This window comes from Sturnira hondurensis, unplaced genomic scaffold (genome assembly GCF_014824575.4).
Source record: "Sturnira hondurensis isolate 20B ecotype Veracruz unplaced genomic scaffold, ASM1482457v3 Scaffold0008640, whole genome shotgun sequence".
NCBI classification, from domain to species: Eukaryota; Metazoa; Chordata; class Mammalia; order Chiroptera; family Phyllostomidae; genus Sturnira; species Sturnira hondurensis.
Window position 1 is genome coordinate 12,453,656 of NW_028081271.1, and position 71,195 is coordinate 12,524,850.

The 71,195-nt window shown below is 45.7% G+C and overlaps 2 protein-coding genes, 2 long non-coding RNA genes and 1 other non-coding gene across 5 annotated transcripts; 3 read left to right on the top strand and 2 right to left on the bottom strand.

Moving 5' to 3' along the window:
- Positions 1-5,761: 5,761 nt before the first annotated feature.
- LOC118993124 (uncharacterized) lies at positions 5,762-14,610 on the top strand. Its single transcript, XR_005067776.1, has 3 exons — positions 5,762-5,907; positions 13,017-13,276; positions 13,731-14,610. It is a non-coding gene; the product is annotated as an uncharacterized LOC118993124 (long non-coding RNA).
- LOC118993261 (U6 spliceosomal RNA) lies at positions 14,575-14,676 on the top strand. The gene has a single exon (XR_005067817.1). It is a non-coding gene; the product is annotated as a U6 spliceosomal RNA (small nuclear RNA).
- A 1,176-nt stretch (positions 14,677-15,852) lies between these two features.
- Positions 15,853-17,815, top strand: CLDN23 (claudin 23). The gene has a single exon (XM_037055286.1). It carries the CDS (start codon positions 16,496-16,498, stop codon positions 17,372-17,374), a length of 879 nt encoding a protein of 292 aa, XP_036911181.1. The 5' UTR covers positions 15,853-16,495; the 3' UTR covers positions 17,375-17,815.
- A 5,202-nt stretch (positions 17,816-23,017) lies between these two features.
- Positions 23,018-54,093, bottom strand: LOC118993030 (low-density lipoprotein receptor-related protein 2-like). The gene is made up of 27 exons (XM_037055090.1): positions 53,910-54,093; positions 53,049-53,217; positions 52,342-52,510; positions 51,297-51,522; positions 50,368-50,493; positions 48,794-49,018; positions 44,264-44,621; positions 43,416-43,597; positions 41,698-41,892; positions 40,988-41,203; positions 39,144-39,382; positions 38,150-38,279; positions 37,787-37,913; positions 37,107-37,170; positions 36,743-36,917; positions 35,952-36,170; positions 35,378-35,561; positions 34,128-34,332; positions 33,809-33,973; positions 33,473-33,673; positions 32,160-32,709; positions 31,643-31,768; positions 30,144-30,254; positions 28,473-28,724; positions 25,975-26,452; positions 24,464-24,572; positions 23,018-24,035 (listed from the first exon to the last, which is right to left on the bottom strand). The coding sequence occupies exons 1-27, from the start codon at positions 53,980-53,982 to the stop codon at positions 24,006-24,008; spliced, it is 5,304 nt and encodes a 1,767-aa protein (XP_036910985.1). The 5' UTR covers positions 53,983-54,093; the 3' UTR covers positions 23,018-24,005.
- A 2,847-nt stretch (positions 54,094-56,940) lies between these two features.
- Positions 56,941-60,202, bottom strand: LOC118992998 (uncharacterized). The gene is made up of 4 exons (XR_005067758.1): positions 59,999-60,202; positions 59,355-59,594; positions 58,113-58,226; positions 56,941-57,047 (listed from the first exon to the last, which is right to left on the bottom strand). It is a non-coding gene; the product is annotated as an uncharacterized LOC118992998 (long non-coding RNA).
- Positions 60,203-71,195: the final 10,993 nt, after the last annotated feature.

Below are 71,195 nucleotides of genomic sequence, written 5' to 3' on the forward strand. Positions count from 1 at the left end.
GGGGATGGTGACCATAGCGATGACAGTGACAGTGACGATGATGACGATGATGATGACATCACACACACACACACACACACACACACACACACAAACACTTGATGAGCCTCCAGGATCAGCCCTCCATGGTCTTGCTCCTACTGTTTCCCCTGCCTGGATCCCTTCCCTCCTTCAAGGACCAGCTCACCCTGCGTCCCCTCGGTAACTTCTGCAGGTGTCCCCTGCTCCCTCACTTCCAGGACGGGGCTCACCTGAGGACCCGGCTCAAGTCCTGACAAAATAATTGTGGGTGTCTAGGATGGCTAGAACATGCGTTATGCTACTCCAGAAAACTGAAGAAACGGGGGGACATGTTTTTAAAATGACACAAATAGAAGCAAAATAAATAAGTGAGAAAAGTCATTGAAATGAGAATGAAGCACGTGTGGCAATGTGTTCATACCTTCAGCTCACAAAGTACAGAGACAAGATTATCTCCAGTCTTTGTTTTCAGGTGGCTTCGTGTGGCATTCTCTCCAACTTTACTTTAAACACTGGAAGAGTACAATTCAGCCATTAAAAGAAGGCAGCCATTTATTTCTATATTTACCAGGAACAACGAATTTGTCCGCTGTTTAGAAAAGAACCTGATTTCCTTAGTATTGTCAACAGTACAACCTCTGAATGAGGATGTGGCTTAATAAAAATAAAAACAAGGTTTGTTACATTTCTTCTATTTATCTACAGGATTAAAAAGATTAACTGGACTATAGAATGGAATTTTAAAACTCCTGGAAAACACATTTCCATAGTTACATGCATAGAGGATCAGAAACACTTGACTCTGGGCCAGGTTCTAATAAATGATACTCGGGACACTGTGCAAGGAGTTCAAGGGTGTGTCTCAGTGACAAAGGGGAGTGTGGTGAATGAAGAGGTTGGGTGTGAATTAGCAGCGGTTTCCTCTTTCATTTCCTCCCCTGGAAGAAATGAATCAACTCATTTCAAATTGTGCGGATCACCTCCAAAAGTCATGTGAGAATTATGTTGACCTGTCCATTGGGATACAATTAATCAGCCGTGAAACTTAGGTCATAGTTAAAGAAAGAACAGCTGAAAGGAGACAAAGTATAAATTTTGAACTCTTTTGCAAAATATTACAAGAGATGCCCTTCTAACTTTACAGACCCTTGCTGGAACTTTTTACAAAAAGGATGGCGAAGCGTTTGCTGCAGATCGATTCGCTGGGGGAAGACAATCCAAAATGCGTGTGCAGCACTGAGTCCACGAAGGGCCAAAGTCAAACCAAACCAAGCCCTCCCCCAACCGGCTGGAGGGCCTCTCTATTTCCCAGGCTTGCACTTAGTCACCTCCGGGCCTTGGCTCCTCCTCTCTCTGCCTGGAGTGTCCTTGACCAGCCTCGATGACTCAGAACATCTCACTAAGCCTTTATGACCCAGTGCAAATGTCACTTCTGTGACCCTCCCACCCTGACCCCGTGTCCCTAGAAATAGCACTCTGTACACACCTTTCTTACAGTGTGTATTTCTCTGTGTTATAGCTGTTTGCTTATAATTCTGTCTCTCCCTCTAAACTGAGCCAGTGTTATCTTCCTGTCACCAGCCCCAGGCTCCGTGAGCACTCAGCGGAGGCTCGGCGAAAGAATGGATAACTTACTGCATTAATGGAAACCAAATTTCTGCACAGGAGCCAGCTGATGACACCCCTCATTTGACCTTACCATTCCCACTTCCCAGCATCCCTTTGTCATAAGGAAATGCAGTTCAAAGATTTCTAAAACAATTACAAATCTAGGATTCTGTGGCAGTGTTCTTCTGTTCCAGTTGATTGTTGCTCTATAACAAATCACCCTAAGAATTAATGATTTACTATATTTATCATTTCCCTGCACTTTGGTTGGTAGTTTCTCTGCTAGCCGTGTGCAGGCTCACTCTGGCAACTGCACTCAGCGAACTGAGACGGAAGGTTCATGATGGACTCACGCCCATGACAGGGGCCTTGTGCAGGCTATCAGCTGGGGGCCTTGGTTCTCTTCTAAGCTTCTTCTCATCCTCTGTCCTCTAAACCAGCTTACTAATGTGGCCAGACTCCATTGAATAGGGGCTTGTCAAACTTTTTTTTGTTTTTTAAAAAGATTTTATTTACTTATTTATCTTTAGAGGGGAAAGAGAGAGGGAGAGAAACATCAATGTATGGTTGCCTTTCGTGCGTCCCCTGCTGGGAGTTGGCCTGCAACCCAGGTATGTGCCCTGACTGGGAATCGAACCGCAATCCTCTGGTTCGCAGACCCATGCTCAGTCCACTGAGCTACACCAGCCAGGGCCTCTGTAGTTGTTTTTAACCCACTGCAATGTCATAGAAATACTAATAAGTTCATTTTGTTTTTGCCATTGTTGTGAATAGAAGTTTCTTATATATTTTGCACTTCCTTTAATATTTCTACCCACAGATTTAGGTTCTTATCTAATTGCATTGGTTAGCCCTTCCAGGTAATGTTGAAAAACAGTCCTAAACTTATCAGGAATGTTTCTGCTATTTCACCATCTATCATGTTGGCTACTGATTTAAGGAAATATTTTTTACCTCTAAGAACGATTTCTCCTGTATTTCCCTAAAGGTTGTTGTTGTTTTATTATTTGTTTTAATTAGTAATTCATGTCAAATGTTAACAAAAAGGATTTTTTTAGTATGACTATTTGTTTTCTGTTGATTTATCATCATAATGGGCTAGAATAATAGATTTCCTACTGTGGAGACTTCTTTGACTTCTTATACACAACCCCCCTCTCCCATCCATGTCCGCTGCTGCCAGGGGGTGTTCGCAGCTCCGGCAGGGGATGGTGCTCCGTGTACAGACCGTGGCTCTCAGCCTTTCCGGTCCCACTCCTCTCCCGTGCCCTGTCTGTTAACGTGCAGATCCGAGCTGTCCAATGGCCACCAGTCACACAAAGCTACTGAGCACTTGGAATGGGACAAGTCTGAACTGAGTCATGTAAAATACATATAACTTTTTAAAGATTTAGTGCACAGAAACTAAAATCTCTCATTAATAATGTTTATATTGAGTACACGTTGAAATGATACTCTTCTGGAAATACGAGGTTAAATAAAATATATACTAAAGTTAATTTTACTTTTTTTACTGCTTTTTAACGTGGCTACTAAAACATTGTAAATTACTTTTACATGTATAACTATCTATCTACATACATAATTACAGATATCTCAATTGGATAGCACTATTCTAGACGAATCCTCTTTGGTTGTAAATATTTCTAAGATATTTTGATATTCAAAGGTAGTTGAACATACTTTTGATGTTCAAAACACATTACACAGTTGCAGTAATGGCCCTGATTTGTTCTCGTGTCTTTAGTTACACCCTGATGAGCCCTTCCCACGCTCACTCTGGGCTTGGCCATGTGACTTCGCTAACGAGAGCAGAGACAGGTAACAAGTGCTCATGCATTGGAACCGCCCTCCCTTGCCCTAAAACCACGTGCGATGCTCCCCAGGCAGCCTCCCAGAGGACGAGAGACTCTAGGAAAGAGGGGGCATCCTGTCTTAGGCCCCCAACTCTTTCGGCAGCGCCCCGAGCCCCAGTCACAGCTACTTGACTAAGCCCGGGCAAGACCAGCAGAAGTATCACCCAGCTAAGCCACAAAAGAAAAGAAAAAGTATTGTGGTTTTAAGCCATGGAATTTTGACGTAGTTTTTTATGCAGCAAAGGCCGTTTGATTCAATACTTTCAGTCTTTATGATAGAAATCATCCACCATGTAAGGTTTGGTCAAAATTCAATTTAATTATATGTAATATAAGACACATTGCTACATTCTCCAAAGTCTCTTACAGATGGATGTTAAACTAGCCAAATATTTCACCAGTGCGTCATTTCTTACCAATGTCCTCTTTCACTCTCACCTGCCTCATCACGCAGTTCAAAACTCATACAAGTTTTCTGTCTCCTACGCACTTAAAGATAAGCACTCTTGCGTCCATGAGGGCAGTTTTATTGCCCTGACAATAAATAACTTTTCACAGGTGATGTGACTAAGGAGTGGCGGAGCCAGGTCTTCTGCATCCTAGGTCATTACTTTGCCCAGGAGTCTTGCAGCCGATGAGTCCCCTAAAGCCAACCTCCACCCAATGGGATCTGCAGGTACTTTCCAGGCAAGAGACAGCCCATCTGTCAATGAATTCAATCTGTGATTTAGAGTAGAGCGAGCAGCCAAGTACATGATGAGAAAAATCACTCATTTTGCACTCTACTCATGGAATCAATAGTCAAAAAATTAAAATATATTTAAAGCAAAAATGGCACGTGCCTGGAGCCTGATAGCATAGGGCATGGACTAGCCATCCTTTCAGATTTCTTAAAGGGAGATTCCAGCCCCAGGGTGTTCGCTCTTGATTCTCCATGTCTTCCTTGTTATACCGACTGTCCTTTGTATCCTCCTCACAAAGTTATTCTAATTTGGAATTTTACATTCAAATTGTCCAATTAGATTGAAACACCTACTTTCAGAAATGCCCACTACATTTTCAATGACTGAGAGAAAGTATTTTTAATTAGCTTTAAACTTCTGTATCAAAATTAGCCAGAACCAACTTCTAAGATTTTTATATACCTCTTTCTGCAATGCTAACTTAGTTCTAAAAATGTTCAGGTTTTCAGCACTTGGATTTGATTTACAGAATGAATAACTCAGGTCTAAAGGCAAATGGAGCAAGAGTTCAGGGTTGAGCTTCCTGTTCATGCCCCACACTCTATGTTGGTTTGTGAAATGGACACACTTGTTCTAATGCCACCACATTGTATGTGGGTTTACATGCATGTCCCATTGCTACAGAAAACTAGATACATATTGCCTTTACCCTGGCTGGTGTAGCTCAGTGGATTGAGCGCGGGCCTGCGACTCAGATGATCGCGGTTCGATTCTCAGTCAGGGCATATTCCTGGGTTGCAGGCCAGTTCTCTGCAGGCCAACTCCCAGAAGGGGACACACGAAAGGCAACCATACATTGATGTGTCTCTCCCTCTCTCCTTCCCTTCCCCTCTAAAGATAAATAAATAAAATCTTTAAAAAAATATTGCCTTTTTATTTCAAGTCACTACCACATCATCAATACAAACACAATACTCTCCACTGTTCTCATGGATGTGTAGGTTCCAATTTTTATTGCAAATTTTAAAAATTCTAAATAAAGAGTACAATGAGATTTAAACTCAGTATCACTCAAATATATTCACTAATGAAAAACTAATTCCAAGTACCTACTATATGTTGTATATTTGTAAAGATTATCTCAGTCATTCTTACAGGAGTCCTGTTGAGTAAAACCTAACTGCTCCATTTTACATTTGAAAAAAAAGTTAAGGTTCTTAAAACCTCAACCTTCCAAAGGCAAACAATGTTTGGCTGAGCCAGGGTTGCACTCAGACCTGGTCCGTGTCAAAACCCCTTCAGCCTGAAAGTCGCTTCTCCTCTCTGCATCTCTGAGTTCACATCAGGAAAATAAGAAGGCTCAAGTCCACGTTCTCATGGTACTTCCAGCCCCAACACTTGTTTACTTGCAGCTTTGCCCATTGCTCCGTTGTCGGGTTTTGTTCAGTTCTCTCTGACCTGCAGCAGGGTCAGGAACTGAGTCGTTAACACTGTGTGTTGCTATTGATTCAGGTGAACCGAAAACGTGATTAAATGCCTGACGGATGGCATCAAACCTCAACAACCACCGACAAGTTTTACAAGTTTAACAGGTTCTGTTTTGAATACAAGCTGGAGGTGGAGAATGTTGAATGGATGGGAAAATGGTCTTTCTTAACAACACGTGCTTAGAAATTTCTCTGTTTTATGACACTCATTTTCCAGCTACCAGACTAAACAAATCTCATGCCAACCATAAGGTGAGTAATCTGCATTTTTGTATGTTTCCATATGATGAGCTTGTGAAATCACTAAGAGGATCGTGATGTGTAACTCCTGTGTTTCTCCTACTGCGGTTGTTTCAGTGCAATTCATCCCATTTCTGTGTGCTGCTATGAAACATAGCCATGAACGGAGCAGACTGGGCAAAACACTTTCCAGCACAGCTCCACACTGTTTTCTACACTTACCAGTGAATGACCGAGAACTGTCGTGTCCTGCAATAGTCCAGGCAACAGGGATTGTCTTGCTCTGGAAATAAGGAAGGAGAGATACCATGTTTAATACTCTTTTCTCATTCCCAAGTCCAGAGGGTTGTTCAGTCAAAACAACCAATGCCCTGTTGGACTTACTCTTTGGATGAAGTAAAATTTCCCTTTACAGGCACCATAGCCCTAACTTTAAGCTAAAATGCCTCCCCTAATCTAATTTAAACTTTCTCATTGAAGTTGATGGACTAAGCAGTATACAATTTCTGCCTGTGTTATAAGATTCAATGCACATTTCTTCCATGTACTAAGAATTCACAGAGCATAGCATTGTAAACATTAGAACAGGCATAGAATTGTCTTAGCTGCTTAGTAATCACAAGAAAGTATATTCTGAGTTCCAGGAAGAAAAAGAGAAAATGTGATGCTTAATATTTCTAAGAATACAGCACTCACCATGATTATGATATCTTATTTTTAAAAGGCCTTCAGAAAAATATAAAAAGATATAAAAGAGATTTCCTCATATATTTTTTTATATTTTTAAATTTAAAAATATAAATTTTAAATATTTAAATATTTTAGATATAAAAAGAAAAATATATATGAGAAAATGAGATGTACTACTATTCTGTTTATCAGTCTGCAACATATTTGCAAATATTTCTTGAAGTCCAAAGTCAATGTGAAATGTGAATTTTGAGGCTCATGACTGATTATCTGTTGAATTTTGCCCTTGCTACTTGTGGCTACGTCCAGAGTGTCTCCATGCCACCACATTGTATGTGGGTTTACATGCATGTTCCATCGTTACAGAAAAGTAGATACACTAAATATTGCCTTTTTATTTCAAGTCACTACCACATCATCAATACGAACACAATATTCTCCACTGTTCTTGTGGGTGTGTAGTTCCAATTTTTATTGCAAATTTTAAAAATTTAAAGACAGGGACATAACCAGGGAAAATATAAACATGAAAAATACTTGAAACTATAGAAAAATCACCACCCAATTTTCTCCCTGGAATTTATGTGTATTATTCGTAGTGCGTGCATTTCTGTGAATCACTTGATGTTACACCAAAATAGGATTCAGCTCTTTTACCCTTCACAGGAGACCAGGCCCAGTTATGGCCACAAAAATTATACATTCACAATTATGGAAGGAAAACTTGTTTCCTATTGTTATCAGTAGAAATCAGGCTCTCACGTGGGACCACGGGGAAAGCATTCCAACGACTCACACATAGAAGACTGTGATGTGGCCAGGCTCATTTGGGTGGAAATCTGCCTCTGGGTTTCCAACGTCCCATCTCTGTTGGCCATGGAAAAAATCCAACCTTGTCCTCAGTGAGATAAAGACCAGTGTCCAGGGTTTCTGCCTCATCTTAGAGCTTAGTCCTTTGGAGCCCGTGCCATCTGCTGCAGCCCTGGGAGCTGCTAGATGTACAGGGTCATGTGCTCCTGGACCAGAGACGATGTGTGAATGCCTGGGGCGAGTGCAGGACAGGGTGGGTGAGAGAGCTTCTTTGTTTCCCTGGGGTTATAACCAGGAGTTTTCTCAAAAGGGCCAATCAACTTCCCGAGTTTTGCTGGGCTTTCAGATGGGTCTATACCCTATTTAGATTGACAGGCCTCTACCATTAAGCACCTCCTCCTGCATCCCTCAACAATCTGGTATGGGGGGGGGNGGAAGTCGGGTTGAAGGAAGCAGGGAGTGTTAATTCTCTTGGTGGAGCAACTGGCTATGATCCCCTGGGGGTGAAGCTGTAGCTTCCTGGTGAAGCAAACAGGCTTTTGCTCCCCATTTTATTAAGCTCAATATCTAATTCCCTTTGCTCCATTCTTATTAATAACTAGTTAATTATCTATGGTAATAGAAGAATAAGGAATCTGACTGTAAAGTCGGAGAAATAAAGAAACTTAACTGGCCATGAAACGTCAAAAGTAATGTTTTTCAAATTTAAAAAATTTTAGACATACATCATTTGGGAAATTTATAAAAGTTGAAAGAAAATTAAAACCAACTGTAAAACCTAGCACTTTACGAACAGTGACATTTTGCTGTATCTTCCTCTAGGATTTTTCTAAACACATATTTTTTAAACTAATTGGTTTCGTGCTGCAATACAGTTTTATAATTTGCCTATTATAAAATGCACTAAAGTGAATATACTTATAGTTAAAACTTTCCACATATTCTGATTATTGCCTTGGAGCAAATACCTAAAAGATTACTTGAGAAATTGAAGGAAAGGAAACATATTTGAGGCTTTTAAAAACAAATTGCTGTATTATCTATTAAATATACTACTTACTCTATCCCCAGTAGTGACTTTTCCCCCAATTCTAACCAAAATTAGGTAATATTTTCCTCTTATGTTTTCCAATTTAGGAACAGAAAAAACTGATCCTCCATGTTCTATTTCCATTTATATGAATAAAAAGCTCTTTTAATTGTCCACTGTTGAATGTGCTTATTAGATGTTTATTTTCTTCTATGATTATACATTTTCTTTGCCCATTTTCACTGTGACATTGTATTCATATTGATTTTCTTGATAGATATAAATTACTAATCTTTTCTGCACAAAAACTAAAAAGATTTGTCCTAATTTTGAATGAGGCAATGAAATAAAAAATTTTACTCTTTCATATAGTTAAGTCTATCAAACTTTTCCGCTATAATCATCACCTTTGACATTTTTCTTAGAAAACATTTTCACATCTTATATTTTTACCTTCACCTCTACTTCCTTCTTATACTTACTGGATTTCTTTTTATATATAACTATGCAGTCTACCTAGACTGGTTTTTAACATATTTTTTGATGTAGTTCTCACGTTTTTTTCCTCTCCCAAAGCAAAGCAATTACCACATCACTGAATGTTCATGCCTTTCTCTGGGAGCTATAATTCTACTTTTACCATATTGTGAATTTGTACATTATCAAGGTCTACCTTTTGGCCTTCAAGGAAAGCAGTTTGCCACCCCTAAAATATGCCTTTTTGGGATACTATTGTAAGCTGGTTATTTTTAAGAAACAAAGACTCAGAAAGAAACTTCAGCCCGCCCTCTCACCTGCCTAAAGGAATTCAGATAGAAGAACCTGCTTCCAGAAAGTGAGCTATCACCTTAACATCATAATATGAACTAGGTGTGGCAGACAGGGCGGAACCTGCAAAGTCTGTTGGATGGACTGCTCTCTGTATCCTGTTGTTTCTAGGACACAGAAAGAATTTGTTTCCTGCGTGTTTGCTCCTTCTCACGTACCTGTGACCTGCCTACTTTCCCTTCGAAGTCCCAGCCCTCTGACTCCCTCACCTTAGTCCAGATTGGCAAATAAGCCTCAACTGCCCAGCTTGTCCTTGGGTCCCATATTCTTTTCTTTTAAAGATTTTATTTATTTATTTTCAGACAGAGGGGGAGGGAGAGAGAAAGAAAGGGAGAGAAACATTAATGTATGGTTACCTCTCGAGTATCCCCCACCACACACACACACACACACACACACACACACTGGGGACCTGGCCTGCAACCCAGGCATGTGCCCTGACTGCAAATCAAACCAGCGACACTTTGGATCGCAGTCTGGCACTCAACCCACTGAGCCACACCAGCCAGGGCGGGTCCCATATTCTTATGAAACCCCCGTATGTACATACATAATGAGTTAAGTTATTTTCTTCTGTTAACCTGTCTCATGCCATTTTGATTATTAGACCAGCCAGAAGAATATAGAAAAGTAGGAGAATAATCATTTTTTCCCCAACAATCTTGACTATGTTTTATTGATCTACCTTTTTCTTCTAGTGCTAATATCTCACTTTAAATTATTACAGCTTCATATTCCATGTAACAGCTAGAGGGTGCGTGACTTTTTATTACTGCTCTTTCCAATAGTTTCTTGATGGTTTTTTTTCATCTATTTTTCCACATGAACTTTAAAATTACCTATTCAATCCTAGTATGACTTTTTATTGGAATTGGATTGCCTCTTTACATTAATTTAGAAAGAATTACTATTATTATAACACTTGGGTTTTCTATGCAGGAATTTGCCCTGGTTGTCAGGTAGCATACATTTTGGTGAAACAAGCAAACAAAAATGCTTGCAGATTTAAAAAATGCCATACTCAGACAGAAAACTATCTCAAAGACCCTGATGAACCCAGTCCACGAGTGGTAGACATTCTTGCCCTGAAGCAGACAGAATGGACAGGTTTGGAGAGAAGCAGGCTGGTTACCGTAGTTTTCAGACTATACGATGCACTTTCCCCCCAAATTTGGGAGGAGTAATGGTTGTTAATGCTGCTGTTGAGTTCTGTTTACACTTATATTGGTGAAATATTATGTTATTTACATTATTAAATATTTTACCACATATTTTTCTTCAAAATTTTTTTTCCAACTTTCCTCCTCTAAAACCTAGGTGCATCTTGTGGTCCAAATAATACAGTATATAATTGGCGGCAGCAGTGATTCCTGGGAGCAGCCCCGCCTCACCATGCATTCCCACGGTTGCAAAGGAGATAGCCAGGATGCTAAGCTAAGAAGGGCTTGAAGCCTCTACGAGATAAAATTGAAGCAAGTTTTTTAAGTGTGATTATATCACAGGATACTTTCTGATATGGATGAGAAAGATGGCAAATACATTTTTGCTTTAGACGGCCGATCACCACACAGAAATGAAATAGGGTAAATTAAAACATACTGTAAGACTATCATGGCAGCATTATTCAATAGCCGAAAAAGTTTCCCACACTTGGGAAACCCAAGTGGCCATTGACAGAGGCCTACATAAACAAAACATGGTATACACAGACAACGAAGTATTATTAAAGGAAGAAAATTCTCTCCCATGCTACAACATGGATGAAACTTCAGGACCTCATGCTAAGAGAAAAGCCACAAAAGGACAACTATTGTATAAGTCCACTTATAGAAGTTGCATTGAGAAGTCAAATTTATACAGACAGAAAGTAGAGTGGTGGCTGCTGAAGACCGTGGGGAGAAGAGGATGAGAGTTGGTGAGTCTGGTAGAGAGTCCCAGTTTTGCGAGATAAAGGAGATCTGTAGACTGGTTGCACACCAATGTGAATGTACTTAGCACCAACGAACTATATGCTTAACCGTGGTTAGGAGCATACATTTTATGCTCAGAACATTTTACTATCATTTATTAAATGATGCATGCTATATCTTTCTTTTTGTGTTACTATGCAAGAATTTTACAAAACTTCTTCCATTTATTTAATAGCTCCTACATTGAATAATTACTATGGTACAGACATTATTCCAGGGGCTGGTATGTAGCCATAATCAAGGCCCAGGGAAGTCCCTAGAATTTGGAAGTCATGAAGCCGTGAGAGAAACATAATAGCAATAAGTTAATACATAGTTAATAAGAAAATATGTGGTAGTGGTAAGTTTTATAAAGAAAGTAAATTAGGGTGATGTGATACTGAGCTAATCTGGGGTGCTTTGAAATGGATGTCAGAAGTCATGTGTTTATCTTCTATAGTATTAGACACACTAGGCTGTCAGGCCATAGGCCAACCAGGAAAGCTAATGAGACACTGAGGGGGCTTAGTTCAGTTCAAACCGTTTTAATGCCATTTATAATAGGATATTCTCTGCCACATTGCCCCAATACATCAAGGCTGTGGGTTTGATCTCCGATCAGGGCAAATACCAGAAACAACCAATAAATGCATAAATAAATGCAACAACAAATTGATTTTTTCCTCTCTCCCTCCCTTCCTCTCTCACTCTAAAATCAATTAAAAAATTAGAGAATGATCATAGTTTAATTTTATTCTATAACCCACTGAACTGGATTTGCCATTGGAAAACTAGTGACAGTGTTTATTTAGGGCCTTATTCTGTAGAGAGAGCAAAATAGTGTGGACAAGAAAAGGGGTTCGATGGAAGGAAACCTCACTGGGTGATCTTATCATAAATTCATAATCGTGCAGGCCACAGTGAATAGTCATGCCTCGGGCATATAATTTTTAGTAAAAGGTTTATCTTTGCCTTAAGCAAGCCCTGTCCATTATTACTGTCCATCTAGGTCAACATATCTTTGAAATAAACTGTTAAACTCACCCCCGAGAGAGCACATAACTTTGTTAACTATCCTATATTGCGATCCCCACCTTGCTTTCCCTCACCTCCATGTAAGCTTCCTTGCGTTCCCTCCTTAATTTCAAAGGCATAAAAGCTGCAAAACTGTTTCCCCCTGGAGCATTGGAGCTTTTGCTTCCTGGCATATATTACCAGTCTGGCTCAAATAAACTCTCGTAAAAGTTTTCTGCAGGTTTGGATGTTTCTTACATCGACAATAGAAAGACCAGGTATAGGGAATCTGAGGATTTCTCATAACAGCACACTGCCATGGTAGGCCCCTCGTTGTCCCTCAGTTTATAATCCGACTTCCATGACAGCGTTGCTGTAGAAGATTGGGATTTTGCACTAGGGGGTATCTAGACCCAGCCTTTGCAGGCTAATGGGACCCAGCATTAGCCCCTTTACAGTTAGCTATTCATCAGGAAACCTGGGGCACAGTAAATAGATCCTTGTCTTACCTCAGGGCCCCTCTTCAGAAATGAAAGCTATAACTGAGCTGGGGATCACCTTACACAGAGAGGTACTAATCTCAGCAATAATTCATTCCTGACACACTATGATTCATGCTTTGTTTCTCACTCAGCCTCACAATGAACTCGGAAGTGCATGGAACAAAGAGCCCAGGTCCTTAATCAGATGCTATACTTTAGCTCAATCATACTTTTTAAAATTACCATAGAAAGTTACTCCTGTGGGCCTATACTTTGTTGTGAATATCTGGAGCTAATCGTTATCTCATTATTTCCTAGGCTGAGGAAAAACAAACATTCAAGCAAACCTGTTCACTGAGATGAACAACACAATCCTTTTTGGTCAGGCAGTCTCCTGTAAGAGAGTTCTGTGAATACTACATGAATGAATACAGGACAGAAGGAGATAAAATTGATCTGTTAAGTGGCTGCTGCGGGCCAGGCAGGAAGATGGATTTCAGGGCCAAACAGAGCAAGATGAACCTGATGCCTGCCACAGAGAATGTGCAGACCAACTACAGAACTAGATGATTCAAGAAGTAAGGGATGGAGGCAGGGGTTAGGATGGAAGAGGGAGTTGTGGGAGTACGCAACAGGGAACGTGACCAGCGGAAGCACGCGTTGGGGTTGAGAAGTGGCAGGCAGGACTCTGGGGGTAGGGGCAGCATAGGCATGGGTGTAAAGGCAAAAGGAAATCCAGAAAAAAGTCTGGATTTCCTGGGTTATGACAGGGCAAGAAGATGATGCTGGGGACGGGGGAGGGGGATGGGCAGGGGTATGTGGTTGGGACTGACCTGTGGAAGGTCTTGTGAGGGGTTAAATCAGGTGCAAGACTTGATTGAAATGCGAAACGTCCGCTTTGAGGGCCCATGTGGGGAATGGAGAGAGAAAGCCTCAGTGTAAGATACCAGCTAAGAGCCAGTTGTTTATTATTATTATTATTATTATTATTATTTCTATCCTCACCTGACAACTTTTTTTTTTTGCTTTCAGAAAAGAGAGGGGTGAGAGAGAAACATCAATCAGCTGCCTTCTTGGATGCATCCTGAATAGGGATCCAATCTGGAACCTGTGTATGTGCCCTGACCAGGTATCGAACCAAGGACCTTTCGCTTTGCAGGATGATGCCCAACCAACTGTGCCACACCGGTCAGGGCCATCTAGGAGTCAGTTTAAAGAGAAAGACTAGGAGATGGTTTGGGCTTAGGTAGCGGGAAGGGGAAAGAAAGAGAAATGGATGACTAGAGAGATTTAGGAGGCAGAACATACAAGAGTCCTTTTTTTCACAGGTAAATAGTACCTGGGCCTCATTCGCTCCACAGAGGAATCTAAGTGAGAAGGAAACAACTTTTGGAAGAGGGTTCAGAGCCCATGAAGTCTGTATGAAGCCTCTTGAGTACAGATAAAAAATAACACACTCACTTTTAGCCTAGTGCCCATGCAGCTGCTCTGGAAAACAGTAGGTCATTTCTTTAAGAAGTTAAAAGTAGAAAACCATATGACCCAGCAATTCCACTTCTAGAAAATTGAAAGCAGCGATTCCAAGAGATATTCGTGCACCCGTGTTCATAGTGGGATTATTTGCAGTAGCCCAAAGGTGGAGGCAAAGCAAGTATGCCCCAAAGGATGACTGGATGAACAAAATGTGGTATATACCTACAATGGAATATTACTTAGCCTTAAAAAGGAAATTGTGACACGCGCTTCAACATGAGTGAATCTTGACAATATCATGCCCAGTGAAAGAAGCCCATCATCGTTAATACTGAATGACTGCACTTATATGAAGTATCTAGAGTACTAGGGGTCACAGATGCAGAAAGCAGAATGGTAGCACTTGCTTCGGCAGCACCAGTGCTAAACTGGGACAATACAGAAAAGGTTCGCATGGCCCCTGCACAAGGGTGACACGTAAATCTGTGACGTATTACATACTAAAAGGAAGGGAGGGAGGGAAGGAGGAAGGGAGGGAGGGAGGGAAAGTAGATATTGGTTGCCAAGGGCTTTGGGGGTAGGAGGGACGGTGATGGGAATGGGGAGTGACTGATAAGTGGGTAGAGTTTGGGACGATGAACAAGTTCTGGAGATGAATGGTAGCGATCGTAGCACAACAAAACAAATTTACTCCATGCCAATGAGCCGTGCACTTAGAAATGGGTAAGATGACAAATTCTGTTACGCCCACAGTTTTTAAAATTAAACCACTTTCTGAAAAGAAAGGTGGTAATTCCTATCATCCACCCTAAAATTTTCAAAATTAGCTAAAGACCTGAAACTAATACAAATAATATTGGAGGTGAACTGTAATCAAAAAATAAAATTAGAAAATAACATGTTCAAAGTTACTTCAAACCAATGCTGAATTAACGCGGATTTTCAGAATGTTTTAATTTTAACCAATTACAAACACAACATACTTCCATTTTAAGAAATATGGACCAAGAGGAAAATATTGTTAAAGGATAATTTTCGGAAAAATGTAAAATCATTACTCACTATAAAATGAAGACATCAAAATTTTTATTTCACTTGTTATTAATAATGGAACCAGTAGGATGTTACAGCCAGTTTAAAGAAGAATGCAAATAGCACAAATACTTAGGCCAACAGGCAGGCTGAAGTAAATTTAGAAAGCAATGGCAAACTGGTCAGTTATTGGACGATAATCCTTTACACTCTACTGAAAAACCCATCTGCGTTTCTATGGGTGAAAATCAGTTGAGCGGCTACAGGCTTTCTACCATTTACAGAGTTGCAAAACGGCTCAAAACAGGACACTATATAGTCAGATAAATCTGAAAGGTGTGCAATCTAGCAACACCTCTTTGTGTGTGTGTGTGTGTGCTTTTCAAAATCTTTACAAGGCTGAAAAACAAAATAAAATAACCCCTTGTCCCAGAAACTTGCTTGCTTTGATACTTTTGTGTCAAGTTTAACCTGGACTATGAAGACTTTATTAAGCACAGTAAACAGGTTTATCAGACGAAAAAATCCAGTGCAAGGCTCCGGGACGTGGTTCGGGACCCCGCTGCGTACCTGCCCAGCGTGCATCCCGGTGGCGCGGAGATCCGTGGCACCGCCCACTCGGCCATGAGTGGCTGCAAGTGAACAGCGTAAAACTCGGAGGGACCACAGGGTGCGCCCTGGAGTGGCGGGAGGAGAGGCCACGCCGCAGGGCCCAAAGCTGGAGCGGCGAAAAACTGTGGCAACAGAAAGAAAGAGGTCGGGGAAGGCAGGGAAACTGAACAACCGGCTGGGCGCGCCCCCGGAGCGGCACCGCCTCTTTCCTTCCCCGCCCACCGCCGGCGGAGCCTCGGGAGGAACCAGGGCGGGGCAACCTTTGCTCCCTCTGGGAGAAGCCTGGCTCCTGAGACGGGTGTTGGCGCTCGCTGGAGACTGGAGCAGGCTGGGACCTGCTCGTCCCTCCCACCCGAGGGATTTGGTCGCGGGGTTCATTTCTGGACGGCCGCACCTCGGACCGCGGTATCGGTGGGACCCACCCGCGACAGGTAGCGATTGGGAAAGGCAGCTGTGTTGGAGGGAATTAGGGGCGAGCCGTCGAGTGGGGACGGTCCTGCGTCGCAAACCTAGGGCGTCCAGGAAAGAGTGGTGTGCAGGCCCCTGGCCCGCAGCGGAGCCCGTGTCCACTTCGGGGCTCGGCGCCCGCGCTCTCTGTGCGCGCGAAGGCCTGAGATCGCCAGGCCTCGTCGGCCGAGAAGGCGTCGGCGGAGAAGGCGGCAGGTGCGCTGTCCCACGGGATGCGGACGCCGGTGGCAATGACGGTGGGCATGGTGCTCGCGCCCTGCGGGCTGCTGCTCAACCTGACGGGCACGCTGGCGCCCGGCTGGCGGCAGCTGAAGGGCTTCCTCAACCAGCCGGTGGACGTGGTGCTGTACCAAGGCCTTTGGGACATCTGCCGCGAGCAGAGCAGCCACGAGCGCCAGTGCGGCCAGCCGGACGACCTGGGGTACTTCAAGGCTGAACCTGTGCTCGTGGCGCGCGGACTCATGGTGACGTCCCTGGCGGTCACCGCGCTGGGGCTGCTGCTGGCGTCGCTTGGCGTGCGCTGCTGGGAGGACGAGCCCCGCTTTGCGCTGGCCGGCTTCTCCGGCTTGGTGCTCTTCGCCGCGGGCCTCTTCGGCCTCATTCCGGTGTCCTGGTACAATCACGTCCTGGCGAATCGTGCCGTCCTGCCCGCCCCGGAGAGCCCGGTTACGGTGGAAGTCAGCTACAGCCTGGTGCTGGGCTACCTGGGCAGCTGCCTGCTTCTGCTGGGCGGCTTCTCGCTGGCGCTCAGCTTCGCGCCCTGGTGCGAGGAGTGCTGTCGACGCCGCCGCAAAGCACCCTCCGGCAGCGCTCGCCGCCCCAGCATCAGCACCGTGTACGTCGACTGGCCGCAGCCCGAGCTTGCGCCCGCCATCAAGTACTACAGCGACGGCCAGCACCGGCCGCGGCCCGCGGAGGCGGGCCCCGTGGACAAGCCAAAGGTGGGCTTCCCCATGCCGCGGCCGCCACCCAAGACCTACACCAACGCAGTGGACGTGCTCGATGGAGAGACGGGGGCCCACTCCCAGGGCGCCTCCTCGCGCAGCACCCGCCCCTGCCACAGCTCCCTGCCCTGCGACTCCGATCTGTAGACGGCGCCCCCCAGCTTGCGCTGCCTGGACGGAGGACTAATGCCACCACCACGGTCCAACTTTAAACGTGCCTATTACCTTGGGGCCTGGACTCGGAGCCTTGGACACCGTTCCTGCTCCTGTGACTGGTTTGGAGGGCCCTCTTCCTTTCCTGTGGCCAAACTAGACCTCCCTGGATGATTACTTCAGGTTGGGTTGGGTTTTCTTTTTTACAGAGTTGTTTTTCTCTCCAGAGGAATCAGGGCCCTTATAGGGTGACAGGCTTATCATCCTTTCTGCTGAAGGACATATAGACACTTTGCATCTTATCTTGTTGACAAGGGACAATAACAACAAAAAAGTCAAACTCAGCCATGGAGGCTAAAAATCGGTTTAACACCTGAAACAATATTCTGAAATGCTGATGAACTTTGCATCAACGTAATTAAATATTATTAATTTCTTTCTGCTGGATAATTTATTTTCACGCAAGCTCTCAAGAGACCAGTCTATTTCCGGCTATGTTTGAACGAAACCCTTAAAAATAAACATAGAGTCGTGTACATATAGCAGCTTTCCCGGAATGAAATAACCCCATTCACTCATATTTACATTTCCTCGTGTATAAATAGGATTTATCTTTTTTGTTGCTTATTTTTTGATGCGAAAGTTGAGGTCATGCCAGAGTTTGCCTTCTAGAAGCCAGAGAAGAATGGCTGATACTGTCCAGTTCTGTCCCTCGCTTCCTCGCCCTCGACTTAGAAGGCCATCAGTTAAATATTTGGTGCAAAATGGAACTTGTTGATCATATTACGTTAAAGGGCATGTGTATAGACCCCTCATTTCTATATAAATTTGGGAGTAAGACTCGCATCATGCCCACAAAAGCTGTTTGTCTCCAGTACAACCTTCCGGAGTTTAAACCTTAATTACCAACAATTTCCTGGCTGCCTGAGCACTGTTCCAGAAATCTTGCTCTCTGAACTTCCCACCTCTTGGTGTAAGATTGCTGAAAGTGGCGGCGGCTGGGGGGGGCACTCAAATTCCTGGCTCCTTTATTTTGGGGTTCATGCTGTTTTCTGTGCAGCATCAGGTCTATTGTTGGGAAAAACTTTAAGTGCCAGTTTCCACAGGAAGTGCGACTAGAAATCGTTTCCTCTTGTAACAGTGATGCCCAGAGTCACAAGGAAGCTTCTGGGCGTTCATGAGAAGGACTGGATTTCATGAGTAGGGCTGGCTCTCATTCCTAGTTGATTGATTTCCCGGTGCCTTTAATTGAGCCGCATCTCACCTTTCAAACCCGCTGCTGGTAGTAGCCCTTTCAGAGGCAGAAGCCATCTGTTCCCCGAGAGACCCCTGATTGGCAGAGGGCGATAGAACTAACTGAACAGCACAGGCTGCTCTGTAGCAGCGGAAGGGATAACACAGACTCTCTTCCTTGGCCATTTGGTACTGGAATTACCTGTTTCTATCTTTTCACGACCAGACTTTAAAGTGCAGGCCTATCACTTGGGGATCTTTTTCAAATGCAAATTCCCATTCTGTTGGTCCAGAATGAAGCTGATTTCCCAAGATCTCCCAGGAGATGCTAAAGCTGATGGCTCCTGTCCCCCACTTGTGGCTGCCAGGCTTTCTCTGGGCCTGTGCCCCGCTCAGATTTCAGCCCAACTGGCAGCTCATAATCAGACTTTTGAGAGCTCCCCTCTCGTTGAGTTGGGGGCTGCTTTCCCACAAACAGCCAGAGTAGAGAAAAGGCAACGCTGATGATTACAGCTAGCACCTCAAAAAGGGATTAGGCCCCTGAGAAGTCAGGACCTAGCGGATAGCACAAAGACTTTGGATTTCTGGCAAGTACCAAATTTACCGGAAATTTTCTGCATCATAATTCCACATATTTCTAGGGAAGGTTTGATAAAAGCAAACAAGTGGTGTTTTGCATGTTTTGCATTTCCCCCTTCCCCTAAATTATTATCCACTGGTTTATATTCAAAACACTTCCTCTCTGCTGATTATTTATACCTTTTAGAGCAAACCACAGCTCTGGCTGTTGTAGCTCAGTGGATTGAGCACTGGCTTGCAAACCAAACGGTCATTGGTTCTATTCTGGTTCAGGGCACATACCTGGGCTGTGGGTTAGGTTCCTGGTTGGGGGGCATGCAATGTATCTCTCACACTTTTATGTTTCTCTCCCTTTTTCTCCCTCCCTCCCTGTCTCTCAATTGACACTCTAGAAAGGCTGGCTGCAGGAGGCCAGCCCCTCGGAAGTTGCTGTTGGGAGTGAAAACTCACCCTAAAATTAATACTTACTAGGTAGCAACCACACCACAGTGAAGACACTCATGGGAAATAGCACGACCGCCTTGCCTGAAGCCCTTCACTCCCATCACTTGCCATCGCCACTCACTTTTAATAATCCTCGTGACACATCAAAGTTTCCATTCTCACTGAATGGATGAAACCTTTTCAAGATTATTCCCGGTGTGCCTGGAGGACGAAGGAATCTGAAAGTCGAGCAGATGTTGCATTAGCATAGCCCCTGCCCTGCCCATTTGCCAGTCTGGCCCCCACGCCCTCACTAAGGAGGAGTGAGCTTTGGAGCCTGCATATCGTCCTCCCTTGTGGAGGCTGTGGGAGGAGCTGTCAAATCTTTATTTCCTCCATCGTTCATCCAGGAAGGTTTGGCACGCCTGCCATTTCCTTAGCACCTCGGTAGGCACCTTGGAAAACGTAACTATTCCGGGCCCTGCCTTGTGGAACTCACATAGTCTAGTGTGAGAGATCTGTGTGAGGAAGATGAAGACCAATAAACCAGAGTCCCGGGCCGGAGAAAAGGGCGATATTTTAGGGAAGGTGGTCAGGAAGTGCTACTGGAGCAGGAAAATGAAAGGGGGAGGGGACACTATCCGTGGGGCAGCGACCCTCTGTCTCACGGCTTCGGTAATAAGCTTTTCCTTTCACCTGAAACTCGAAGAAAAAAAAGAGGGGAAAGAGGGAGAGGGAAGCATTCCAGGCTGCGAGAACAGCAAGCTCCCACATCCACCGAAGAAGCAGTGGTGAAAACAGGTAGTCAGAGCATCTTGGCTCCCGCAGGTGTGACTGATGCTGCTCTGTAGACCAAGGTCGCCAGGGAAGGAAGAAGCTGGTGGTGCCAGTGAGTGTGGGGGAGGGGGCTTCTTCTTGCCTTTTATCAGGCGAAGAGCTTCTCTAGGAGGGAATAATTCAATCTGTTTAATAAAAATGGAACAAATTCAATCTGTTTAATAAAAATGTTTTCAGAATAAAATATAAACCATGCTGTTGAGGAACATTCTATCCTGCCAGTGTGTGAATGGTCCGACAATGCAGTTGGCAGAGAAGAAATGTGAGCCTCATCACACATCCCCAGAGGATTAAAAGGTTAACCACCAGGATCCCTGACCCCTGCCTGACTCACATACGCCCTCCTTCACCCCTCACCTTCACAGTGACCTCCCTGAAAGGTCTGTCATTCATCTCTTCAAAGCCCTTGGGATCTTTCTTAGGTATCATGCACTCTTAGCTTAAATTCCATTCACGGTTTGGCCAAGGCCTGGGTTTCCACCCCCGTTACTCTCTCCCACACACGAACCCTAAGCCACTCTCCCGATTCAGCTTAGAGGACTCGTATTTGCACATATAGGCACATGTCTAACATGTATTTTTCTTCGTGTACTTTCCCATTTTACCTCTAAATGGAAGGTAAGGGCAGGGTTTCTATTTATTTTGTAATCCTAGAATGGGTACTAACACTTCTCTGGTGGCTGTTAGCAATTGAATGAGTTCAAGTTACTGTTAAAAGCTATTTCTGTACCCAGATTCTTTCTCTCCTTACACACAATTGCCATGTACAAAGAAAGTAATCTGTAGCCTGAGGCCACTGGCCCAAACTCGGGGCTGCAGGTGGGGAGTGGGCCCAGGAGACTCTGTGACCCGGGTTGCGCCCTGCAGTGAGTGGCAAGGGAAAGGCCAAACAAGTCATTGTCACTTTTCCAGAACTTGGGTAACACATGGTTCCTTAAGCCTCAGCTCTTGCTGAGCTTCAGTTTCCTCATCTGTACAACTGGGAAGACCAGATCAGCTGTTATCAGAGGGTCTGTTTAAATCTAATATTCTGAGAACGAAGATGGAGAATTAGATGAGGCTGAGTAGAAACATGAAAAGTAAACAGCGAAGGCTAGGGAAACTGACTGATTATTAAAATCAGTGATCGGGCTGACAGCAGCGAACTCCATGGTCTGTCTAGTCCTCGGTTTCTCCAAATTTCATAAACCTCCCAGGAGTTCAAATACTAGGAACTTTGTGCTCTCCCCTCATCATCCATGACCCGTCCCCCCCCCCACACGCATAAAGCACTTCATTTAACTCTTACTTGCTAACAACACATGCAAAAGTTCAAGTTTTTTCGTGGGGCTTTTTGAGCCTAAGGCATGAGCCAATGAACTTTTCTGAATCTCCTTGTTCTTCCAGAAGGACACTTAGTTCTGTTACCAGGTTACAGAGGTTGAGTTCTTATAAGGAAATTTGCGTTAAATGTCTGCTACAGGCTGACTGCTCCACCTACTAGTGGAGGGAAATTAGGTAGGCAATCAGTACCTTACACAGGGACCATCACAATGGAAGCCTCCTACAGTTGAAAACGTGTCTCTGCTCCAAATAGACAAGATGACATATTGCAACCAGGGTAGAGGAGAGGGATTATTAGAAATTAAGTATAAAATTTTAAGTATCTATTTAGGAAATGAAGTCTTTCTCGTGAAAAGGACATTCAGGTGTGTTTTGTAAATTCTTGGATAGGGAAAGCATAACGGGACGTGTTAACCTAGATTATGCAGGATAATACTTAGGCATACATTCATAAGCGACCAAAGGTCAGAAAAGATATAAATAAGCAGCAAGTGAGGAGAAGGGGTGCATCCGTGACCCATTAGAAGACTTGGCAGCGGTCAGCTCTCTTTCTCCCGGGGAGAGGAAATAAGGGGGGGTTCTGGGGCCAAACAGGAAATGAGGCCTGCAGCCAAGAAGGGTGGGTTCAGAAGGAACATTTTTTCACAGAGCCTGTGAAATGGGCTGAGCTGCTGACACCCACACAAAGCCTAAGGGAGACGTTGGCAGCAGCATGTTCCTGGAGAAAGTGGTGGTACTGTTGTACTTCATTCCTGTGTGCCTTCGACTTGGGTTCTTCTGTGTCATTTTAATGCACTTTTGCCCAGGGGGAGGCAGAGCCCTGCCAAGGGAAAACTTGGCAGTGAGGGTGGCTCTTGGGAGAGGACAGCCAGACAAACCCAAGATTCACCCTGTGGATGAGAAGGGTGGAGCATACTATGGTGCTAAAATGGTCTCTCTGGAAGACAGCTGAGCCCCAGCTGCACTGTAAGGATGCTGCTGCAGCTCCCAGCCTCAGAAAGGCGGGGGCCCCAGCAATTGTTCCTTGGGGCAAGCTGCTTCCTACTTGAGACATTTTATACCGGGTTGCAAAGCACCGTTTATGTTATGTATTATACCCACAGTAATAAACCTAGGGCTTCTCCTTGTGCACGAAAGCCCATGCACACTCATTCTGTAAGAAACTAGATAGGAATAGTCTAGAAAAGATCCAAGCAAGAAAAGTCTTCCAAGTCAAGTTGTGTTTATTACAATTGGGTCTCACACTATGAGACTCAGTGCAATGCAAAGTGTACAGGCATTGTTCATATTTTCATCTGATGCTCAACTGGCCCTGTGTAGGTTCTGCTAGTCCAATTTTTATTCTTGGGGAAACAGTTTCATGACTCAGTGAGTTGCCCACAGTTGCTACTACTGAGTTTCAGACCATACTCCTGTTTTGTTACCTGTCTCCCATCACAAATTCAGTGCCCCTGGCTGCTTATGTGGGTGTGAATGAAGCAGACCCAGGAGGACAAGCAGAGGTAGAGCAGCCAGAGGGAGTCCGGGCTCTCGGTAGTGCCTGCGTGTTTGCCCCGCAGACAAGAGCCAGCTAAGATGAGTCTTCCTGGCCCACACCTACCACTCTGTCTGCTGCTGCCCTCGGGACCCACCCACTGCAAAGAAGTCGGGCCAATCATTCATCTGAGTTTCTACATCTGTAAAGTACTTCACCTGTACTTAGTTTTAGAATCACTTGAGAGCATAAGAAAATCACTGATTCCATAAATTTTCAGAAAAAAATGAGTGCTACCTTGGCGGCAAACTGTATCTCAGCGAGGGAATGGCAGGGAGCGAATATAGCCACAATGACTACGCTGCAGAAACCTGGCCCTTAGCTCAAAAAGTAAAAAGATTCAAGGGAACTTGTTTCCATGTGTATGAAGGAGAAACAGGTTCAGAGAGATTAACTGGCTCACAGTTAGCATCAGAGCCAAGGTTCAAATCCAGAACTCCTGACTGGTCCTGGGCCAGTGCTGAGATGAGACAGTTTCTGCTGATAAGTCATGGCCTAAGTTACCTGAAGATGGAACTGGTTCTAACACCCACTGACAAAACCGATGGCTACTTCAAATCCAGAAAGCAGTTATTTTAATAACAAGTGACCATTGACCATAAACTCTTCCAGAAGTTAAAACCATTCACAATGAAATGTATAAACAATCTGTATTGAGATTTCTCAGCTCCTTCTCTTTTTTTTTTCTTCATCAGATTAGTCAGTTTGCACAGAGGTTAACAACTCCTGTCAGGAAAGAGAGTTGAAGTTAGAGAATATGCACACTACGTTAAAACAAACCAAAAGCACAGAGCTGGTTGAGCTGCACAGACGTTGGAAGAGATCACAGGGAGCGATGGATTTTAGGAGTAACTCCAATAACCCTGCTAACATCCCCCAGCCCACCCCACAGTAGGACTGAACTCCTGGTAGAAGTCTGCCAAGAGCTGAATTTCTTGATTGCTATCTCATACGCGACTCACTTCAGTTTGAACAACTAAAGATGGAACAGAGTCTAAAGACAAAAAAAGTTGCTGGCCATTCAGTGGATACACACAAAAGCATCATTCTCTAGTTAGTGCCACCTGCTTTCACCCAGCTAGGAGTTTTCTGAAAGGTCCTTCTCTAACTGTCGCTCAAGAATCGGTTTTCGTCAAAGGGACTTGCAAGCATACCTGTTCATCATAGGCTTCATTGACGAAAGTCTCACTGTTCATTAGGTTCTCTTCTTCTTGGTCATCTTCTTTATGGCTGGCCACATTTCTTGATGAGGCTGTAGTGTTTCTAGAAATCAAAGAAACAGAGTCAAACGAGTTGCCCCTTGAGTTAGAAGCTGGGATTGGCGAATGGTTTAAAAAGGCCAACTTGTCTCCATCACAGGATTTTTTAAAAAAATTATGCCCTATTTTAATTGTCTCTTTAACAAAGCAAACCACCTAGAATGGGCAACCTTTGAGTTGATTATTATTTGTTACTAAGTATTCATTTCACTCCTGACTTGATGATACATCTCTCAATTGAGGGGAACTAAGTAATGGGGGTCAATGAGTACTGAATGCAAGGACAGGTCAGTGGCAAATGAACACCGGTAACTGGCAAGTTAATGTAGTTTAAAAAACTGAGGTGACAATCAGAATCCCAAGGGTAGCATCTAAGTCATCCTAATATTAACCAGTTAGTTGTTAACTAACCAGTGTTACCTTGGGCAAAGACAAATCACTTCCCCTGACCTGCAGTCTACAAACCAAAGGGTGGGTAGAGACGGAACTTTTACAACTTTCGTCACTTCTACATTTCTTGATACATAGGCTGTTTAATGTCTGATTATCTGATTGGTGTCTTCAGTTACTATATCTTGCTATGCTACGGTTTATTTTGTCATCATTCCTACACTAAATCATTGTTTCATTATTCGTGTTTGTTTCTTTAATCCACTGACTCTTGCTCTTTGGCAAAACTTGATGCTTTTGCTTTAAATCTTTCCTGAGTTTCTTTATTTCACCTCCTGTTGCAGGATGAGAGATGCCCCCTCCAAATTCATATGTCTCGGTCATAAGACCCATTCCTTTAGAATGTAATTGTATTTGGAAAGAGGTAATTATGTTAAAAGGAGGTCATGAGTTTGGGCCCTAGTGCAATGTGACTGATGTCCTTATAAGAAGAGAGTAGGCCCCAGACACACACAGAGGGAAGACCATGGGGGGTCATGGAGACATCTGCACCTACAGTTTAAGGAGAAACTAGACCTCGGCCCCACTGGCATGCTGATTTCAGACTTCCAGCCTCCAGAACTATGAGGAAATAAATTTCTGTTGTTGAAGACGCCCAGTTTGTGGTCTTTATTATGGCAGCCCTGGCAAACCAATCACCTCTCCTAACCAATTTCCATCCAGCCGTTGGACTAGCTCCGCCTCATCAGTGGGGAGTCACCTCCCTTCATCCCAGAGAATGTGCCCCTGACAACTGTTGGGGCAGGTGTATCTGCCCCAGGTATCACTGGAAAAGATAATCCCAATGATTACTTTTCCAGGCATCTCACAGGTGAGGCTGCTTCACCACCTAAATAAAGCCTTTCTCAGAGGATGTGTTTCCAGAGTGGACTCATACCTCCAACCCCATTCATCTTATTTTATAAGCAACTTCTTCAGAATAACACTCTTTCGTGAGGACATTAAGAGCTGCTCACCTTTTTAGTTTATGGTCTTTTCTGAAGTGCACAAATGCTCCCAGAGCCACCAGAACAACTGATAAGCTGATGGTTGAGCCGAGGGTGATGTAGCCTGGGGCAGGCCCACGCACCACCTCCTCACAGACCTCTCCATTGTTTTCCACTAGGCAGCTGCATTTTCTCAGCTCTCCTTCCATGGTACAGATGCCCCTCCCGTTACAGAAATCACTGCTACAAGGCAGCTGCTTTGTCCTCTGTGAGTCCTCGGGCTGCACAGGCTTCCCTCTTTCCTTGGTTTCTGAGGTCTTGCTTTCTCGATCCGGGATGAGAGGGGTTGGTGTTTTTCTCACAGGATGATGCATACCTTCTGGGCCCAGGGAAGGAGCCAAAATGGGCTTGGAAGCCTGGGGATGCAGGGCAATTTTAGGAGTGACCCTTTTTGCAGCCTCTAGCATTTCAGGTGTTGGTGTTGAAAGGGTTTTATCTGGAAAGGTACCTACAGAAAGAGCAGGTAGGAGCATGGGCATACACACACATTTGTCAGCTAAGAACTATTTCAGAAGAATGAGAATTCTAATGGACTTAAGCAGATGAGGTTGAATTTATAAAATCATAAATCACTCCCATCACTTTTGGCCAAAGGAAAAAATTATTAAAATTTATATTAAAAACCTGCCTATCTTACAGCACTTAAAACATTTGGTTCAGGACCAGCCTATCGATCAGAGCAGTCTACTTTTAGAAGCAGGTCTGCACAGGTTTAGCCAAGGCAGACCCTGTCACTGACAATGATTTATTCTATAAGGACCAATGTGGTAGAATTAAACAAGAAATGTAGAGATTAGATAGATTTTTCAAATATAAGTTTATCTATAAATATTTAAAACTTTTTATTAAGGACTTTTTTAGAGAGAGAGAAACATCAGTTTGTTGTTCCATTTATTTATGCATTCATTGGTTGACTCTTGTATGTGCCCCAACCGGGATCAAGCCCCCAACCTTGGCAATGGGGACAGCATTCTAACCAATGGAGCTATCTGGCCAGGATCTACTTAAAACTCTTTTGAGCCCAAGTAAACTGCAAGTTGAGCAAGATCTACAAGTGGCAAATGGTGAACCGGATGCCGTGGTGGTAGTAGGAGGAGCACACATTAGGCAGGGGATAGGCAACAGGGTGCTTCTAACCATAGAGGATTCTGAAGTGAAGTCTGTTTAAGGCATCTCACTGCACTGTGTTATTATCAGCGTGAGCGTTATCCTCATGTGAACACTGAAGGCCAAACTGCAGGGAGGGAAGGCTACAAACTGCAGGGAGTACTAGCAATGAAACTGCTTCTTGCCTCTGCCTTCACCTGGAGTGTTTCCATCCTGGGCAGTTTAGGGTCCCTCATGGTAAGGCATATCCAAAGGAAGCCCGTTTGTACCACGTTGTACACTCAGTAATCCTCTCCAAAAAACTGATGCAAAAGCCAGGGGGAAATAATCATCAAGGAGCAGAGTTAGCTATTGGGCCTAGTTACCAGGAATGAAAGAGCAAGTGCAAGTATGTCAGTTTTCTGGTTTAGTTTTAAAACCAGGTGATGAGGATGATAAAGGTCTCACTCATTGCCTCCCCATCCTTGACTCGTTACCAACACAGGGCTTTCAACAAAACCACCCTCATTTACAAGACCATCAGGTCAACCCTGGAAAATCCATTCTCTTTCCTAGTTAGGATGGACTGATTAGGGGTATCATTTGTCTTCCAGGCAGTCAGGTTTTAGAAGGTGAGAATAGAAATTGAGAAGCCAATGAGAACACTTCGCTGTAAGATGCATTTTCTAAATCTTTTTCTTTAGTAGTTATGACGGGTTTCAGTACCACATCCACTACCTCTTCAATTCTGTAGCTTATAGGACCTGGATACCATTGGAGATACAGCTATAGCATTAGGAGAGGGTGGTTACAGGCAGAATTAGCTGGAGTCGCTCAGATGACTAGCTGTGGACACACCTTTCCATGAAGGCACTATTTGGTATTGCTATAACAGCCTATTACAGTAAACATTTAAGTACTAACATGGCAGCTTAATATACATTCTCCCATATTCCTTAACACCTCTGTACAGTAGAAAGTGCTATTTCCACATTAAAAAGGGGGAACAAAGAGAGGTCAAATAGTTTGCCTAACCAGCATCCCCTGGGATGTGCTTTCCAAACGATCAAAAATGGGCTGAGCCAAACGTAGGTGAAATGAGTGTTCTCTCAGACCACACACAACTGGCCATTGCACTGCAGCCCCCTATCACACTGCCTGCTCTACAATCAAATCAGAGGAGTTTGAACCCCTCTAGCTTTCCACGAGGGGTTCCCGTACTCCATGTCCAATTGCCCAGATTAGGAGTTTCCTACTGCTCAGTTTAAAGAGGACACAGTGATAACCGGGTAGTAATTGAGAGGATAAAAGCTTAAGGAGTATTGACAAATTCAATATCACTAAAAGTCAGCCACTCACGGTGATGAACAGGAATTACTCACAGCTCATTTCATCAGATGCATCCAGACAGTCGGCGCGACCGTCACACACTCGCTCCGTGGAAATGCATTTCCGACCGTCCCTACAGGACTGCGATGACGCAGAGCAGTGGACAGCTTCAATGCATCTGTTTGTGTCGGCCAAGTAGTACCCGCGAGAACACTTACAGGTCCGTCCTTCAGGCTTCGGCAAACAAATGTGGCTACATCCTCCATTGTCTTTTGAGCAGCTGTTACTACCTGTGGATTCCCGCCCTGTAAATATATCCAATTAAATTTTTTTCCTAAGAGTCTCTGCAAATTTTCTGCATAGAGACTGTCAGCGTTATAGGGCCCAGATGTTTCCCCAGAGGAGACAGCTCTGCAGTTTAACTCCTTTTAGTCGACTGGGTACCAAGTCATTGGTGATTCTTCTTCACGGATAAGAATGGCATTAGAAACCAAGGAGTTCAGACAAGGGACGAGCTTAAGAAAAACTGAAGTAAACTGCGGTTCTTTCAAGACCCCATTGTAAATTGCCTCCTCCCCTCACACCAACCACCCAGCGTTAGAACTGGAAGGGCCTTACACATGAAGCTCTCCTCGGATGAAACTACGGGGCTGTGGTCCCTATGATCCTCTACCAAATATACAGAGAGAACAGATTGGCGGTTGCCAGATGGTGTGGGCAGTAGGTGGGGGCGGGCAGTTGGAGAAGAGTCTGACTAAGTCAGTCATTTATAGCTTCCCATCGTTCTTCAAAGCTTTTATCTTAAGATTTAACTTCTAGCGAGTTTTTTACCTTTTAAGAGATTCCAGGAGTTGTAGAATCGGTGTATATGTAGTATAGATACAACCTACTTTAAGGGTGAGAGAGACCCTCCTTAATTCTGGGTCTCAGAATTAAGCAACAGGTGAAGATCAATTTGTGATGTGACCATTATCACACTGAAGAATTCTGATAACGTTCTCCCCACAAAGCCAAGACTTTGGGATTCAGCGTGATTAATTCAGTTATAAAGGTTCGCTTTCAAGAGCAAAGCAATGGATCAGCATTCTCTTAAGACTGATATGTGTACTCAACAACCAGGAGAAAGGTAGGCGTGATTAACTGAGCTCACATTGTTGGTATTAATCTCCACTAGGAACAGATTTCTTCTGTTGCTACTTCAACCGAGCCCACCACCCTCCTCCCCAAACACTCAGTCAGGCGGCCCATTTGCGTCTATAAGAAAGGTGGAGAAAAACACCTGAGCGCCACCCCCCCATTGATACTTCAAGTATTAGATGACATCACAAGTAGATACAAGTGACAGTGAGTAGCATGAAAAGAGCTGAAAGTGGGTTTCAATTATACCACAGCTGTAATTAATCTATAATAATAGAACTGAAAATAAAACTCAAGTCAACCAAGCTCCAGTCCAGTCCGAACTTCAGTCTCGTGTGCCTAGAAGACTCCCACTCACCACTAGTACGTCTTCTAAGGAACAAAACTAGTCAGAGACTAGAATCAGACTGCATATAACTGCAGAGAGACAAGAGAGTTATCAAGATCTATAGGGACTGGCCAGAGAAATATTTTAGTGGAAAACACAAAGACATTTTGAAGACATAACAAAGGATGGAGCCCTGCCTCCAGGGGGAAATTCAGTAGACTTCAGAGTTGTTGTAATCCTTGAGGAGTTACCTACTTACCCTGTTGACGAAGTTTACTGTATACTTTCAAATTCACAATCTTCTGGTCTACTTGGAACCACTGGTTTTCTGAAAGTTCAGCCTTGCTGTACCAAACTTTAGTGATTTGGGCTGAAACAAAAGCCAGTGAACAATCATGAATGAAAGTGAGATTTTAAGACAGCTTCCTGGGCAAAAAAACATTGCTCAATGTGAAAACTGTTACTTGTTTGCATAAACTCCAGTTGAGTAACAAGAGTTTTGGAGAAGAGACCTATATTCGCCTAAATTTTGTTTCTCGGAAGAAACTTCAGATAAATACAAGACGTTCTATACCTTTTTCCCAAATAAAATCAGGTATTAATAAGCTATGTTGAGCCATTCATATATGTCCAGATATCTAAAGATAGGAAATTAGGATATATGAAACTTCAACCGGCCCATACAAGTGATGGATAATAAATTTAAACACTGTTTTGAACATTTCAAAAAATGGCTTATTTGCAACAAGAGTCATTGCAGGATCTTAAAATAGATGGCGAAGGTCTTCCCACATACCTAATAAATAAGAATCTCTGGAGTAGAATCTGACAACGTGTCTTTGAAATTCTGATGTGGCCAAACCCAGCTGGTCAATGGACCAGAATTTGGAAATATAAAAAGGCAGGTTTACTTTAAACACATATGCTGTTCATTTTTCCTTTTTTAGCAAATCTAGGTTCTAGCCAGAAACAATATACTAGAGCAGCAATTTTCAGCCACTGTGCCACTGCATACTGGTGCACCACAAGAACTTCTAAAACATGCAACACCTGACTATTTCATCAGGGGCACTGGCTTCTTTTCTCTTTGACTGTTAAATTTTAAAAAGTGATGAAAATCAAAACAACCACAGCCATCTGGTGGAATGAATCAAATTATACATTTTTTGTCAGACTGGCAAAAATGTATTTTTTGATGTGTCACAAAATGTTAGTCATTGGTTTCTGTGCTATAACATGCGAAAGGTTGAAAATCACTGTACTATATAGAGCACTGTGGTTTAGGACAAGCTCTTTGAATATACTGGAAATACTCCGCAGGTTGAAAATGTCCCATAATTACCTAGTATCGTCATGCTGTACTTAGTCAGCTGAAGCAGGCACTGTCTTCCTTTTAGCGGTAAGGTGTTACAGCTACTAGCTACTACCAACTGGGAGAGCAGTTGTACAACCTACTTTCAATTTCTGGTCCAGTTCTCTCTCTACTGTATCAGGTGTCCTCCAAAGCAAGGAGCCTCATATGAATGCCAGAAATCTCAGGCAGAAATAGACTATGCAAAAAATAACCCGAGAAGTTAAAGCTCCCCCAGGTCATAGAATCACTGTTACACACACGTGTTAGATTAGGAAAGTTGTTTAGCAATGTTTCCCAAGGAAAGACACTGCCAAAGACCAGGGCTAAGCAGCAGCAGACTCTCTTTAGATACCCAGGAGCAAAGTCAGGTCACAAAGACAATCAGATATAGAATGAAGACCTACTGTCATCAACTGTTGTCCAGAACAGCGTGCCCTGGCCATAAGCAAAGAGGTGAAGGCCCTGGATTCCTCTGCGGTCTACTCTGTATCTGGAGCCGTCTTGTTGAATACTTTCTATGAGTCCTCTCCCTAGAGAGAGAAGGTTGGTTTACTTCACTTTGCCCAAACAGCTGTGCTTGGCCCTGCCGCCCCTCCAGGGGGAGGCCGTCCACCATGCATTCCCTGAAGGCCAGATCTTCTTCATTCACTCTCCCCTAACGATGCTGCACAAAGACTTGCTCGCGCATATTTTACGTTCTCCATGTTATACCTTCACAAAGGAGCTATTACACGACTGTGGGCTGATACATGCAATTCAGGATGGGGAATGATCTTATTTATTTGGAAAGTGGTACAGAAAATATGAACTCCGACCTAAAGGCTATTTGAAATTATGGCTGAAGACCAGAAAGCTGAACATTTCTACCACACTCTGGCCAAGGTCCCTCAGACTCACATTTAGGGTGTAGGTAATAATTACCAGTATCAGCCCAGTATACTCGAGTTCCTGAATCGGAAAAGGTCAGACCCACAGGGACCTGGGACTTCTGCCACAGCACCTTCCTCCTGCTGCCATCCATGAAGGCACAGTCGATGCTGGAGCCGTGCCCACCATCACCCTGGGGACGCAGATCCACAAAACACATGACGACAGTAGGTGGGTGGAGCGCAACACAGGTTGGGCGGTACAGGTCTTCGCCGAACACGACAGTGGAATACTGGCCTTTAGACGAAACCACGTTGATATGAGGATTCTCACTGCCGATCCAATATATGTTTCCACTCAACCAGTCCACAGCAAGGTCGATGACTGTCCCCGCCACAGACAGCATCTGCCTCCAAGAGAGCTTCCCAGATTCTTTGAGCCTCAGGAGCCTGATGCCACCACTATCCAATTCTGAAAGGTAGAGGGACTTTTCCTGGACGAGGTAATCCACTGAGGCCAGCTGGCTCACACTGGTGAAGGGAAGTGTCCTGTGTTCTGGGAAAGTTGATTGTCCCAGTAAAGCTTCTAGGTTTTTCAGATAAATCTACGAAAAAAAGTTAGGTGGATGGTACCAGTTGAGTATAGTCTAATTTATTACCTTGATTTTGCATGAATAGTAAGATACTTAAGTTCAGGTTTTTATATGTTTTATCTTCTAAAAGCAGATAGCAGTTATTTCTCTCCTTTCCTGGAGCTTCAAGCACTTTAACTTCCTTGAATTCAGGTGTTTTGAAGATGTACCCCTCCATGAAGGGCACTCCCCTTTAAATGAACTTCTGCTATGAACATCTTAAGGAAGCTAAAGTTTACCTTCCAGCCCAAAATTTGTTTTGTTTTTTGTAAAATGCCAAGTCTTCTAGATATTAGAAGTTACGGTGACATGCTTGTCAGTGCCTTTACCCCCCTGTGATTTAAGAAAAGTTCCCTCACGAAATGTACTTGCCCTCCACCCCCAGGCAAGAACGGACCCAAGCTGTTTGTATTCGGAACTCCTCTGCATCGTTATCTCTGTGCTTGGACAACTTAACAGAGTTGTCCAAACTGAGCTGCACTGATTTCACTGTGTTCTGGTGTACTGAGCATTTCCTAAAGGAATTTAAGTAGAAGTTATCCTTATTTCATAGCTGCTTTATTTTGGTCATGATAGCTCCCAGCACACAGTGAATACTAAAATTGAAGCCGTATTTGAAGAATACACAAGGGGAAGAACCTCTACTGGGTATAACTGCCCGGGAGGAGCTCGGATTCCTCAGTCTGAGAGAGAACGCAGCCACGCACAGACACCCGAGGAAGGCTGTGGGCAGTACCTGTGTGATAACCGTAGGCAACACAAGGAACAGAAATGCAGACTCCTTGACGGGGACACAGTTGACACTGTCATCTGCAAGCAGGAGTCCAACTGGGCAACGACAGCTTCCCTTGGAGCGTGGGCTCAGAAGGCACAAATGAGAACATCCAGTGTCCAGACAAGGGTTAGAGGACCTGGGCTGTAGGACTTCGTGCATCACCTGGAAGAAATGTGCATCATGGAAGCCTTAGAGACAGCTGATGAATACGTCACTTGAGTTTGCACTCTGGGCAGACTCATAGATGTCACTCTACTGGGGAGAATTAGGGGATGTTTTGAAGAGTACGTTACAGACCTTGAGTCCATAAGGCTGTTCAAAACGCTTGATGAGGACGGCTCTGTTCTTGCCTGTCAGCTTCTGCATACGCTGCACTGTTCTCGTCTTTGTTTCAGACCAGAAGACTTCGTCTTCCAACACAGCAACGGAAAAGGGGCTCTTGATTTGTGTTAGCTGCAACGTCTAAAATGAAGAAGGGGGCATCGGGACAACTGTCATGGCATAAACAGCAAACTATTTAAAAATAAAACAAAACGGTGAAGGCGAGGTTTCTGGGATGAGCTTTACGCAAAGCCCACGGCATTTCAGACAAGTCTAATATCAAAACAGCACTTACACTAATACCAGTACCATCTAGATTGGCAGAGCCAATGCAGTGAAATTTGTCGTCAGACCAGAATATCTTCCAACTCAGCTGGTCGAGAACTATGCTAGTTGGCCAGCCCAGACCTTGGTTGATGAGTATTTTTCTGTCGCTACCATCCATTCCAGCTTGTTCTATGCAGGACTCTCCGCCAATTTTTTCAGACCAGTACATTAACCTATGCGGACAGAAGTCAGCATTGGGATAAAGCATTATCTCGCAGAAAATAACATCTATTCCTCCTTTAAGACAGTGATTTGCTGTCCAATTAATTTTTCTTCAAATTAAAATGTAAAAAATATAAACTTGGTTTGTTCCCTGAGCATAATTATGAAGCAGCAAGAGGTTTTCTTGATATTCTCTAGCGATTGTTTGGTCATCACCTGGGAGTAAAATATCATAAAAGTTGTGTATGAAGGCTAGAAATACATTAGTGCTTAAGCCACAGAAAATATTCAGGGAATCTGACAATTGCTTCTGGGCTGGAAAGTATGTAGTTCCATGGGCAGTCACACGCCGCAGACTTTATTCTTGGCCGCTGGGAGGAAATGTATCACACATACTGTCGATTTCCTGAGGGCCACATTAACAGGCCCTGGTCGAAGGTATTAAAAGGTGAGAAAAATGGAGGAAGGATACCCAATCTGGTATCCTGAGTTTTATCTTTCTTTGAATTCTGAGTTTTGAACCCTGAGGTTTGCTCTTTCTTATTTTTTTCATTTGAGATATATGTGGCCACCCCAATGAGGGCTTGTGGCCCTGCCACGTGGGAAATGTCAACTCCAGGTTCCTGGGGGAAAGGGCTCTAGGTGAAGAACCCGGGTCCAACTCCAAGACACAATTATTCTCCCCACCCGCCCCCAAGCACATTATTGTACATGGCATACTACCCCTCGTTCCTTTCTTTTCCCTCCTGCAATTTGAAAGCCACAAAAATTCTCCATTCCGAGGTATTTTTGTTTATTTTTCAAAAATAAACAAAAGAAAGTATTGGTGGGCCACCAAGTGAGTTACTTACATCTCACTTCAATGAACTAAATGATTCTTTCCAAAAGCTTTCAAAATTACTGTGTGTGGTTGACCTACATCACCATAAGATGTAAAGTGAAGTTATATAAGGCTTCTCTTCGCTTGTTCAATGTTGAGTGAATACAACCAGAGAGGGGCTGAGGAGGAATGACCAACTTCGAGATCTGACAGGACACTGTTAGGCCTGGACTCACCCATTTAGGGGGTCCAACGCCAAAGACCGTGGTTGATTCAAGCTGTCATCCAGGACCACCGTGTACTCAGGTTTTCCTCCCCAAACAGCAGTCAGCTGAGCTGCCACAATCTGGCCAGCCGCCCCATCTGTCCAGTAGAGATTCCTCCCAATCCAGTCGACCGCTATACAGTCTGACTTTACTCCTGCAGAGAGGAAACCATTTAACACCCGCACTGAGGTTAAATTATAGCTCTTACTGGCTTTCAGCTCAGACTACGCATCAGGCTAGGATGCCGGGTCGATTCATTTTCAAACTGGTGTATGCATTTCCATCAAAGCAGTCTCCTTTCAAATGCCCTGAAGTACTATTTGTGGAGGGAGATGGCTATCGCTCCTATGGCCACTGGCTGACTGTTTGGCCGACTCCTGTGTCTACTGAGATGACAATGTATCAAAATCTTTCCATTTCAACCAACTAGCAAGTCCTGGATCCCTTTTAGTTAAGGAGGTGCAGTTAAACCAATGTTTAGCGTGTTAATGGCCAGTCACTTTCTTTTTCATGCCATGCGTATTGGTAAAGGCAAGGGACCTACCTTTTACTACAGTCCCTTTCTTCTTGGTGTCCATGCTTAGCCACTGAATGCTTTCCGCACCGAGATCTGTCCAGAAGACTTTCTGATCCAGCAAGTCATAGTCAATGGAGAAAATAGTCAGGTTCTTGTCTGCAGTCACCAGAATATCTTCTTTCAAGCTCCTCAATCCGTAGAGGAGCAGGTTAAACTGAATTGCCACGAGCAGGACTGGTTCAGTCCCTGTTGGATAAGAACTGCTCTCAGTACGGCCTTTGGGAGTTCGGACGGTGAGTTCGAATTAGAGGACAAAGGAGTCCCTGCCTTCGCGTGGCCCGGGCTGTGATGCCAGCCCTCTGGAAGCTAGGACACCCTTCCCTTGTGTGATGGTTAAGCTAATACCCACATTGGAGGATCCTTAGAGTGAAGGCATGATCAGCTTAAATTGAAGATCACATTTCTAACTAAATATGCGCGGGGTAAGTGGGCAGGACAGAAGTGTGATTTAGGACATCAGACACTTTTCTAGCTCCAGGTAAGGCTGACCTGTGGGTACAAAGGCCGGAGTTATGGTTTTGTTATAATACCGCTTTATTAGTAGACAATTTCAAACTCAAATCTGGTCTGAAATACGAGGTATAAAAAGAGTGCTTTGGGATTCTGCTAATCTTGCTCTAAAGACAGACAAAGCAGGCAGGAGCATTTAAGACCCGAGAAAGAGAGGTTTGCGTTGGCATTCCTGGCCGAGTTAGCACCTTGAAGCTTGTGACCCAGCTTAGGAGACACTCCCAGCTCCAGTTAACCTGCTGCTTTACAGGTGTGGCCGTCAGGCTCCAGCAGGTAGCCAGGGTGACAGGCGCAGCGGTAGGAGCCCTCGGTGTTGATGCAGGTCTGGCTGCAAGGCCGAGCCCCCGGCCCCTGGCACTCATCCACGTCCCGGCAGACTCGGCCACTGCCCCTCAGCTCAAAGCCCGGCTCGCAGGCACACACCTGAAAGAGGTTGGCGGAAACATGAACACTTTCTGAAGACAGTACACCATTGATTTTTCTAAAAAGGCCTTCGCCTCGCTATAGAAAGCACATGGCAATACATTTCATTTCAGCAACTCAAATGGTTCTTAGAACCAACTTCATTTTGAATACAGTCACCCTATTCTTCCTAGCAACCCTGCCACACACCTCACACCCTTGCCGCCACCCTGGGCCTGAGTTGACAGGGGTGTCTGAGCTCAGCACAGGACACCTGGAACCCCAACACAATCAGATTGAACAGACCTGGCTGTCTGCCAATAGAGATGGGACCACAACCAGATGCAAGAACAGTCTCCTTTGACTCGCCCATCAGAATCAAGGTCACTACTATGTTCAGCCAACTGGGCTAGAACATAGGCAGGTCTTAAAGTTAGGCCAGGTCACATTACATGCAACTCAAATGGAAAGGACTTCCACGTGGGTAGGTATCCAATTTCCTGAGCTGCAACATGAAGGGAGGGTTATTTGGCTCTTGGGACAACCACAGAAAATTCTTGCTGAGCCCTAAGTGTGACCCAGAGCTCATGGCTGGGCTGGGACGGACCCTGGCAGTAGATTTTCTGGAGGTCGGCTGATCAGGTTCCAGAAAGCATGAGACAGGGAAAGGACAGGACAGGACTCGGGCATAGTATAGGCAGAGGGACATCGTGCCTGGGTCAGGCCAGCTCTGCTGTGTGCGGAGCGGCCAGCGGCAGCCTGCACGAGGAACCCGCCCCTGCAATGGGCCGGGTTGACAGCTGCTAGACACACTAGTAACAGACACACTCACAGGGCCACGTGGGGACTGGTGGCAGGTGTGGGAACACCGTGCTTGGCTGCATGCTGACCACGAGCACTGTCCACCCTCATCGGAGCCGTCAGCACAGTCCTCCTTCCCGTCACACAGCAGGCTGAGGTTGAGGCAGGCAGAGGAGTGGCACTGGAACTCAGAGCTCTGGCACTTCTCAGGGGGGCCTGGAGAGGGTGACTTTGTATCTTTAAGGTCCACCCTCTAATCACCCTCTAACCCCCCCGCCCCGGCACAGCCAGGCTCCCCTTGTGTTCAAGAGGCCTCCATTCTGGTGAGGAAAGGGTTTGGGGTCCTGCAGTGCTTCTTGCTGAGCTGCTTTCTCACGCCAAGCAGAAGCAAGTGGCTGGAGCCCCTTGGAGTCGTTTGCCTCCCCCACTCGGTGAAAGCTCCCCACACTTACACCCAGCCTCGTCGCTGCCGTCCCTGCAGTCCCGCTGCCCGTCACAGCGCCACGAGTCAGGCACGCACTGGTCCGCACGGGCACAGGGCCACTGGCCAGAGCCACACCGAAGCCCCTGAGGGTCACAGTTCTGGGGAGACAGTGGGGGACTGAGTGACACATGCATTCAGCACCCAGGAAGGGTTTTCGGAGGAGACAATCCCCAAGACCCTTCTGCAGCAAGGCCGGGCACATCCTAGAAACCCGGAAGGGACGGGAATTATGAGAAATTCTTCCTGTAACTGGAGTTTAGGCCAGGGGTTCTAGGTGATACAAATACGAGTGGGAAATGGAAGAAATGTCTTATTTTGCCAAATTAGAAAGCATTAATTTAAGAGGCGTAAGCAGAAGGATCTGCTCTAGAAGCTCTTAGCTAGAGTCCTTCCCACTTTATCTAACACACACCCAGCACATTAATAGTGATTTTGCACCTAATCTAACTTGGAAACTCAGATTTTGCACAGGATGGACAAGAGAAAAGGAGGGGACACCATGCACCTGCTACAGCCCAGATCCATTCTCAACCCTTCGGACACATCTTATGCCCATTCTACTAATGAGGAAATGGAACACGAGGAAATAAGTACTTTCTTAAGGTCAAGTGCAAATAGTAAGATTCCAGTCCAAGCTGCCTTGCATACAACATGGGAACATCGTTGTACTCCATGGTGACAGGTAAGCAGAGCTTCAAAGCACATCTCTGAGTGGGACATCTAAGTCATAGCTTAAGTCATGTCGAGGCCTAACACTTGCAAATCTCCTACAATAGATAACCTCTTGGAAATTTGACTTTCACAGGAGGGTGTTGGCACTTTGATATAGCTATGAGTGGCTTACTGCCTGGTGATCATGGGGGACATTTCTGTCCTTGTGTTTTCCAAGTGTTCTACAGGGAAGCATGTGCTACTGTCGTGATTAGAAATCAACTCTCTTTTTCTGAAAGAAGAGTGACTACCTTCTCATCGCTTCCATCTTTGCAGTCCAAGTCGTGGTCACATATCCACTCGACCAACACACATTCTCCACTCCTCGGGCACTTCACCTCCCCCGGCGGGCACCGCAGGGGCCACGCGGCAGGGCAGCCTTCCTCATCTGAGTGGTCCCGGCAGTCTCGGTTCCCGTCACAACGCAGAGAATACGATACGCATTGACCGTTCTCACATCTAAATTCCGATACGCTGCATTTTTCACGGGCTGGAAAGTAAAGTTTTAGTTAAGAAGCTTTATTTATCAGCCAGATGTAAAGTGATTGGATGGCAAATAAAGGGGTTCAAAGGCTCCCCGGTCTTCTGCTGGCATCTTGGGAACTAAGCCCCAGCAGGTGTGAGGGCAGAGAGGTGGTCCAAGTAGAGTGTTAGGCCAGACAATGCCTATGAAACTAGCCCAGAAAATCCTTCTGTCCTGGAGGATGAGGGCAGAGGGTCAGGGGCGGAAGAACCCCGAGATAGGAAGGAAAACAGGGTTCTCCTCTGGGACCTTAATGTCATCTGTGAAAAAAGGAATTCCCCAAAATATCCAACAGACTCTGTAATTTATGTTCTTAGACTGAATTCCTATAGACAAAAATTGTGTGGCTTGGTCCAAGAAAAAGGGTGAAGTTCTCGGCAAAACTATAAATATATTTTGAAGAGTAAATTATACCTCGGGCACCTCCCTACTTCCTTCCTGTGTCTGTTTCCTCCTGACGTCCCCACAAACCCAGGGCAGGCATGTCCTCTGGCTACCCACTTGCCTCCCCATCTAAACATATCATGGTGCCTTACCCACTCTCCACACTCTCTCTTCTACCCTAATCCCATAACATGATTAAGGTCTTTGAAATGCATCATTAGGAAAAAATAAAAATAAAGACTGTATATCCCATAAAAATGAAGGGAAAGCAACGACACCTACAAATGGGACGGCCCATCTCACGAGAAATTGCAGGCCCCCAGTGAAAGGGGAAGGTGACTTTCTCTCACTGAGAAATAATGCTTTCTTTTGGCAGTAGACTGGTTGTCCACTAACGGACACCTCCTGGTCATGCAAGGAGGGACGTCATAGCATGACCTTCAAGAAAGAAGACCTGCCACTCTGACATTGGCATCTTCGGCTGCTGACTATGTAGCACCTACAATCAATCTTTATTATATGGATTCAGTGTTTGTGTGTTTATCTTCTTGCTTAAATGTGCTTGTGACCCCACAAGTCGATACTGCTACAATCTCCTGCTCATTTGCCAAAACACACAAAGCTGGAAAAAATGGAGTTGCCTGACACATGTTTCCAGTTGAGGTTGAAGAAGGCAACGCTCTGCCTTGTGGTTTCACTTCTCATACTGTGCCTATGCGTCTCCTTTTCAGTCTCTGTAGGGCCACGCTCTTCACATTGTTATACTTTTTGTGTGATTTTGCTCTTTAAAATGCCCCCCAGGTGAAGCGCTGAAGCGCAGTGTAGGGTTCCTAAGTGCAAGAAGCCTACGGTGGGCCTTATGGAGAAGCTACGTGTGTTACAAGCTACGAGAGGCTTGTCCAGGCGTGAGATGCAGTGCTGTTGGCTGTGACTTCAATGGTAACGAGCCAGCAATGTATGTTAAGTTGTCTTTAAACAGGAGCCTATAAAACAAGGTTGTATATTGATTGGCTCAAAACATGTGCCCAGAGACTTGCAGACCCCTCGCCCTGTAGTTTTTTCTAGGAGCAATGATTTCATATCCACTAATTCAGTGTTCACGGCCACTTCCTAGGACTTCACTACCAGGAGTATGGAGAACCAACTACAGCAGTTTAAAGTACTCCAGGGAAGTTTTGCTGCACTTACTACACCCTTGTTCATCTTTGTTGTCAGAACAGTCCACCTTGCCATCACATAGCCAGCTCTTAGGGACACAGCGGGTCTTGTTGTCACAGCGCAGGGAGCAGTCCTCAGTGGGCTTCCAGCAGTCCCACTCGTCCGACCCATCCAAGCACTGCTGAGCCCCGTCACAGTGGTATTTCGCCTCGATGCACTTGCTTCCATCCAGACACTGGAAGACCCCTGAAAGGGGAAGGGCCACACACTAGCACCGGACACTCCCACTAAAGCTTCACGATTAGATGAACTCACCCTCATTCTGGAGTTTGGGGGGGTCCAGAGACTGTATCTTACTTGAGCTCCATATTGCAACTGACCCATAGCAAGCTTTAATATAGTGTTCTGGCCAATTAAGTTAGCAAGCCAGCCCAGGCTGTTTACATATGGCCTCCCATTTGTTGGGTTCTTTTAATGGCTTGTTAGAACACTACCAAGTGGTCCATCTGGGTCACTCTGTGGCTCAGCCCATATGAAGGCAAATATCGGAGCACTGAAGCACATGTGAGGAAGCCAAGAAGGAAGGCAGGCTCACAGAATCAGCATTCAGACAGACGTTTGTCGGTGGTGACTTACCTCGGGAAGACAAGCATGAGTACAATAAGCACTCTAGCGATTCAAACCACAGTTTTGCTCAGGGTACCCGGCACAAAAGCTGAGAAGAAGAGTTGGTGACAGACCTGGTCTGTTGCAGAAACGGGGACAGTTCTCTTCGTCAGAGCCATCCTGACAGTCACGTCCACCATCACAGAGGTTCTCTCGAGAAATGCATCCCTTCCCGTCCCGACAGGGCACGGAGGACCGGGTGCAGAGTAGAGGGCGCAGTGGAGGGAGGGTGGGAGGGGCGATTGTGGCTGTTCCTCCAACCCCAGGATCTAGAACAAGCAATTGCTTCAGAGTCAGTCCATCAGCGGGGGACCACAGCTCCCTCTCAGGGGAAGAGAAAGAGAAACTGACCCAAAGCCTAGATCTTTGCATTAAGTGCAGTACGTTCGCCCATCATCCATTGGCTTCAAATTGATTTTTCCTTTTAGATCTATTCACTTTAATCTTATTTTTTACCACCTAATGTTATATCCTGGGAATAAAAAATAAAGTAAGTTCTAAAGATAGAGACTTGCTCTTTTTGCTTCTCTGCTATATATAGGCTATGGTCTAGGACAGGGGCCGGTATAACGGGAGCACTCACTTGTGGAGATATATAAGTTACGCTACGAAAAATTACCAGTTAATACTCTCTAGCAACTATCACAGCAACCTAACAGATTTGTTAGTAGAGTAATCAAAATTGGATTTGTTAAAAAAATTGGATTTGTTACCAAGAAGTTGCCTGTTTATTGACACACTTTAGCACCTCAGAAATATGTTCCTATGCCTAATGTTTCTTAACCTTTGAGATCAAGTTAAACCAACCAGTGAATCAAAAAGTAAGACCATTTAGCCCTGACTGGTGGGGCTCACTGGGTTGAGAGTCAGCCTGTGAGCCAAAAGTTCGCTGGTTCAATTCCCTGTCAGGACACATGCTGGGTTGCAGGGCAGGGCCCCCAGGTTGGGGGTATGCAAGAGTCAGCCAATAGAGGTTTGTATTGTACATTGATGTTTTTATCCCTCTCTTTCCCCCTCCCTTCTCCAAAAAAAATAAATAAAATCTTTGTCTTTTTCTTTTTTAGAGTAAGACATTTTAGGTGGAAGAGGGAGATGAGAGACCACCGTGGGTTGGGTACACAAAAGAGAAAGGCTTCTGTCCCTCTTCATGTCCACGCTTCCTTCAGACTTCTAGCTGCTTCTGTTGACAAAGGCCCCTGACGCCTGCGATAGGATTTCTTTTTCTGCCTCAAGGTCCAAGATTTCTGCCTTTTGCGCTCTGTGCCAAAGGCTTACATGGGGGGGGGGGGGGGGGGGAGGGGAATGTAAGCCAGCCTTAGGCAGGCCAACCTGAATGACAAGGTGCAGCTTCTACAGAAATCGAGCACTGCTGATCTTGGTCCCCACAGCCCCAGAACAGCTTCGACACGGGTCCTCCGCAAGATGTCACTGCTACAGAGAAAGGGGGCTCCTTAGCGAGATCAGTCCGGGAAACTGCTTGAGAGCAAAACCGGTGGATCTCCTCACTGCCAGACTGCGAGCTGTGCTGTGATTGCCAGAAGGGCCACAGCATGCTGACTTCTCTCAAAGAATGGCTCCAGGGCCTTGGTCACCTGCAGTTTTGGAAACCAGGCTCGAGTCTTACACTCCGGGGGTGTGGACACGTTAAGGAAAAGGCCTGTTGAACTGTGGGTTTGGACAACAGCTACACAAGCATTAAGATGCCTAGGATGTTATCCTATAAAAACACACCGAGAAGAGCCAGGTAAAGCGGATCTCAGCGAATAACCTTCACAGGGGAACACTCACTCACCTGGGACTTCCTGGCTCTCGGCCAGGATGACCACTTTTCTTACATGTGGCTCTTTGGACACCGAGAAGGACTCCAGCGTCTTCCTGTTCCAGAGCACAAGAGCTGCCCCATTCGTCGTCACCAGGTAGGGCTCGTGGGCAGCTATTACGCCGTCACTCCAGGTCTTGTTCAGAACGTATGTTCTGTTTTTTAGGAGACTTAGACTTTGCAGCCCTAAGGAAGAGGCAAGCCCTTGCAAACCCATACAGAACAAATAACCAGTGACAGTGGGGTACAATTTGATTGAGGTGCAGTGACCCGAAGTTGAAAATAAGCACAGATGTTCCCTATTAAGCTTTGTGGGTTTAGTTTTGTAGTTAAAGTTAGTCCGATGAAGGGCGTAAAGCTCCAGGAAGGGAGGAGGAGGCCGAGGTCTGCCATGTGGGCACATCAGGTGCCACATTATTGTCCTCGGTGTACGTCCTAAAGCACCCGGTCATCAGCACGCAGCTGCTAGGCCTCAGGGATGGCTTTTCAGTGAGAAGACTATCAAGTTGGGCTGCACCATATAACTCGTACCTGTTACCAAGTTATAACTGAAGCACCTGTATTTCATTTGCAATGGAAGTTTGGCTCCATTACTTCTTCTATAGAGGCAGAAGCAAATTTTGAAAACTGCAAAAAGGCTATTAAGTATATTATGTCTGGCGTTTTCTCTTTTAAATCACAAATCTAGACTTATAGATAAGAACTAAGTTTGTTGTAACTGACTCATGTCCAGCCTTGAACTCTGAAAAGCAGAATTTGAGCTTATGTCTACCTAGCTCTAAGAACAACCAGAATCGTTATACTAGAAGCAAGACTCTCACCCATCCCTCAAGCTCCCTCCGACTGCACTGGCTGTGCGGTGCTTACCTAGCCCTTTGGTGGTCCAGAGGATGCTGGATGAGCCAAGGTCTAAGGCCATGTGGGTGTCCGCCGTCCAGGTGCCTCTCCAGACTTCCCGTCTGTTTTTGCCATCAAGGGTCATACTTTGCAAGTGTTTCCCACTTTCTACCCAGTAGAGCACCCTCTTTGGCCAGTCGAGAAGGAGATGAAGTATAATGCTGCTCGCTCTGTAGAGTGTGTGTGTGTCTGAGCCAGTAACTCTAGTTCTCTGAATAACCCTTCGGTCACAGGCCACCCAGAACAAGTTCCCAGTTGCTAGGTCCACACTTGCTGAGCAGACTGTAAGGAGGAAAGTAAGTCCCATTAGAAAGGACAAGCAAATGCGCTTTCTTAAGTTTCGGGTCAAGGGTAGAAGGAAGATCACTGGGGGATGTAAAGACCAGTCCTAACAAAGACTAGCCTACACCCCTTGTTTGCATGAGTACTTCCCATCATGCCTACTCTGGTTCCAGCTCCGTGTCCGTCACAGAAGCTCAGTTAATCCGTACAACCAGCTGACAAGGTCAGGCACTCACTGCATTTTATAAATCACACGTGTAAGTGGCAAGTCTTGCATTTGAATGCAGATCTGCAACTTCAGATTCACAGTCCTTCTTCTTTAGTCAATTGCAGGACAAGGGACTAGGACTGGAACTGGTATAGGAAAGCCGACACAGGGCTAAAGGGACATCACAGCAGTGGGATGAGAGGTCATGCGCAGAATGGATGGGCAGGGAAGAGATCTACAATTAGAAGGCGCCAGTAAGACAGGGACCAGGTACAGAAAGCTATGAAGTGTGGCTTTTTAGATGTGAATGAATAACAGAGCTAGGCGCTAACCTACAAAGCACCCCCCCCCCACCTACTCCCATCCTGCCCAGTGTAGCCAGCTGTGCAATCAGGTCTGCATCACCTACTCTGGGGTGCAGGAGAGCGTAAAGGTTAGGACCAGAAATAGGCAAGTCAAAACCCCTTGTTTGAGACACCTCCAAAGTAAGGTGTCAGTTAATTCCTGTGGCCCACTTTCCACTAATGTATTAATATGATAGAAACCGTGCTTCTCTCACAATGCTGTTATGAGGGTTACAGCGAATGCATATGAAAAGCTTAGAATAATGTCCATCGTTTTTAGAGCAATGAGCTGGGCTGGCTTGTACAAGCTCATAGCAGCCAACTGGCAAATTCAGCAATTCAGTAAGCTTGTCGTTCAATACAACCATTATTAAAAGGTAAATTTTATCAAATCAAATCATATTTGAAACAAAACTAAAATACTTAAACCATTGCTTAATTATCTTCTTACACCTGACTGTTACCTAGGCTCTTGGTTTTTGACATCGACTGCATCTGTGCGGTGGAAACAGTGCATGAGGGCCTGCTGCACACCTCCTCCATCGCCGTGTTTGGGGTGTTACATTCGTGGTGTGCAGCCTGGCACTGTGGGCGTTTTTACAGCACAGAACTTGGCAAAACCTACAAACCTAGAATATTTACTCTCTGGCCTCTTACAGAAAGAGGTTGACAACTCCTGGTCTAGGCTTAAAATGACAGAGAAAATGTTACTATTTCAGATTAAATGTATATGTGCTGTTACATTTTAAATATCACAAAAAACGAGGAAATATATTTTTTCTAGTATTTGAAAACAATTGTCCAGCTCTGCAAATAAGTCGCTTGTCACTGATGAACTAACTCCAACTAGGCTCCATTGTCTCACTTTCATCTCACTCATTTATAGAAACACAGGTGTCAAACATTCAAATTAGGATGACATTCGCTCAGTAATGGCACCCGAAGTCCAGCATTTATCCATCATTGGGTTTTGTTAAATCTTGACAGAATTGCAACTGCAGATTGGCTAAGATCCAAGAATTCAGAATAAGAAAGCGATCTATGAAAATTAGTTGGCTGTATAAAAATTACTATAAAGAATGTCGCATGTCTCATCATTTGTCACGTGTACTACACATCCTTTGTAACAGTTAGCCTTATTATAAACATATGTGGGCATATGTACGCACACTCTTCCCCCCAGAGAGCCAGTTGTTGAGTATATCCCAGCACACGCTTGGTATAATATTAAGAATTCAAATGTGGACCACCGGGGAGGTAGGCAGGCAGGCAGGGCATGGTAGTGGGACGTGGGTGACAGACTAGAGAAGCTGGTATGCACAGGGTGTACTGTGCTATAAATTCTTCCTACTTTCTGGATCTTGGAGCAGGAGCACATCTTTACTACCCCCCCGTGTTTTCATGTGGAGGGATTTGCCTAGAATCGTGCTTCTGAATTCTCCCCATAATCCTCATGTCACTATTGTCTAGGAAAGACATGACCCTAAGGGGGCACATTAGTAAGAACAGACTGGCCGCACTCAGTTCTGCTGTTCTCTTCTTTGCTGGGCTCTGGCATCTACAGAGAACATGTGCTCCGTCTGGAGTTAGACTTAACCTTGGTTCTACTCAGGTTCAAGGCCAAAAACCCAGGGTCTAGGTCACGGAATGTGGCCTTTGAGCAATTCTACACAGGTTCTTATAGATATGCACTCTTGTCTAAAACAGAATTTTGAAGCCCTCCCAATGTCACCTGTATTCTCCAGCCTCAGTTTTCCAAACAAGGACAAGATTAACACACCAAGAGAAAGCACTGTGGATGCCAGCGCACTTGCTGTGAGGATAAGCTGAAAGCTGGTGCTCTGTGGTCGCCAGGTGGCCCTGAGCTCTGTACAGGGGCTATGACAGCAGAGGCTGAGCTGACTAACACCTCGAGAAAGGCCTGCCTGGCTTTGTCAAGCAGTTCAGCCACCGTGCAGGAAAAACACCCCTGCCTATCTCCCTTCCTCTCCCACAGTACTTCTGACATCACATGTGTGGGGGTGTGCCTTGGCATCACACAATCCTGACACTCCAGCGGGGGTCCTGCATCCACTTCAGTTCTGACACTACCTGGAGGCAGCATCAGGTCTGACAGGTTGAGAGCTCAGTCCCACAAGACTGCCCCCACTTCAGGGGCCAGTGACAAGTCCCAGCTTGTCACCTGCACTCTGACTGACTGGCTGTAAATCACAGTTCCCACAACCCCCTCCTTGGGCTCAGTAATTTGATACACTGGCTCAGAGAACTCAGGAAAACACTTATTCACATCTGCTAGGTTATTACATGAAGGAGACGTGCGACCAGCTAGATGAAGGGACGCACAGGGCAACCCCTGATGTCTCAGCTCGGAAACTTCTGTCCCCATGGAGTTGGTGTGTGCCACCCTCCCAGCAGGGGCTCTTTGAACCCCGATTTGTATGGAGGCCTCATCACATTTGCATGACTGATTGTTAACTCCATTTCTAGCCCTTCTCCCTCTCCAGAGGGTGGGGAGTAGGGCTGAAAGTTCCAAGGTTCTAAATATGGCTCAGGTGTGTGGTGACCAGTCCTCACCCAGGAGCCACCAAGAACTGCTCATGGTAACAAAAGATCTCATCACCCAGCAAATTCCAAGGAATTTTGGAGCTCTGTGTCAGATGTGCCAGTGACTCAAGAAATTAGCAAAGGTCTTAGAAGCTCTGTTCCAGGAACCTGGGGCAGAGACATACATAAATGATTCCCCGGCCGCCCACCACAGGGAGAGTGTTTAACACCAGAGGAAGCTCAAATGAAATCGCCGGCCTCTTATAATTCCTTGGTATGATCATTGTAACACAGCTGGGGGAAGGTGGCATTTTAATTAAGTAGAAGTCATTTGCGATCAGGGGTTTCCTAACAGCCATCAGCTGTGTCACGGGCCACCGCCCATTTCCATTTCTCCAGAAAGTTCTCCAGGTCCAGTCCTGCCTACCTACGGTCTAGGCACCGTGCTGCTCATGGGACTCTGGGTAGAGCCGGCTGCTCTGTGGTAACACAGGCGTCGGTACAGCGCTTCTTCCAGTGAAGCATGTCCTCAGCACACAGGGAACACCCGCTCAGAGATCAAATCACTCACCAGAGAGTCCAGGTCTCAGCTTCAATAAAGGAGGTGTTTACATTTAGCCTGAGAACAGGGAGCGACAGGGTGGAGTGTGATATTTAGGAGTGTGGGAAGGGAGAGAAAGTATATATTACCATAGTAAGAAAATATCTTGTTAGTTTTCTCTGAAATCTACATTGCAAATTACTTCTAAATCAGTGTAAGAAAATCTGCAATGCAAAATTGGAGTATTTAAGGTCCATATCAATCCCATTCAGACTTAAGGCCAGAAAAAATAATTTTAAAAACCTTATTATTAAAAACCAGACCCTAGGACTTTCCAAATCATGGTAGCCTTTTTACAGTCTGCACACCTCTCATAAGAACAAGGGTAAATCAGAGACACAATATTTTTATTAGTTAAAAACCACTGTTTGGCATTAAGTTTGATTCAGATCAGGGACAGGTAGGGTTCTTTGGCCTTTTTAAATTTTGGTGCTGGAAATTAAAGGACAAATCCAGGAGAGCCACCCCACCTTACCTGCCCGCTCTGTCCAAATCTCCTGCTTCTCTCCCGAGTAGCCGGTGGAGCAGAGCAGATGCCCCTCAGCAGTGGTCCAGTACACCAGGCTTCTTCTCCAGTCAACATCCAGGAGATAGATGTTCCTAGGATGCTCTTGAACTAGGGTTCTCTCTATCGCAGTCCCCATAAAACCAACATTCAACAAGTAGAGACGTTTGCCAGAAGAAAACACTACTTTTAAGTCTACCAGGGAAAAGGAGAGATTTTCTGTCGATCGTTCGTTAGGTAAGCCCCAAATCTCCCGTCGTGAGTAACCTCCCTGTCCAGCTGAGGCACCCCTGGAAAGGGACCTTAATCAAGTTCCCTCTGGAACCACACACACAACAAGAACGCCCTCACTTCCTTGGAGAAGGACTCGTTTGGGCAAGAGATGCTCAGCTTTCCCAAGGCACTGAGTCCCCTGCATTTCTGCTGCGAGGTGGACACAGAAACCCGAGCGTTACAGCTGGGGGGCTGCTCCGCTTGATCAGGTGACGCCATCGGGTCCCTGCCTGGACATGTAAGTTTCAGTACAAAGAACTGCAAACTCTATTGTCCATTTAAAAAAAAAGTTACTTGGACTGTGAACTGTATACACAATTTTCAAACTACGATCTAAGCTGAAGTCTCGGGTTTGGCACGCCAGCTTATGACACCATGATCGCGTCTCGGGACTCCCTGTGAACCGTGCTGTTTAAAGGCAGAGCACAAGGGCATTTATGTCATTTAGGTCATTTGGATAGAGAGGTTCAATGACTGTGTAGCCTTGAATATTGCAAAGATGGAAAAGCCACGTGAAGGACTATGTTCACAATATTGAAGTGGACACTCTTTTCAAACATAAATCAGAACACACCACAGTCAAAAGACTGTCAAGAGGTTTTTTTCTCTTCTTCCAACTTAGTTGTTGTTTTTCATGCAAAACTGAGTGGAAGCAATTTTTTTCTCGTTATAAAACTAATAAAACCCAGCACAGCTATTGATGGATAAATGAATAAACACAATAAAGTATGTATGTGTATATATAACGGAATATAATTCAACCTTAAAAAGAAAGAAAATTCATGTTACAGCGTAGATGAACCTTGAAGACATTCTGTTAAGTGAAATAAGCGAGTCACAGAAGGAAAAACACTGTATGACTTCACTTATACCAAGTACCCAGAGCCTCCAATTCAGAAACAGAAACTAAGATGCTGGTGGCCAGGGGTTAGGGAAAGACAAATGGAAGTTATGGTGTAGTGGGTGTAGAATTTCAGTTTGGGGAGATGAAAAATTCTGAAAGTGGATGACGCGATGGCTGTATGAAAATGTGAATGTACTAGGTGTTGGTAAACTGTCTACTTAAAATGGTTACAATGGTACATTTTATGTTATGTGTATCTTAGCCCCTCCCTGCAAAAAACCTAACTGGGGTCTTTTGATAGCAAAACATTATCAAAATCAGTTGTCAGTATAAACGTGGTTGATCCAAAACCAGAAGCTATGTCAGTTCCAGGGCCACCCCAGAACATGCCTCCTCCAGCCAGGCCCGTCTCACCTGGCGGACTTACCGCTGCATGTGCCAGAAGGTAGAAGGGACATTCCCTCTGGACAAACACACTTGTAGCCCTTGGGATGGACAGGGGACAGGAGACATAAGTGGCTACAAGAACCTGGAACACAGGCCGAGTGTCTGCCTATTTTAAGACAGAAACAGATTAGATGCAATTTCAGATGCATTTATCCATACTAGTTCAAGAATTAATACTCAGTTGGAGGTTAGCCATTTTAAAGACAGGAGGAATCCCAATATACTCGTTACCTTCTATAGAGGAGAGGCATGCTGACCTTTGAACACTCATGGTCTCCTGTCTCTTGTACAATCGATAGTAAGCTTAAACCAACAAAGGCTCAACAAACAACATCTTCTCTCTCAGAGTTAAGGCAAAATGACTTGCCTTATAGGAAGTCATTCTAGTTTGCTTACAGGAAGACTCCCTTAGATGTGAACAGTGGTCTGGGATCCCCACTTTGGTAAGTTTCTTGGACTCAATTGAGAAACATTCTCTGGGGAGAGCCTGACATATAATTTCAGATTAACAAAGACTTTGAACTCCTAGTCAGTGAATCTTTGACATCCTTCTATAAGCTGAATGCTGGGCTTGATTCGTTTTCTGCTATTGGTTGTCCTTGTCAGTGAATAAGCTATTCTTGCCCTTCTGTGAACAGCTTTTAACCCTGCTCTGTGTATTTAAAAGCCTGGCACTGCACTGGGCAAGCCCAAGGTGCAGGTCTGGGATGAGTTTCTCGGTAGATGTTTTTGTTCAGTCTGTCTTCCTCAGGAGTCCTGTGTAGGTCTGGAATCATACCCAGGACATTGTCCCTGCCTTGAAAGAGCAAGTTCCAGTGACAGACCGTGATAGAAACTTAGGTACTTTCCATTTACTGTTTAGGAGACACACTGATTTATAAGCATTTCAAAAGAGAGCCCTGGACTTACCCTTAGGCTGTTGGGCTTTGTGGAGCACCGAGAAAGCAGATACGGAAGCATTTAGCAGCATCCTTCTCTCCTTCGGGGAGCGGGGTGAAGTTCGAAAGAGCTGTGTTTTATTTGCCCAGAAAAAGGAGTTCTCAAATATAGCTAGTCCTGCTGGATCTTCATCCTCTGAGAAGATCCTAGGAAAGGTATGCCTCCCGCTGCCATCCACGTTCACCGTCTCTATGGACTGAAGGGTTGGAGAGTCTCGTGAGAGCAGGGAAGCATTAGCTGATGATGTCAGTGCACCTCAGTTTCTTGGACACTGATTAAATACTGTGCGGAATATCACATGATATTCAACATGATAGGGACGGACTCATTTGGAGGATTCGTGGAGGCGAATACCAAAGCCAGTGTATGGAATTACTTCTTGTACAAATGTACCTTGTACGAGAAGTTACTATAACTTACTGTCTGTATCCAGACATTGTACCACATCCCTTCCCAACAGTCTCCAACTGCCCTGTGAGGTAGGACCCCCTCCCTTCTCAGAGAGGGCAATGAAGAACCGTCAGCAGGCAAAATCACAGCCCGCAGTAATAGGCTTAAAAACATGACCCCCAGGCCTGTGCCTTAGCCACCATGTCCTTCAGTGGGATGCTTCCAAAAGAGCAATAACATGAACTGTAATATTTAGAACTAGAAATACGAGTACAAGGCACTGAAGTGCCTGAGTAACTGCACACTTTCGAGAAGTGGTCTGCCATCTTAAGAGGTTTGGTGTCCTAGGTACAACGGAGAACCTGACCTATACCACCGGAAAACTTCAGGGCTGCTTGACTGTAGGGTGTTTAAGACAGCCGCACTATGACTCCCAGCCTGCGTTGGTCTAGTCTAGATCTGCACAAAAATCCTGGTCAATTATAACTTGCTCTTCTCAGTTTTCATGGCCAGAAGACGCTTCTCAGAGCTGACACAAGCCTTAAGAGAATTTTGTACTTACCTGTAGACATTTCAAGCCCCAGCTAAAAGGGTTTACCTTTGCTTCCAGACATCTCTATTGTACCTTTTTATATTTACTGATCCAGTACAGCCTGCCAGTCACGTGGTCAAGTGTCAGTCCCACGGGCTCCTCCATGTTTACAACCACAAGCACCTTCCTATCAGAGCCATCCATCCCTGCCGTTTCAATGGTCCGCATGCCTCTCTGACCTCCATTGACCCAATACAAGTACCTGAGAAAAGCCAAAGCACAAGGCATTAAAGAACCCCTCAGGCCCTGGCTGGTGTAGCTCAGTGGATTGAGTGCAGGCCTGTGAACCATGTGATCGCGGTTCGATTCCCAGTCAGGGCACATGCCTGGGTTGCAGGCCGGTTCCCAGCAGGGGCGAGTTCCCAGCAGGGGATGCATGAGAAGCAACCATACATTGATGTTTGTCTTCCTCTCTCCTTCCCTTCCCCTCTAAAGATAAGTAAATAAAACATTTAAAAAAAAAAAAGAACCCCTCAGGTGCGCATACACTGTTCTGAACAGCCAGGCCCGCTCAGCTGTCCCCTACAGGCCTCATGTCCTTGCCCTGCTACGAATGCTGCAGATTTCTGCTCTTACACTTTGAAACGTTTGGCTCCCTATGTTCAATTTTTACTTCAAAATTGAGAATTTTTTTAGAGCAACTGAGACCTAGGTTGAAAAGGTTGAAGTGTTCTCTTATCAACTGAAATGTCCAAGGTAAGCAATGATTTGGGATATATTCCAAAAGAAACACTACTTACTTCTTTGCAGGAAACACGGTCAGCTGCTCTGGAATGAGGTCCTTCTCCAAGATCCTGACGTAGCCTCTGCCATCACTTAAACCAGCGCAGATGACCCTTGCAAAGCTGCTGGCCCAGTACAACTGTCCCGTGTACCAGTCCAAAGAGACACTGTTCACTGTTTTGAGTTCTGGGGACACAGGAGACAGTATTATGTCCCTGCACTCTTCTATGCCCATCTTAGCTTGAAAAATGAGACTCGGACAGGACTTTTCTGCAGCTTCCGAATTCCAGCTATTCAGTGAGGCACAGAGGACTCACAGGGAGTGACTGCAGGTTCCTCCCTTATACGCCGGGCAGCAGGGAAAGAGAAAGACCTCAGCAGAAGCGTGACCCAGGAACCTAAGAGGATGCGACTTCAGCTTGGGTTCTGTGATATTTATTACCTAAGTCTCAGGTGGATTGTCACAAACTCTGCCTCTTCACTGCTGTCACAGGACTTCCACGTGCCCAGGACTGTGCTAAACACTTCTTCCCATGAAATGTCTCGTTTAAGCCCCACACTGACACAGTGAGGCAAGTGCTATTGGCCTCATTTTATAGGGTAGTTCAAAGGGGTTAACAACTTACTTCAGGTCGTAGACCTATGATGGGGCTGAGCCTAACCTTGGCCTGAGCCCGTGTTCCAAAACTTCATTTAATTCTACCAAGCTCTTGTAGAGCATACAAACTACAAAGTCTAATCTTAAATTGGGATTTTTAGGTACTGTCATGATTCCTGATAAGTGAAACAGAGGAAGGTATCCAGATGAATACATACATTTCTTACACTATGTTTAAGTAGCTTTAAGAAGTTAAGGCTCTTAACATCAAGAAATATACCTGGATAGAGAGGAACAAAGTTTGGTTTTCCAGGGACAAACACATTTAAGACTTCATCTACCCAAAAGTACATGCTTCGCTCAAGGTCATAGGCAACAGAAGTAGGCCTTGACTTTATAGGTATCAGAGTCTCATAGATGCCTGTTCTTTGATCCAGGAAACCAAGTTCTCGATCTGCTGCTATCAGAATCCTGATAGCACCATCTGCAGTAGAAGGAGAAGAGAAAAGGACACATTACCTTGACACTCCCTTTCACACCATTCTCTTTAGCTAAATATGCCCCATTTCCCAGGCCAACCTGTATCCCTGAGGTCTGGACTAAGGAATACGCAGAGGGGGTCTCGCTGACCACTGCAAGTCTCAGCCCCTCCTCTGAACTCCAGCGCATTAAAACAAGCCTTTGGAACTTCCCACCTTATTTGACTTCAGATTCAGCCCTCTTCCACGCCTAGACAGAGGTCCCCTCTAAGCTTTACACATAGCACCCAAAGTAATTAAGGGTCCCATCGTTAAAAGAAGCACAGGCCAAGGTAAGATTGCACTGATTGGGTTTCCCGAATGCCTAGGGGTACAGTCATTAACTAAGTCATTTTAAAGGTACTTAATAGCAACGGACACTCAGATTGGCCAAGGCATGTCATAATAGCAGCCTTTTTATGGGAAGAATAAAGCCATCTGTATCACTAGACCTTGCAGGGAACCATCTGTGTCACTTTTACCTATAATTTCTGCTAAGAATGGCACAGGGGACAGGTTTTGCTTTGGGTAATGGAACTCACCTACAACTGGACAGTTGGTGCCATTGGAAAGCCAGTAACCTTGAATACACCCACAGGAGTAAGAGCCTGGCGTATTATGACACAGCTGGTCACAGGGGTTGTACGCCATAGAGCACTCATCTACATCTAGTGACAGAGAGCCCAAAGTTAGAGACAGCCCCGAAACCCCACCCGAGGATTCCTGTTCCTTTGGGCCACTTTTCAGAAGCTCGCTGGATAGTCATCACATGGAAATCTCTGCCGTGGGCTGGAACTGGCAGCCCCCGCCTCCACAGAGTCCCCAGTGCACGTGAAGATAGCTCAACGGAAACACCCATGTGGGGCCCCTAGTGCAGAATGCTGATCTATGTTACCCTGGCAACACTCTTGGGGGGCTGTCACTTGTCAGACCAGCCAGAACCTAATTCAGAATGACAGGGGTTAGGGCCTACTGTGCCACGGGACATCTCCTGCACGCTGATGAAAAAGGCTTCCGCCTCACAGGTGTAACTGGCAGGATTTAAATGAGGTGCTGCTACTTCCTCAAAGCCAGATGGCAGGAACCCTTAGCGTGTGAGTCATGGGACTAGAAGAGTTTTCTTTTTTTTTTAAGCAGGAAGGAATAGAGTTCCCTGAAGGCATTGCCAGGGAAATGTTTTTCCTCCAAAGCCACAGCCTCCTAAAGTAGAAGCACGCCTTTCCTGGCCCAGAAGGAGAATAACCCAAACATGGCTACAAGTCAAGGTCAGTGGCTAACCAATCACTACAACAAGCTGTGAGCCAGGAAGGGTGTTGCAGGAGCCTGGGTGTGTGTGAAAAACCCAGACCCCCCTCAAGGTCGTGACTTGTCAGATCACTGACTTCTTACCTCTAATGAAGAATTAATAATTCAGTTACGTTATCTGACATAGGTTCATTGTAATTCCTGATGAATTCTTAATGTAAAAGTAATTGTTTAATGCAACACTGATCCTATCTAATAAACCTGGGCCACTCCTCTCCTATCCTTTCTACCTAAGGGGCTAGGGTTGTAGGTGGAACCCGTGGAGAGAGAGGGAGCTACTGGACCGGGGTCAGGGTGATGGGATTTAAAAAGGAAAAATCCTCCTCTTTAGGACAAAGCCTCAAGATAATTAATGGCTACCCTCCTAATCACAATTTTAGTCTAAAATACTGTCCTATATTTTTAGGGACAAGTGCTATGAAGTAACCACTATAACCTTTTCAGATTATTACTGAGTCGTGATGATAACATGACATTTATCTTATTCACTCTGGCATCATAATCCCATTCACAAAGGGCCAAAGTGTCCCATGAAGGACTGAGTAACTTAGATCAGCTGGAAGGAACAAGAAAGTATAAACACGAAATGGCTCTCACTTTGGAATCGGTCCTGCCACCCGTGCCATGGAACCCAGGCGTGGCCGGGAACTGACAAGTATATTTACTCCATGCCAGAAACCCTTCTGCCCCATAAAAGGAGCGTGCTAAATTTAATGTTTTTTCATTAGTCAACTCCTGTGATTCCCCCCCAAAGAGGATGATAACAAGCATCAGCAAGGACAGAAAAATTGAGACCCCTCATGCATTGCTGGCAGAAACAGCCCACGGCACAGTCACTGTGGGAAACGGTATGGTCGTCCCTCAGAAAGTTCAATTGACCACAGACTTTACCATACAACCCAGTAGCTCCTTTCCTGGTACACTCCCACCAGATGCGAACTCAGATACTTGTACACCAGGGTTCACAGCGGCATCACCCACAACAGCCAAAAGGTGAAACCAGCCCACGAGTCCACGAAGATGAAGGGGTAAATGAAACATGATGTAGTCAACCAATGGGACATTATCTGGCCTTAAAAAGAAAGAAAGTTCTGGTACGTGCTACGACGTGGGTGAATTTAAAGACATATTAAGTGAAATAAGCAAGACACAATAGAACAAATATTGATTCTACTTATATGTGGTCCTAGAATATAAGCAAATTCATAGAGGCAGGAAGTGGTCTATTGAGGTCATCAGGGGATGGAGAAGGGGAGCCTGAGGAGTTATTGGCTAATGAGTGCAGAGTTTCTCTGGGGGATGATGAAAAAGTATCCAGTTTCTCTCTGGATACTGGAGACGGTCGCACAACATTATGAATGTACAAGATGGCACTGAACTGTACACTTAAAATGATTAAAATGGTGAATCTCATGTTATGTGTATTTTATGCAATATGGACTTCGTTAAACTACATGAATCCAATGAAATCGGACCTCCACAGCTCTGACCGTCAGGCTGTAGCTGCCACCCAGCTGCACACGAACACCGGACCCCCCAGCGGGTGTCACTGCACGGCCCCTCACAGCCCCCGTTGGCCAGAGAGCAGTGTTTACCTGGTAGAGAGGGAACAGTAATCAGTACAGGTGAACGCAGTGACAATCAAACGTTTTATAAACCATATCGTGTCATAACCCACTATACTTGTATGAGGAACAGAGACTAATTAAGAATAATTTCTGAACTTGACCTCTTAGCCAGGAACGTGGAGGCGCTGGGGGAAGACTATAAGAAAGGGAACATTAGGAATCATGAAACAGGAGCAAGGACTTTCTTTCTAGGCCGACAGTCTGGACAGCGTCCAGCGTTGGTATATTGTCCACCCATGGAGGGGCCGGCGACCACTTCTCTATTTTCTCTAGAGTTTATGGGCGACTGGAATGCCTGACCTTGGGAAGGACTACGATCATTTACTAAGACCAATGAATTGTCTATGCAGGACCAGAAACCTGAAGTTTGTTTCATTGTTTATGTTCCTAGTACATCGTTGTTCCTTCAGTAAAAATCTTCCTTCACAGCCTTCAACAGCACTAAAGGGGCTTCACCATCCATGTCTAAGAGGAAATTTTGGAGGACTAAGGGGTATATGAGAAAAATGACAAAATGACACAGGAACAGAGACCCATTCTCCCGCTGCCCCAGCTCAAAGCAGTGGTGATTTTTACCGTGAGAACCACGTATTTAAAAGCCAGAGCCTCTTGCTCAGTAGCCCCTTGACTTGGAAAGGGTCTCCCTCATTCTTTCCTTTGTTAAATCCTAAGAGAATCTGCCATTTTGTCTTGGATAAATAATTTGCTTCTCAATGGCTAAGTCTTTGTTCTTTAATCCAGAATTTTAGGAACAACATACTTTGAGGTGTTTAGCTAGTCTTTTCCCCTAAAGCTACACCATGAGAATACCTCTCCAAGTTTTACAGCTCAGGTGCCATTTGGTCACACGCAGGAGACCAAAGCCAGTGGGGTAGCTTGGGAAATGTCAGGGACCCGTCACTGAAGGACAGTTGTTTGTGTAGGAGTCCCCTCGTTCTCACACAGAGTGGACCCCCGATGATAACTAAGGCCCGGAGTCACTTAACCTCACTGTCCCTTCTGCCTCGTAAAGCCAAGCGACTGGCTTCTTACCACAGGTACTGGGCTCATCAGTTCCATCCGCGCAGTCTGCTTCCCCATCACACATCAGGGATTCCCGGATGCACTTTCCTCCATCGCATCCAACCGTGCCTTCTGGACAGGAAGCTGTGCAGGAAGGAAGCATTTGTGTCCATTCTTGTTCAATTACGCGGGGAGTAGAAACAGAGAAATCTTAAAATGGGTGAGGTGGCATTGCTTCTACAGCCCAAAGCAGGCCTAGGTGGAAAAGAATGTTTTCTTTTTTTCAAGCAAAGTTTCCAGGGAATTGGGACTTAAGACGTAATAACAAAGATGGTAAGACCTCTAGGCACCGATTGAAATGGTATTAAAACTGATTGAATTAGTATTAAATAGATCTAATTAAAATTAGTCAGCGCTGGCCCTAAGACACATATGTATTCTCTTATACTTTATTATAGAAAAGTTAGAATCTGAACATAACTGATATTGCAGAATTAACTCTGGAAAAGAAAGACTGGATGGGAGTGAGGTTCACCAAGAAGTTGGAGATTCCTCCACATTATGGATGTGGACGATGGGAAGATGTATGGTGCTCGCCAAGTTCTTCAGGGGATTTCATCTTTAATGAGGGATTTTCCCCTTCCATAATATTTACTACACAGGATGGGAGGCATCTGTTAGGAGGCTCTGGGCACTGGCCATGACTGAACCGTGGAAACAGTGCAGGCACTGCTCCAAGTGGCCATTGCAGGGTTACTATCCAAGCACTGCTTTATGTTTCCATGGGTAACTAACTCTTGGCAATTGCTAGGAAACACCCTGTTTTTAGACATAGGATGTTAGTCTCAGGCACAGGAATTAAATAGCAACTTGCAGAAAGCAGCTCCCGTAGAACAATCTTCTTTTTTTTTCTTTTTGTTTCTTATTGTTCTATTACAGTTGCCCCAATTCCCTCCCACCCTACCATTACTCTCCCCTGCTCCATCCACACCTCTGCTCCCACAGTCAATCCCCACCCTGTTGTCAATGTCCATGGGTCATTTATACCTGTTTGTTGATTACACCCTTCCCCTGTTTCCACCTTTGTCTCCCTCCTCCCTCCTCTCTGGTTGCCATCAGTCTGGTCCTTGTTTTCATGCCTCTGTTTCTATTTTTGCTCATTTGTTTGTTTGTTTTTTCACTAACTTCCTCTTATAGGTGAGATCATATGGTACGTGTCTTTCACTGCCTGGAGACCTTCCCTTTAAATGAACAGGGGAGGGCACAACTCACCGCAGAGGTCCTCGTCTGAGGAGTCACCACAGTCGTCGATGCCGTTGCACTTCCAGCTCTCCATGACACACACCTTGTTCTTGCACTGCCACTGCCCAGCCAGGCAATGGTCCTGGGGGCAGTGCACATGGTCCAGCCCATCTTCACAGTCCCCGCAGCCATCACAGAGTTCCCAAGCTTCGCAGCACTCGGAACTTCCTGGACACTGGACCTTTTGGTCTAGACATGCTGTCACTACCTCTAAGAGACAGGGGTTGGCTCAGTGAGACAAGAATGGCATTCTACAGACTTGTTTATTTGGGGATTTATGGTCCATTCAAGGAGTTTGTCTACAGGAAGTCAAGAATTGGAACCAAAGGTAGCCATTGGAAATACAGACCCAACTTTGTATACCGGAGTTTCACCTCAAAGAAGTTAGAAAAAGAAGTCAATAAAACTGATAATCTTTTTTATTTTAGGTAATTTTAAAAAAATGGAGAAGTGGGTTATAAAGTCACCTGTAACATCAGAGACCGTCGAAACTTTGGGTTTCACACATATGACATAAGGCTATTTAGTGACTTGCATGTTTCATCTAATGCTGTGGATACTAATTAATGCTCATAAAAACAGAGAGCGTGACTAAAGATAAGCGTTGTACATACCACAGTCAACCTCATCGGAGCCATCTAGGCAGTCACCAACACCGTCACAGAGCCAGCTAAGAGAAATACATTTCCCGTCGTCACACTGCCAGGCCCGTGGATGTCCGCGACACGCCTCCTCTGTTCCAGGACAGACAGGAAGGAAGAAGTGTGCTTGTCAGGACACCAGCAGCTTTCGAACTTGGGCTTCATCTTAGCTACTTTCACCAGCTATGGAGTAACTAGTTCCCGATTTGCCACAGGAGTCGACTCAAACTGGCCTCTCTTCTTCATGTTACCCCTGACGATATCACAGCACCCTTACCCTGCCAAGGGACTATCACCCAGCAGGTCAGTAAAGCTTATCCTGCCCCTCATTCCCCCAGAACCCTGTTGTCCAACAAAACTTTTGGTGACCGTGGAAGCGTTTTATAGCCGTGCCGTCCAAAGTAGTGCCCGCTAGTCACACACGGCTACTGAGCACTTGAAATATGCCCAGGATGACAAAAGAGCCAAATTTATATCATTTTATTTAGTTAAATAAATCTAAAGCATCACATGAGGCTAGGGGCCACCTTTAATGGGTTGATTTCTTTGACCCCTCTGATGTTCAGGATTATATTAAGATCTAAGACAACGTGAGAACTTTTCATTGGTTTAATTAGACCTTCAAATATTTCCACCAAAGTATGCCTACTGGCAAAAGCTGGGATAGAAATATAAATAAATAACATAAATATAAACTTGGGGAGCGGGGGTGGGGTGTATGGGGAGCACAGCACAAGGCATTTCTGCAAGTATGAACTTTTATTCTAACCTGAACTATTACTCATTTCAATATCGAAGGTTTTGTGTTAGTAAATGACCACCAGGAACATGTACATGGGGCATAGGAAAGGAATGTAACCCTCCCCGAGCACTTTGGGGGTGTCCTCCTTTAATGAGGGGTTTTCTCCCTCCATGTTCATGGCACAGGCTGTTAGGCACCCCGTAGAAGGCTGCCCTTGTACGCCAGTGCGCACGTGTCCCTTCTGGGGCTCTGAGCGCTTCCGGCACAGAAGTACTTGAGCCTTATTTCCGCAAGACGTTTACCAAGTCTCCCATGAGGCTGCAGATTTCTTTGTAGGCATTTTGCAAAGTTGTTTTTTAATGGTATAAAATGTCTAAGCACGTGAAAGGTGAACTAGTTTATCGTCCATGACAGCAATTGTGTGCACTGGGACAGGCAAGGGTTTCCTACAAAGGAATGTCTGCGATATCCCAGTATGAGGAGCTGCCACAGACGCGTGAGCCTGAATTTAAGGTAAGGAGGCAGATTTTTGCTGGATTTTCCATCCCGACCGGCCTTCTAAATGTTTCTTTAACAGTGGTACCAACACTCAGAGACATTCCTGGCCTCGCCTGCTGAATGCCTGCAACAACCCAGAGCACTCACTGTTTCTGGATTTCCGTAAGAGGCTAAAACCAGAACTGGGTTGTTGGGCTAAAACCAGGGACACAAGAACTGACAGGGTCCCTGTCGGCCAAGTGCGTGGCAGTCAGGGTCAGACATGGACGAGTCCCTCATGGGGTAGCAGAAGTGCTCACCACACTGCTCGTCGGTCCCATCCGGGCACTCTCGCTCTCCATTGCAGAGCCAGGCCACAGGGATGCATCTGTCGCCACACATGGCTTGTCTCGTCCGGTTACACTGGGCTTCGTCTGCAGGGGGCGGCCAAGAGCAGAACCGTGAGAGCTCCTGGCTTGGTTGGGTACAGGAAAGCACCTGTTCATGATGCGTTGCAGTCGGCGGTTGTTTGGGAGGACCTTCCTTCAGCTAATACCCAGGAGAACAATAAGAGGGCTCGGCACCCTAAAACCCACGTGAGCAGGACAGTGTGGATCCTTGGGAACCATGCTTTCTGGTGCTTTGGTGTTGTCACTGAGAACTGCCATTTGCTTCCATTCTTCTGTTAGAATGGGTGGGCTTACACTTGTGTGTAAAGAGACATACTTCTTTCAACTCTCATTCAGTCTTAAAGACTCCAAGTATGAACAGTTGCAAAGTTAGAGGTGTAAATTCAAAGTACTTGACTCCAGCTTACTTTTAGACACATGTAGATGCATTTTAAAATGAAATTCGAGTTTGGGGTCCTACATACCATCTTTATAAGAATGTCTCTAATAGCCTGGTCACAGTATTTGTAAGTTTTCAGGTATTTGCATGGGATTGATTTACACTATCAATTTTATTCAGGTTGTGAACTTATGTTTATCAACCTTGAATGATTAATGGTCAAAACTAGGCCTGTTATGGAATATGACCCTCTAAGGGAAGCCCCAGGAAAGCCTGACTATACATAATTTACTGCACTGCCCTTAGTTTCAAAGAGAAAAAACATCCCTTGGCTCCTAGAAAACATAGGCCAGAGGCCCACACTAATAGAAGTCACTGCAAGCTGCAGGGAAGACACAGCAGCCTACTCCCAGGGGTGATTCGTGCGTGTGGAATGGAAACTCATGTACAAAGGTGTGTGATGGAAATCGATGATGGGAGTCTATTGTGTAGATGTACTTTCCTGGGTAACAAACCGTGTCTTAGTCTTACCTGTGTCCCTGTAAAATTGTGCTCTAAGCGTAATTACTCCAGGTTTAACTTTTAAGAAAGATTTTATTTACTCAATTGTAGAGAGAGGGGAAGGGAGGGAGAAAGAGAAAACATGGGTGTGTGAGAGAAATGCCAATCAGTTGCCTCTTGTATATGCTCCAACTAGGGACTTGGCCTGCAACCCAGGCATGTACTGTGACTGGGAATGGAACCAGAGACCTTTCGGTTCACAGGCAGGCATTTAATCCACGGAACCACACCAGCCAGGGCTCAATGTTTAACCTTTTAAAGGCTTATAAAAACATTCTAAATAACATATTCAGGGCATATTGGTTATTCATGAATAGGTAATAATTTTGCCATCTGCTCACATAGCATCCAGGCAATCTCACTTAACATGACCAAAACCATTAAACTGAGAGCTGATGATCTTACCAACCACTAACATGGGGGCACTGGCCCAGTCGTCAGGCCCCCCAGATTGGGGGTCTGCTCAGACCACTTACTAACAGCATGACCTTGGGTAAGTGCCTTCCTCTCTCTGGACCTCGGATTTCTTGTCTATAAAATGAGGCTAGTAAATGAATAATCCTAAAAGGAAGGCTCGAGGATTAAATGAGCACAAAGCCACCTGGCACAGTGTCCACCACATAAATGCTTGTAAAGCATTAATTGTGTTGCTTCCTTTTCCAGAAGATCCTTCCAGAAGGACTGCAGTCATCCCTCAAAGACACACTCTGCAGGTGAGCCACACCTCAACAATATTTTGCCCTGGTGATTCTCAGTCCAGAGACCAAATGTGCATGTATATACATACATATACACATATATATATTTTTTTTCTATACATTATCTGCAGATGGATCTCAAATACTACATTCCGAATTTGTAGATGTGTGCTGTGAATAAACAAGAAACTTAGTTATAAACATGGTTATTTATGTATTAAATTTATGGTGGGTTTCTCATAGCCTATCAAAGCATGGGCTGTTCCAAACTAGACAATATAAAGATGTCTTCATACGAGAAGTCATTGGAATGCACCACTTAGTAAAACAACGTGAGTACTGACTAGAATCCGATTTCAGAAATGGTGCAGATGGACCCCCAGAGCAAGAGCGCCCAGCCAACTGGTTAGTTCGCATCCCTCCTGGGAAACAAAGGACTCAGGTGCTAAGTGGCCCCTCCTCCAAACTACTTCACAGCACCTCGACTAAGAAAGGGTCCGAGTAAGAAAGGGTCCGAGGAAGCTGTACTAAATCCGGCCTTCCAGCCGCGGGGCGCATCGGAAGCACCTGCCGGCGGGACTGAGCGAGGTGGCAGGTCAGGCAGTCCGGCCAGTGCCCGGCGCCTCCTACACTTGGCTAAGTCGCCAGGCTTTGGGAACTGTGGGGGTCCTAGCCATCCGGGGACTCCTGTTCGGCTCTCCTTTGCTTTGGGTTCTGCCTAAACCTGGTAGGGATCGCGCGCCACACACAGGACGTGCCTTCCTAACCGCACTTTCCCCCGCGGTCTTCCAGAGCGAGGCCCCGCTTTTCCCGGGGACCCCCGCCTCCAAGGGGCTCAGTTCGCTGCCTGGGAAACGCCAAGCGGCGAACCCACTGGAGACCAGGGGTAGAAAGTGAATCCCACTGGACTTGGACACTGGGGACAGGAAGAGCCCACGAGGGACGGTGCGCGCCCACTCAGGTGCGGCGTGAGCGCCCTTTCCCGCCGCTTGAGCACCGGAGGGGAGAGACGGGATTTCTGCGCCGAGCACCCCAGCCTCCCGTCCGCGGGGCAGGCCTGCGGAGGCATCGACAGCTGAGAGACGGGCCACGCCACTCACCCGGCGGCCCCTCCGAGGTCACAGCGGATAGGGGCGGGGGCACGCACACGGCGAGGGTCCCCTCAGCTCTCCTCTGGCCCCGCCGCTGCAGCGCCCCGCAGCCCGCATCCCCTGCACCCTGCAGAGAGGGGTGCGGTGCCTCCCCAGGGCGCCCGGGCACGCGAGGTCTCCACTTACCTGCCCCGGAGCCCTCGAGGCCGCCCAGCGCGGCCAGCAAGGGCGGCAGGAACAGAAGGAGCGCCCGGCGACCCATGGCTGGGGAGAGGACAGGACACCGGGGACCCCGCGCTGGGTGCCGGTGCCTCCGGGCAGGAGCCGAGCTCGCTGGAGGAAATCCCAGTCGGGGAGGAGCCCGCGGGCACCGAGGCGGGCTTTATTACGGCTCCCGCCGCTCATTGGGGACCGCTGGGTGGGGGTGGGGGGCTGTCGGCGCCGCACCTCCCCGGGAGCATAGCCGGAGAAGGAGCGGGGGCTACAGGGACAGCGCCGAGTCTCCCGTCCGACTCTCCCAGGCTCTGGATGACAGGGAGTGGCAGGGACGCTGGGCCCCTCCTGCAAGGGGACAGCAGACTCTCAGGTAATTCAGGGCTGACCCTTGCCACTCTTAGGGGGAAGGTAGGGGTGGTCAGCGACCCTGACCTAAAGGCTTCACCAACTTGTATGTGGCCCGGAATCCAGCAGAAACCTTAATGCGGAGGCTGAGCTCATGCAGATGCGGGGCGGGGTCTGAGCGCCTAACAACTTCGTAGGTGATGCCTTGGGTGCGGGTCCTCAGACCTCACTGCGAAAAGCAAGGGCTTAGTTGTTCCCAAGCCCAGGGCATCCTTGTGTGTGTGCCTGCAGGTCGCTGGGGACCTCTGCCTCCCTCCCTCCCAGCAACCTAGGCGGAATTCGGCCTTCCTGATCCGGGGTCTGCATTGACAGCTCCCGGACATCAGTCGTCTTTGCTTGGTGATCAGCAAGCTGTAACCACAATGGACAGCGTCCCCGAAGCCCTGAAAACACCTTCCCCCTTTCGGTCTGAATCACCGTCAGGCCTGGGCTGCTTCAATGAACAACTGGACCTGCACATGCACGGAATCTGACGGGCCCAAACCGGAGTGGAACAAAACCCCTGTGGGGCTGTGGACTTTCAGGACCTGAAGAATGTAGAAGTTGTGTTATCCAAATGCTGCCATTTCAGGATGAGATGATGGACGGAAACGAGCCTGTGACACATTCACACAGGCTCAGTGCCCCCCACACCCCTCCCCATGCCCTGGCTTAGCTGAGCTGTGACATTCCTTCTGTCCCACATACCAGGAGAAGGAAGTGTCAGATTCTTGGAGAGAACACGACAGAGTCAGAATTTAGAATGTAAATCTGGCAAAGAACATTTATAGTGTTTGGGAGTGAAAGGCAGCAATAGAACACCGGGGGAAACAGAAACAGAGACATGAATTGCGAAGCGCAGTCTGAGACTTTATTTGCGACACAAGACTCCAACGGCTTCCTTTGAAATCGTGCCTCCTCTCCGTGTTCGCTGCGGCCCCGTCTCACCACCCTGCGAAGGGCGTCCTCTCCGAAGCTGCCTCCAAATACCCGTCTGCTCCGTGCAAACCAGAGAAGTCCTTCTGCTTTTCCCAGCCCTCTCCTGAGAGAGCACATTGGTTTCTGCTGAAATGATGTTGCTTCGGAACCATAATATTTCAGCTCTTCAGTGGTGTTCGGTGACACAAACTGAGCAATTCGCTGTTATAAGAACATAGGCTAGTTTTCCTCAGAGGGAGGCACTGAAGCTAGTGGTGTGTACCTGGGTCTGGGCTATGAGAGACCCGGGTTCAAATCTCAGCGCAGCGAGATTTTGTATAGACATGCAGATGGCGGCTTTATACTGTCATACACAGTTGACATCACTGTGTACGTGTCCGATGGGACTCATCACTTCCTATGCTGGACGTCGAACCACAGTGTTGCAGTCCTGAAACAAATGCAATATCGTACGTCGACTGCCGTTGAAAACAAATGTTTAAAAACTGTCACTGTCGGTTCTTAATGACTCATACCACCCAAAGAATCTACAGACACGAGTTACATAAATAATAACTAAGTCAAATAATGTTCGACCTTATCCTTTCTTAGTGACATGTGCTGTCTGTCCCTCCCCACATTTGACATTTCGTCTTTTAAATCGACTTTGTCGGCCAGTTGATAAGCAGGGTAATGCCGCTCCCCCCCGCCATGAGTTCACCTTCTAATTCCCAGAACCTGTGACTGTGTCCTTACAGGACAAAAGCCCTTACAGGGCAAAAGGCACTTCGTGGGCACCATTAAATTCAGAAGCTTAACCTGGGGAGACTCTGCTGGGTCGGTTAAGTGGACTGAATGCAACCACAAGCATCCTTATGAAGGAAAGTGGAAGGCGAGGGTCAGTGAAGAAACTGTCGTGATGGAAGCAGAGGTCGGAGTGACGCAGGTGCTGGCTGGAGGTCAAGAGCTGAAGTCCGTGGAGCTTTTAGAAGCTGGAAAAAGCAAAGAAACAAATTCTCCTCTACAGCCAGCCCCCAGAAGGAAGAGAGGCCCCCAAACACCTGGATTTCACCCTGTACTGCCTCTTTCAGACGTCCGATCTCCAGAACTGCGAGGTGACGAGTCTGTGTTGTTTCAGGCCACTGTTTTGGTCACTGTTCCAGCAGCACAGGGCACTACCCAGACCCCTGTGACCTTACTCGTGTCCTTCTCCAAGCTTACTGTGCCTTCCTCTGTTCATCGTGCCTGTCAGCAGTGGGAGGCATGTATGTGTTTAGGGGATTGTCAAGAGGAAAAAAATCTGTTCAGAGTGCTTGTCCTGGTCCCCCGTAGCTAACAAAGCCTCATCGTCTTTGCAAGGCCCGGCCCATCTCGCCTCCTCCTCGGAGCCTCCTTCACAGGCCTTCCCTGCGCTCCACATGCCGGCACTGAGACTTGGCCTTGGAATCTGGGTGTAACAGAAGTGGGTCTGATTATTTCTTACCCGAAACGTCGTGAATGTGGCAAGTACCATATACCTCCTGTGTATTTTCTACATTCTCTTAGTCAAACGTTGTCATACGGGTCCTTTCATGACAAGCATAAAAATTCACTTCCTTTCATTCATTCAATGAGTTATGGAACATGGGCTATGTTCTAAGCACTGTTCCAGGCACTGAGGGAACATCAGAGAACAAGACAGTCAAAGCTATGTGCCTTCAGAGAGCCCACCTTCCAGTCAAGGTGGTTGGGGAGAGTGTGGGGGAAGACAGACAACCGACGAAATAAGCTAGCGCATCTCATAATTTGTAATAAAGTCATAACTAACGGTCATGAATCACTGGCTCACATGAAGGAAACTAAGATAGAAAAGAGAAACTCGGAGTGCTGGTGAGGGCAGGGGGAGAGTTACAATTTCAGAGTGCTGTCATGAGCGAAGGTTTAAAGCAGAGAAGAGAAAACCTTTGACTCTGACCATAATGGGATGATGGGATTTGGAAACACTCACCCACCATAAACTGCTGGGAAGTTGCAAGAAATGTGAGAAAAAACAAGTGAATTCACAGGGAGAAGGGAACCAATGACATGAGTCCTATGATTGGCCAGACTTTTGGCCTGAAGGCAGTTTCCACACTGGGGCCCACACAAGGGAGTTGGAGTGGGGAGAGAGAGAAAGAGAGAGAGAGAGAAGAGGGAGAGAGGAAGCAAGAACAAACAAAATTCTGCTCCTATTGGAGTCAAGAGTGGGATCCTAGGGTTTCTGGGGTTCAGCCTTTCTCGGTGAAGTGAACACCTCAGAGTGGGAACTGAAGTGTGGGAAGGGAAGTGCAGGCGTTGTGCAGGTCGGCCAGAGCTTCCGAAAATGAAAGCTAGCAGGGGTGGGGCAGCCTGGCCCTTTATCTAGCCGTGTAGCTGGCAATGTGTTGTGGTTTTTTATTTTCCGTATTAATGTCTTTGAAGTGGATATCTCAGCAACCAAAAGCTTCATGTCAGGCACTTACAATGAAAAAAAAAGTTAATTGCTAGGAATTTACAGTACAACCAAGCTTGCATTCCTGAGATAAGTGCATCCCACTTGGTCATAAACACAAATTTGTGCTAAAGAAGCAGAGTGTGGCTAATGAAGTACACAACTGACTCATGAGAACATGAGCCTGTGGGCACACGGTACACGCTGAATTCCGTGTGCAGTAATGAATTCCGTGTGCAGGCAGAGGTTCGAAACCATGCAGTTCAGGACAAATAAGCTGCTAAACGATGGGGTAAATTGTTATTAAGCTTTACGCCAATGATAGATACTGAGATTATTTGGGGGTGTGATACGTATTTTATTTGCTAACTCTAACCCGATAAATCCTGCACGTTTAAGCATCGTGAGTCTCCATGAGTGAGCGGATTCACCAACACCTGTTCTCTGTCAGGCGGGATAGCAAAGGACTGTGTGGGCTTCCGTGCGCATAGCTGAGAGCTGAAGGGAATCGGTGCTGAATGGTGACGTGCCAAAAGATATACGCTGGGAAAGACTTCACAGAAGACATAAAATTTCAGCAGCAGTTGGAAAGAAAAATGCTACAGAAGATCGTTTGCGTAGCAAGTCAACTCTGCGTTTCATTTTCTTCACTGTTGCTCTGACCACCTGGCAACCTAATCTCTTCGGAAGGACCCGTCTGTGTGGGTGGGAGTAGCAGAGAGCCCCTTTCCCCGCCTCCCTCACCAGTGTCCATCGGGGCCACCTAACGCACAGACTGCTAATCGCATCTGGTGTGACAGGACACATTACGAAAATTGCTGGGCTTGTCCTATCCTAAGGGACACCCACAACCCAACCTACCAGTGACGGTAGCCAGATGTCTTGGGGAGTCTCCACTTCATGGGTTCATTTGTTTTCTCTCCTTGTTCAAATCTGTGTCACTTGAGATTTCAGTTTAAAGTATTTCACTTTCTGTTTCTCCAGAGCCATTAAAATGAGTCAACCTAACTCCTTTTGGTGTGTTTCTCCAAAGAGTGTGTCCCAGGACCCGATCTGAGATTCAGAGTAAAATATCTTGAAGTTGTAGAGTGGAAAAAAATAACGAGACCCTTATTGGTGTTTCACGGTTAGTCTTTACTTTTAACAGAGGAGGGCAAAGGTCAGCATGAAGTCCTCACCAGCAGGGGTCACAGAAGGAGCCAATCTAGAAAGACACAGCCCAATGTCTGCGGACAGTGTCTGCGTCCATGTGTTCTGTTCATTACCACTTGTTTAACCAAATGCTCACCTGAGATCCCACTTCCCGGCGGCTTCCTCTCTCTCCCAGCGCCCCCTCCCGCTCTGCCCACTGCCCACCACCCTCAACACCAGCTCTCAGGCCTCACACACCCGCCTCAGCAGTTGGAGCTCAGAACCAAAACGTTCCTGAGCCATTCATTTCCCCGCAGCTGCCCTCGGATGTGGGTACAAGTTGGCTTTTATTCCCTCAGATCTAATTAAGGGTACCTCTTGGTTTACTCAGCAATACTCTCTCTCTGCTTCTTTTAACCAAATACTACAAGATCGTGCCTAAGAAAAAGACAGAACTCTTTGATTTCATTAGACTTTTGAAAGCATGCTGGATAACTTATTTGCCAGATTTTTCCTTCCTTCATTCCCACTATCCTGCCCCCTTTCTTTTCTCCTTCTCTTTAATTTATTTCTTTTGTGGTGGTCATTTTTGCTGTCTTGATTTGGTTCTGGTTTAGGTTTGCCCTGGTAATATTTGGGCATCAGTGTGCATTTATTTATAGAACAATAACAAAAATCCCTACCCTGAGCAGTGAGAGCTGAGCGGTGAAGGGGAAGAATAAAGCAGAGTCTAGAAATGAGGAGACATGGCTATTTTTCTTGCTTTTCTACTTATTAGCTCTATGACATTTATTAAGCATTTTAATAAGCTTTTTTATTAAGCTTTCTGGACTTCACATATAAAACCAGAAGGTAGAAATATGTCTTCTTTCACATCTTTTAGGGAGAATTGAAAACAAATCCTGAACATTTTTTAGTGGTTTTGCTTATTTTAGCAGCAGCATAGACAGAGTAAATGTGAAATGATTTCGGATGTAGCAAAGCACTGAGCAAATAACTGAGCAGGCTGATAGGTTCTCAGCCACATTCTCACTGTGGAAGAAGGGACACGCAAATATGACTTTCGCTGTCAGGTCTGGGATAGTTTGAGCACCAACGTCGTTAACTGAATTACAGTGCAGTACATTATGCTGGAGGGCAAACCACAGCAAACAGGGCTTAATGAGCCAGCAGATTGACGATAGGTAGACAGATAGATGATGGATAGATAGATATGGGTGACCAGGGAGGGCTCTTGCTTACGAGAAAATGCCAAAGGCTGACTGGCTCTTGTGCAGGGAGTGAAAAAGCTGGGAGACCAACATTCTGCAAACATCATAAGTAATGACTGGATCAGGGAAGAATCATCAATGGCTGATGTTGTACATCGGGGGGATGATAAAGAGCAGGACAATTGCTTGTCAGGAAGGTGTGTCACTACGGATGCTTCTTAGCCACAAGGGGGAAGAACAAAACCATCATTACCCAGTGGAGAGCCCGACAGCAGCCTGTGCGGGGGATGAAAGTCAGCATCACCATCGGCTGCCCATAGACATCACCTAAGGGCAGGGGCGGTCTCCCGAGGGCAGCAGGCTCAGTGGACAGCAATGAGCTGAGATGCGAGAGCTGAATCTGATCACAGCAGGCTCATCAGAAAACAGGAAATGAACAACGTTCTATTTTTTAAATGTCAGGGGGACTCTACTGCTCAAAAAATGTTAATGTCATAAAATAC

Excerpts from the sequence above, each read along its gene's own strand:
- LOC118993030 (XM_037055090.1), bottom strand. The coding sequence starts at position 53,982 with ATGTACTTTTGGGTAGATGAAGTCTTAAATGTGTTTGTCCCTGGAAAA. Across the intron at positions 51,523-52,341 it reads GGATCAGTAAATATAAAAAG|TCCATAGAGACGGTGAACGT; the intron begins GTACAATAGAGA and ends CCAACCCTTCAG. Across the intron at positions 36,171-36,742 it reads GGAGCCTGACGGCCACACCT|GGACTGAACCAGTCCTGCTC; the intron begins GTAAAGCAGCAG and ends CTTATCCAACAG.
- CLDN23 (XM_037055286.1), top strand. The coding sequence starts at position 16,496 with ATGCGGACGCCGGTGGCAATGACGGTGGGCATGGTGCTCGCGCCCTGC.